The 72,089-nt window shown below is 40.2% G+C and overlaps 1 protein-coding gene across 1 annotated transcript; it reads left to right on the top strand.

The window, feature by feature from the left end:
• Window positions 1–15,195: 15,195 nt before the first annotated feature.
• On the top strand, window positions 15,196–53,191 carry tox3 (TOX high mobility group box family member 3). The gene is given in 9 exon segments (XM_030757686.1): window positions 15,196–15,987; window positions 36,672–36,693; window positions 36,696–36,733; window positions 43,116–43,308; window positions 43,311–43,366; window positions 49,455–49,718; window positions 49,822–50,052; window positions 50,169–50,249; window positions 50,488–53,191. Coding segments are annotated over 9 exon segments (1,788 nt in total). The 5' UTR covers window positions 15,196–15,885; the 3' UTR covers window positions 51,289–53,191.
• Window positions 53,192–72,089: the final 18,898 nt, after the last annotated feature.

The following is a 72,089-nucleotide window of genomic DNA, read 5'->3' on the forward strand; positions in this document are numbered from 1 at the left end:
TGATCTCCGCCCTAGGGAGGCGGAGACACCGGAACCTCCGCTGTGGCCCGCAGGACAAACACACATGTATACAGACACACACACACGCAGACCCTCCCCCTAGGTTATGACATTGCTGGGCTCTGCATGGACAGCTTCCTCTTTTTGCACTCCTTCCTGACTGAAGAATTATACAGTATTATTACTTATATAATTATCAAAATATTTACATTAGCTGATAATGACAAGCATTTTATACATTTTTTAGAACCGTTCCTTTAGTAAAAGTAGCCAAAAAACACTATGAAAACACTTCGCGACACATAAACTGTATTACTGGCAAACTGTACATAAATAACAAAAGTAAAAGTACTTTTTTCTACAATAGTGTTATATGGAGCATTATTAGTGCTGCAGATATTTGAGGTTGAGCTCAGTTTAAATACTTATATTGTGTTTAATCTGACTTATAAGTCAGAATCCCTCCTGGTGGGCGTTGGACTCCACCAGGGCTGCCCTATTTTATGGACAGAATTTCTAGGCAGAGCCAAGTGGTGGAAGGCTTCCACTTTGGTGGCCTCAGAATCTCATCTCTGCTTTTTGCAGATGATGTGGTCCTGTTGGCTTCATCAGGTGGTGGCCTCCAGCTCGCATTGGAGTGGTTCACAGCTGAGTGTGAAGTGGCGGGGATGAGAATTAGCACTCCACTCCGGGTCATGGACGAATTGCTGCCCCAAATGGAGGAGTTTAAGTATCTTGGGGTCTTGTTCATGAGTGAGGTGCTCAGAGTAGAATCACTACTCCTCTACATCAAAAGGAGCCAGATGAGATGGTTCGGGCATCTGACCAGGATGCCTTCTGGGCGCCCCCTGCGTGAGGTGTTCGGGGCATTTCCTACCCTGCTGGGATAATAAGCTGCATGGAGGGTTTCACCCCAAATCCAGCACCCTGAGACTGTACGCTAAGCAAAAGGAAGGAGGCCGAGGATTAGTGAGTGTCAGAACCACTATCCTTGATGAAACAACAAAGAAGAAAGATGGCCACAACTGATCATGTGCTTAGTGAATACCTCAGGCAGCAGAAACTTGGGAACTGGAACCATCATGGAAGGACAGGTCCCTGCACGGCATGTACTACCGACAGATAGAAGAAGTGGCTAGATGTCCCAAGGCCAAAATGGAATACGCCCCAAGGGTAGTCGAGAATGACCGAGCTAAAATCCTGTGGGACTTCCAGATACAGACAGACAAACTGGTATGGATAACCAACCGGGCCAATCGGACAATCCTCTGCATGTCCTCTTTTACTGCATCCATGAATCTTCTCTGTGGTCTTCCCCTTTTCCTCCTGCCTGGCAGCTTCATTAAACACTATTAACCCTGTAAAGCCTGAAACATGAAATAACTGCCAGAAAATTCTAATTTTCTACACTGATGATCTAGAGGTCTCAAAAACTCCCCAAAATTCATGTATCAAATCCGATACACTTGGCGTTACAGGGTTAAGAAAATAATAAATCCAAGTAGTCATCATGTATAAGTTGGTTGTGGGTAAACAGCTGCTCTGCCCTAAAATAAAGCAAACAGCTGAAAATCATTGGTAATTGTAAAAGCATGCTTTGCACAGTCATTGTATACATTAATGTAAAGTATTTTATTAATACAGTTTTAAATATTGATTAAAACAATGTATACATAAAGCATACTCTTGGGATAAGTTGACCCATAGAACAGACTTGAGCTAACTGAACTACTTGGTATACTGAAGTCAGATCTCATCTCTCTTTATGAAAAGCCGACCAGTTCTCCATGTTCATGTTGTAATGATTATCATTAAGAAAAGACTCTGTCCTGAGGGCAACAGAAGGATAAAGACTTAAGACCTAAAAGCTATTCTCTACAAAAAAGGCATGTTCTCTGACCTAATAAACAGGATTATCACCGCTGTAACATCATTGATTAAGTTTTATCGTCTTCTTCTCTTCTGGCCTCACAGCCTTTAAGGATTTTTAATAAAATGTGAATGGTAACTGAAGAGCATAATTATTATCATATTTTATATGGGACATGCCATTCAGAACAGTAATGAAAGTTGTGATTTGCTGTGAGGTTTGGAGTGTGTTATCCCCTCATGCTTTCAGTGTGGGGCTCCAGGCCAATGTCTGTCTCTGAGAGGGTGTCAGACTTAAATTTGCCAGTGATGAGTGTGTGAGTGTGTTTTTTTTTAAAGTCTTAGTGGAGTGGCTGCTCAGTAACACTTTACAGAAATGGCTGCGCAGTCTTTCAGCCATTTTACTCTTCTAATGACATGCATCATGTTTGTCTGAGAAGATAACACTTTGTGCTCAGAATTCAATCAAATGTTTGTTCTGCCTCAGTTCTGTCACACTAAAGAACAAAAACATGCTATTTAAACTTACTTGATTGATTAGCAGTAGCAATGGAATTTGTGGATTCAGATTTCTAAAGTATAGACCTACAAGTAAAAGAAGCAAACACTGTAATTTTTTAATCCAGCACTGTCATTCTTTGGATTATGCATAATTAAACGCATACCTATTTTCAGTTGAGGGGTTGTGCATCTTCTAAAACTTTGTAGAAATTTAGGAGGACAGCTCAGGTTGAGTGGTTTGAAGACAAAGAGAGGCACGGTTGATATGGTCTGGTCATGTACAGAGGAGGGACATAATGGGCAAAGGATGCTGAGCATGGAGCGGTTAGGCAGGAGGAAAAGAGGAAGACCACAGAAAAGATTCAGTGACGTAGCGAAGGAGAACATGCAGTGTACTGGTGTGACAGAAGACGATGTTAGGGATAGGATAAGATGGAGTTTGCAGTGGCACACTGATGCTAAAATGTATTTAACCAACAAATTTGTCTCAGGAGCAACAACTAGCCCAGTGTGCTTGGTTTCACGATAGGTTCATTCTTCACTGATTGTACCTACTTCAAACATAATTTTAACTGGTTTCATTGTTAAATTGTAACTCTTCTCTAAACTCTAACACTTTAATGTCAAAGAACAAACTAATTTGTAGTTGAACTAAACAGTTCAACTATAGTACACCTGACTGTCCACACCACCTAATCCTTCAACTAACAGTGACACTCAGCTGACACTTCAAGTGCTTTCAGAGATTCACTCACAATTCCACTGTGTTGATCGCGCACTGACAGATTTTCTCAATTTTTTTTCACATTTTCTGGATTTCAGTCTTAAGAGTTGGAACTTTGAATCTTCAGCTCCTTTCAGCACTCAGTTTAACTGACCATTCAACTTCACTCCACTTACTGTGAAATAATACCTCAACTTCAGTAAATGCTTACACTTACACTGAAATTTCAACTTCTTTCAGCACTCACTGTTATTCTTTTAAAATTTTGCAATTTGAATTGCTTTATTTTGCTGTTTTTTCTGTGAGTTTCTGCCCATCAATTAAACACCATTTTCAGCTGTAGTGTGTATATTATGGTGCTAGTAATAGCTCTGAGTATGACAGGTACCTGAGCCTGACAAAAGTGAGATATTGTGACGCTTACACAAAAACAGACTCCAGTGGAGCATCAATGACAAACATCAGACAGCAGTGATTTGTGAAGATGTCACTCACTGACAGAATCAAACACTTAATATGAAGGGGGTTTTGCAATAAATAAAGATTATTAGGTTAATTCATTATTTTGCATTTATTACTCTTTTGTATCTCCGTATAATTACTCTGCACTGCTTTAATTGAATCTGAGCAGGAGCCAGCAGAAGATAATTTGTTTTCACGTTACCAAATGGTTCCAGTGTTGCCAGGCTGAGAGGAAATCGCATATAGTAGAAAAGCATAATTCATCTGGCTGAGACACTGATACTCAACCATCAGAAAGGAAATTAATTCCACTGCCTGGCTGCACAGCCAAACAACATTAAAAACAGGAATAAATAACAACAGCAACCAGGCTGAATTGGGAATGTGCAGCTTGCTTATCTGATATGTGGTGTGTGGGAGACTGCGTGGGTTTTTCCCTATGTGTCTGTATGTGCATGAGTGAATGAGATTTGATTGGTGGGCGTATCAGTGTGTGTTGTATGTGAAGGCATTGCTTCGTTATGCATGCAAGAGCTACTATCAAACAAGAACATGACGAAAAAATGGTTTGCATATGCATCAATGTGTCCATAATTACAAAGTAGATTTCCTGGCGACTATCATGGATTGTTGACCATCTCTAAGCAAGCATTGGAGAGTGTTCAAATGAGGATTATCTCATCCAGTGCAGCACAGCAGAGTTTAGCACTGTATGTCATTGATTAAGCTTGCATATAGTACATGCCAACACACATCCCACTTGCACAGGGTTTTCCTCTGTTTCATAATAGCTCCTTAAATGCATCCTATCTAGGAAAGAGAAATGTGCATTTTATCTGAATATGTAAAGAAATGCAGTATAATATTTAATAGAAAGTGAGAAAAAAGGTACTTTATGTTATATACTAGTGAATATAGTGAAAGCATTACTGCTTTCACTATTTTCTTAATTAGCGTATGATGTGCAGGTATAATTATTAATAATGTGGCACAGCAAGCTGCAGAGCTTAACAGACGTCATGTTGTGTATTCTATTTTACACCCATGAGCAATTGAATGCAATTGAAAACACACTGAAAGAAGATGCACACAACAAGAAGTTGAGTCTGCTCATTTGAACCTACACAAAGAAATGTGACAATGATGAAGTAGAATGTGTTCACTTAGAATCCAGAGACAAATGACACTCTCCAAAGCAGAGATTTAATGGGAAATAAAGCTAACATGACATTTGCAGACAAACAGAATAACAACAAAATGTGCCCTATGTGTTCACATTGAAGATTCATTTTTGTCTTGATTCTGCAGACTTCTTCCTTCTATGAAGAGCTGACTGTGACAGGTGAATGACTTTTTATGTGCTTACTGCACAACCAGGGTTGTAGTGAGCAGTAAATCCCTAAAGTTTACTTTTCGCCCTCTCTTTAAATGCTATGATGGTGTTGTGTTAGAAATTCTTACATGTTTCTTCTCCTTCAAAGAAATGTCCATGCTCTAGTATGAAAATCACGGGGGTAATCAATAACATTGATAATGGCTATATTCCATTCAGGTGGGCATGTTACAAGGTATTGCTGTTGTGAATGTTGACATGACTTACTGTGAAATCTTAATGTAGCCCAACTATCCTATTAGTTATATATGCCTGCAGTGAAAATGGTATGCTAGATGAAGATTTTGAGCAGATGGCCGATATTCGCAAAAGTATCTCATGTCTTTTCCATTTTAGCAACATCTTCACGAACCACAAAAATATATATATTTTTTTAAACTGCACCCAAGTTTTTGTGCAGGGTTTTGCTTTCTATTTTTCACTTTTCTTTTTACACAAACTTTTCAGCTGTTTCACTAGTAACCAGTGTATTTTTTCTTGTTTTGACACATACATTACAGCTGTCTATAAACCCAATCACACAGTCCTACAGTAGGAGGGTTTCTATGGATTCCTCGGGTACACACATTGCCCCGAGTGCTGTGAGTTTCTACACAAAAATAATGTTTTTGATTTTGCTGGCTGGAAATAACAGTTTCTCGCGCAATCCTAAAAGTAACACTTGCACAATCTTGTCTTGTTTCTTACTTAAAAAGTGAGAAGTGTGTGTTGGTAGAATAGTTCACAGACTGCAAGCACACAGTAAGCATTTAGAGTAGAGTAAAACAACAAAGTGGTGAAGTGCACAAGGTGGTGTAAAGTGGCCAGGGATACATACAGTAAGTGCAATTTGATGCTTCTGCAGACAACACTGTGTGGTATAGATTGAAGAATTTTCATCCATAGCAGCAGATACAAACTACCTAGCTGAATCATTACTGCAATAATCAACTTCAATAAAAAGACCCCTTTCCTCTTCTCTGTGATGTTGTTAAGCATATATTACATTATTCTTCGTGTTTGAAGGAAAAAAGGAATGACATTGCCCACTTTAATCCCATTGAAAGAGGTTGAATTGTAGTGTGTGATAAATAGGTTCAGCTCCTTTTTGGTTTATTAATCCTAAATCAGACCAGTGATTTTGGTTTTTTTCTTTTTCTTTTTTATTAATTTGTGAATACAGTGGACATAATGAGTTCTAAGTTGTGTGTTGATTCATGTGCAGATTAATTCATTATGTCAGTCAGTACAGCTAACCAAAGTTTTATAGGAAAGTAGAACCAACAAAAAAAACAAGAAACAGTTTCTTAAAAACTTGGAAAATCACTATCACTATTCAAGACTTTTTTTTTCTACTGCATATTTATTAATAAATATCTGGGAAGAAAATTTGGAGACATAGTTTCAGGACCAGTTTCTAGCCTGATATGTTATGGTGGACACCTAGAAGTAATAGGTGAGCGACTTGGATGGGGCGAAGAGTTTAGAACAGCCAACTAAATTTAGCTCGGAAATTAAGGAAATTTGTGTTTAGTTGATTATTTCTTTGTTGTAACAATGCTTCTTGGCAATAAATCTTATACTGTTGGAAATCATGTTTATTTTCCCTTAAATGATGCCACATTTGTGATGAAAATGCATTTGGGGGGTTGAGCAGCAGAGTTGAGGATGTGGGGTGCACCCACAACAAACTTGCTAAATCTTCCCTGCCAATACCAAACAACTAAGAAATAATCGACCAAATACAAATGTCCTTGCCTTTTGTGCTAACTATAGTAAACTTTAGGTTGCAGGTTTAAGGCCCTGTTTAGATGCTGGCTTCTCTCTCTGGGAATACTATTTTTGTGCATGGCAAAAAATAAGCATAATAAACAGTCTGACGAAAGGTGCGCTGGGAATGCCTGGCAGAGGCTCCCGGTCCATGAGATCTTCAACTCCCCCTGGCAGATCTTTGACAGCATTCTGAGGAAGGTTAAGGACATTGAGTCAGACCGTATTCCACACCCTCATTTTTTAGGCTGCTGCACTGGGCTGTGGCTGCAAGGTATGTGATGCCTGTTGTGTTGGTAATCTCCGAACAAGATGGTGGACACCCGAGGAGAAGGGATCCATCAAGCTGAAGAAGGAGTCCTATCGGGCTTGGTTAGCATATGGGACTTTGGAGGCAACTGATGGATACTAGCAGGCCATGTGGTGGCTGAAGCAAAAACTCGGGTGTGGGAGGAGTTCAGCGAGGCCATGGATAAATATTTTTAGCCTGCCTCAAAGTGATTTTGCTGAACTGTCAGGTGACTCAGGAGGGGAAAGCGGTGCTCTACTCAGACGATGTATAGTGTGGGTGGGGCGATGCTGAACCAAGGATATAGTGGATGGAATACTTCGAGAACCTCCTTAATCCCACTGACTGGTTGTGTGGAGATCTGAAGCCAGTGCCTCTGGATTGGCAGACTGGGGTGGTGGTTCCCATCTTTTTGGTGCTTCACATTGAAAAGAGGTGGTTTGGGTATCTGACTAGAATACGTCCTGAATGCCTCCTGGGTGAGGTGTTCTAGGCATGTCCTACAAAGAGGAAGCTCCAGGGCCGACCCAGGGAAAACCCAGGACTAAATGCCTCAGTGATCCCCCGGACAAGGTGGAGGAGGTGGCTGGGGAGAGGGAGGTCTGGATTTCTCTGTTAAGGCTGCTGCCCCTGCAACCCAGTCATGGATAGTGGAAGCAGATGGATGGATGGATACTTTGTTCCACATCATATGTAGCAGCTGGAGGACAACCTTGTGAGCTTTTTTTTGTGTCTGCCTTTTTACAAATAGTGCAATAAACAACACCTTTAAAGTACTTAAAATAAAAGGAAGATTAAAATAAGTCGAATTAATATTCACTGAAACAAAACATAATGTCTTCACTAAATTATTCACTCTTTAGTTCACATGTAAAGCATCTGAAGCATCTCTTCAGAGAAAAATTCTAATTAGACAAGGAGCCTATTAGGCTGCTCATTCAAAGAATACAACAATATTCATAATAATTCAACACACTATGCACATCTAATTGAAAAGTTAATGCATGCAGACAATGTTGCTCTCTCTCCTAGTGTCCTGCAGCAAATCAGAAATGCAAATAAGGAAACATATTTAACAGAAGAACTTTTTCTCCCACCAAAGCATGCCAGTGAAGATCTACGCTACGTTAAACATGTTAGCCTAACCAAGGGATAGTGGGAGAGAGAACATCACAGCATATCGTACCACCACAAAGCTGCTACAACTGGTAAACCAGAACTACACAGAAATTTAGAAGTTCAGAGAACAAAAATAACACGAACGACATTATTGACTCATCAGTGTTTACAAGCAGCGAGACTGTGTGTGTGTATTCTTTGTTTGTTGCCTTGCTGTGAGTTCATAGTTGAACATCTCTTCAGGCTTTTCAAACCTCTGTGTCTGTAACTTGAACCACATTAAAACAGTGTGCAGTGGAAGACTTTGGAAGAGGCCTTTAGGCTTCCCACCCAATAAGAAGTTAGAAATGGTACACCTGTTTTCTTTATTATTATTTATTTATTTTCCACTAACTGAACATATATTCTGGAATATTGCTCTGGTATTTCTGCCAGTTCCTTCCTGGAATTGTCAGATATACCAGAGGCAAAAAACACCATAGATAGAGCAGTCACTTGAGACTGTAAGACCAGACTGACAACCTGTGCACTGCCTGGACTGATCACAATTCAATTCAATTCAATTTTATTTATATAGCGCCAAATCACAACAAACTGTCGCCTCAAGGCGCTTTGTATTGTGGGTAAAGACCCTACAATAATACAGAGAAAACCCAAGACAAGAAAGCCTATGACTCAGTGCCTCACACATGGGTTCTGGAATGCCTAGAACTATAAAAGAGCAACAGAACCATTCAGTGGGGATGTGGAGACCAACACTAGAGGCTAAATTCAAGCCAACTGCACAAGTTACCATCAAGTGAGATGCTCTGTCCCCACTGTTGTTCTGCATAGGCCTAAACCCCCTCAGCCAGATCATTAACAAGACTGGCTACGGATACCAACTATGAATGCCACAAACATCAGCCACCTCCTCTACATGGATGGCATCAAGCTGTGTACTAAGAATGAATGAGAAATTGATTCACTGATCCACACTACTAGGATCTACAGCACTGGCATTGGAATGTCATTTGGACTGGAGAAGTGTAGTTGGATGGTAACAAAGAGAGGGAAAGTAGTCAGAACTGAGGGGATTGTACTACCAGAGGGCAGCATTTCAGACACTGAGGATAGCTACAAGTACCTTGGAATCCCACAGGCAAATGGGAACCATGAAGACGCCACTAGGATAGCTACAACTGTCAAGTACCTGCAGAGAGTAAGGCAAGTCCTGAAGAGTCAGCTGAATAGGAAGAAAAAGAGCTGAGCAATCAACACCTACCAAGTCATCACCTGTTGGGATAATAAGCTGGCCAAAGGAGGTGATAGAAGCCAATGGCATCAAGACAAGAAAGCTCCTTACCATGCATGGAGGGTTTCACCCCATATCCAGCACCCTGAGACTGTATACTAAGCAGAAGGAAGGAGGCAGAGGACTAGGTGTGCAGAGATGCTCATTGACTTCCTGATGAACAGGAAGCAGCACGTGAGGCTGGGGAAGAATGTCTCGGACTCCCGGACCATCAGCACTGGCACTCCTCAGGGCTGTGTCCTCTCTCCTCTGCTCTTCTCCCTGTATACCAACTGCTGCACCTCTGACCACCAGTCTGTCAAGCTTATTAAGTTTGCAGACGACATGACTCTCATCGGACTCATCTCAGACGGGGACGAGTCGGCCTACAGGATGGAGGTCAAACGTCTGGTGTCCTGGTGCAGCCACAATAACCTGGTACTGAACGCCCAGAAGACAGTGGAGATTATAGTGGACTTTAGGAAGCACACAGCCCCTCTACCCTCCATCATCCTGACTGACACCCCCATCACCACAGTGGACTCTTTTCGCTTCCTGGGAACTACCATCACCCAGGACCTCAAGTGGGAGCCCACCATCACCTCTGTCGTCAAAAAGGCCCAGCAGAGGATGTACTTCCTGCGGCAGTTAAAGAAATTCAACTTGCCAGCAAGGACCATGGTGCAGTTCTATACTGCCATCATTGAGTCCATCCTTACCTCCTCCATCACTGTGTGGTACGCTGGAGCCACCACTAGGGACAAACAGAGACTACAGCGCGTTGTGCACTCTGCTGAGAAGGTGATTGGCTGTAACCTCCCATCTCTCCAGGACCTGTACACCTCCAGGACACTGGGGCGTGCAGGTCGGATCACAGCCGACCACTCTCACCCTGGGCACAGACTTTTTGACCCTCTCCCCTCAGGCAGGAGGCTACGGTCCATACGGACCAGAACCTCCCGCCATAAGAACAGTTTCTTCCCCTCTGCTGTTGGACTCATGAACAATTACCCTAAGACTGTTACCACCACCCTCCACAAACGCTGATGACCCTATGTCTATGCACCTGTCTGATTGCACTGATGTACATATTAGTGGAATATAGTTTACATTCTTTTATCTTTTAATTAGTCTCTGCACTGTATATTTTGTAATTTTGTAATATTGTGTTATAGTTATAGCTCTAATATCTCTGTATATTTGCAATTTGTATACTTGTATATTGTCTTATAGTTTTTATACTTATTTGTTTTTTTCTGTAAGCACGAAGTACCGCAGCAATTTCCTAATGCTGTGAACCTGTTCACCCATATGGCAATAAAAACCTTCTGATTCTGATTCTGATTCTGAGACAATCCAGCACATAACAGCAGGGTGCAAGATGCTAGCAGGCAGGGCATATGTGGAACGCCATAAACAAGTGGCTGGCATAGACTTGCCCTTAGTGGGGTCAGGTTAATTGTTGATTCTAAATTGCCCATAGGTGTGAATGTGAGTGAGAATGGTTGTCCTCCTCTGTGTTAGCCCTGTACCCTGCCTCTCACCCTATAGCACCTGGGACAGGCTGCAGTTAGAGTTACAAGAACTAAAAGGCCAGCCAGAGATTTACAGTTTTGTAACAATTTAGTTAAAGTCCCAGCTGCATTTAGGAGGAAACAGAACTATAATAAGTTTAAAAAAGAGAGCGAGACAGAGACAGAGAGAAATAAAATGGTGACAAAAATGTTTTATTTTACTGAAGTCTGTTAGTGGTACTATAAAAAAGTGGAAGCAATTGGGAACAACAACAATTAAGTTAGAAAGTGTTAGGCCATGTAAAACCACAGAGTGGGGTCAGCAGATGCTGAGGGGCATAGTGTCCCGAGGTTGCCAACTTTTTGCAGAGTCAATCGCCACCGACCTCCAAACTTCATGTGGCCTTCAGATTAGCTCAAGAATGTTGTGTAGAGACCTTCATGGAATGGATTTTCATGGCCTTACATCACCAAGCACAATGCAAATCATCAGATGCAGCAGTGTAAAGCACACTGACACTGGACTCCACCTGGCAATCCAATGATTGCCAGATGGAGCAGTCTTGGTTTGGCAGTTGCCAGAAGAATGGTACTTGTCTGATTGCAAGTGTAAAGTTTGGTGGAAGAAGGATTATGTTGTGGTGGTGTTTTTCAGGAATTTGGGGCTGGACAAAGCTGGGCTGACAGACAGCACAGAGGCACTAATCATGGCAGCACAGGAACAAGCTCTAAGCACAAGATCAATAGAAGCTGGGGTCTTCCACTCCAGGCAAAACACCAGGTGCAGACTGTACAGAAATGCCCCTCAGATAATCCAGCACATAATAGCAGGGCATATATGGAACATCATAATCAAGTGACTGGCATAGTATGCAGGAACATCTGTGCCGAGTATAACCTGGAAGTCCCGAGGTCAAAATGGGATACGCCCCCAAGGGAGGTCGAGAATGACAGAGCTAAGATCCTGTGGGACTTCCAGATACAGAGAGACAAGCTTGTGATGGCCAACCAGCCGGACATCATGGTGGTGGACAAACAGAGGAAGAAAGCCACAGTGATAGACATTGCAATACCAAGCGATGGCAACATCAAGGAGAAAGAACACGAAGCTCAATAATACCAAGGGCTGAGAGACGAGCTAGAGAGGATATGGAAGATGAAGGTAAAAGTCATCCCTGTGGTAACTGGAACACTCGAGGCAGTGACCCTCAATCTGGGAGAGTGGCTCCAGCAAATTCAAATAATGACATCTGAGATTTCTGTCCAGAGGAGTGCAGTCCTAGGAACAGGTAAGATACTACACAGTACCAAGATCAAGGCAGCATGGACGTAAGTTAGCCAGCTAACAGAGTTGCAGAAAGACGTGATGAAGAAAGGGGTGCCTAAGAAGTACAAGAGGCTGTCCATACCTGAGTCCTTAGAAATTGATGTTCTCCACTGAACCCTCCAAAGTGTACTCTCAGTGGCAGGGCAACAATATGAGAACAGCACCCCCATCAAGCCTGGAGACGGCGTAATACTGGGAGAAGGATGCATCACACAACATCAAGGTTCAGTGGCTAGTGCAGGGGTGGCCAACTCCAGGCCTCGAGAGCCGGTGTCCTGCAGGTTTTAGATGTGTCCCTGATCCAACACACCTGAATCAAATGGCTGAATTACCGCCTCAGTATGCAGTCAAGTTCTCCAGAGTCCTGCTAATGACTTCTCTATGTGATTCAGGTGTGTTGGATCAGGGACACATCTAAAACCCGCAGGACACCAGCTCTCAAGGCCTGGAGTTGGCCACCCCTGGGCTAGTGGATCTAAGAGCAGACAACAGCAACCTCCCTGGACAAGCTCTAGTGACATCACAGTGGCAGACATCCAATAAAAGAGTCTCACATATGAAGAGCTGGACCACACCAGGTCCTGATATGATTCACACCTACTGGCTAAAGAAGCTAGCTGCACTCCTGCCTGGCAGCACAAATGAACCAGCTGCTAAAAGCTACGACACGCCCAGAAAGGCTGACTGAAGGCCGGAGAGTCCTGATACCCAAGGATCCCCAGAAGGGACCAGTCCCATCCAACTACGGGCCAATAACCTGCCTCAGTACAACATGAAAACTCCTGTCAGGCATCATAGCAGCTAAGATGAGCAGGCACATGGCAAAATGCATGAGCAGGGCCCAGCAAGGAATTGGCAGAAATACCAGGGGAGCAAAACACCAGCTACTGGTAGATAGAGCAGTCACTGGAGACTGTGAGACTAGACTAGGTAGAGGACCCGAGCTTGGAGGACAAAGACCGGTCTGGCATTTTTATATATATATATATATATATATATATATATATATATATATATATATATGTATAGTAACTGTGTGGGTGGGCTAGTCCACACCAGAGGGGTATAATGTGAAGAAAGTTCAATACAGCCAGGATTACCTCTGTTAGCTGGGTTAACAAAAAAAAAACCAAACAAAACAGTCAGAGACACTAGCAGGCAGGGCCAGTCGGAGATGGGTTTTTTTGACACGGATAATGGTTATCATGATGGTAGTTATCAACCTTCTCTGTTAAGCTGAGCTTTGTGCTTCAGGCTCTGCGCACACACACATAAAAAGGGGCATGCCATGCATAAAATGATCCCTATGAGTGCAGCCTACTTCAAGTTATCACACGTTATGTTGTCTGATGATTAATGGAAATGGTGATAAAATCTATAAAGAACATAAAAATATAACAGTAGAATGCAACACTGTTGTAAATAAGACACAGGTTTAATGCTGCAAAAAAATCATTGATCTTTGGATTTAGTGCACAGAGCAGAAAAATAATCATTTTAATTCAAGTTAATTATTTTAATGCAGAGTAAGCTCTTGGTGCTGCTGTTTATTTCCAATGTGACAACTGCACATTAGAGCTCAGAAATGTTACACTGGATACATAGTAGCTGTAATTCCAGCAGTGTAAAACAGACTTACTGCAGATTACCATCAAATATAAAAACATTTATACATTTTCTGGATCACCAACTGAATACATGCAAATTCCAGTGACAATATGATGCACAGTTTGCACTGCTTGATTTGTAATGTTGGTAAGTAGTATAAATTAACAACTTGCACATTTAAAACACATTCCCCCAGCAGAGCATCTATACTGCACTTAAAATGTGCTGTAAATAAAAGGATTAGTGAAAACGTGGCACTTCCAGACAATTCTAAACCAAAACTCCCAACCAGCTTACATGTTCAGCATGATACCGCAGTGATTTAGCCAGGAAAAAAGAGGGTCACGTTTGTAACAGAAAACTCTGATTTTAAGGTCAACATAGCCCACTAACCCATTAATCTAGCTTCATAATGCACCCCTCTATTCATAGCAAGAGCTGGCGGAGCACAGTTTCCTGATAGTTTGGAATAAACCTTTGGTTATCTTTTCTTTTTGAGTTTGTTCACATCATATTATTAACCAGTTTTAAGGTCTAAAGTAAAGCTAGCCGAGTTCATACATGGTGTCAAACCCGTGTGTGATTGATGCAGATAAGCATCTGTCACCCTTTAATTGTTATGGTTTTTTTCCAGGTTAAACTGTTTCTGGCAATGAATACTTAAACCCTTGTCAGATGTTTTGGATCCACAGAACTTTCTACTATTGCTACAGTATTCCACCAGACAAAAGTATAGATTTTTTAATTAGATTTCTTTTTCATCTCTTTCAACAAGTTTCCCCCCAACCATTCAGCAGTGGATTAATATAATTTCTAATTGCATAAAATTAATATTACATTAAAAATGTGACTTGCAGATCACAAACACTAAATTCTGAAAACGTTTTGAAGGCTTTATAAGTAACAAAATGTCATAGACAGAAACCTGTCTAAAACATACATAAGCATCAAATAAGGTAGCAGTGTGAGAAAAAAAAATTAACATGGACAGCAAAAACTGTACAGTGAAAAATGAAAAAATACGCAGAAGGAAAACAGATGGGAGAAAACCTGCAGCAGCTATTCTACCTGTTGGCAGTGGTAATGCAGATGAAAACAGAGTAAGGTGTAAAGATATATATGTGGATATAACCTGCCACTCAGTATAACTGTGATCGTTTAAAAGGACATAAAAATATATGTTAAAATAAAATACACACAGACATGGAAAAAAAAAAACGAGCCTTAATAGTGATTAATTATCATATGACAACATGTCACATGGACTTAAATGCAGTGTTTGCATGGGCGTGGCTTAGTGTGTTTGGGGAGTGGCTGGCTTGTTCACACGTTTTGCCTTGTTCATCACTACGACAGGCAGAGCCGAGGGCTGAACGGAGATACTCGGTGTAGTACATCACATTCACTAATTGCACCATCTGTGGAGTGTTGTTCAGCTTGTTGTACAAACGCTGTATTTAGCAGATGGGTTCGCGCGGCCAGCTAACTGCTTCTTCCTCAAACTGCTTCACCAACTAGTTTTGCAAGTTGGAGAAATAAACTTTTGCGACGCGCGGCGGAGGACACGGGCGCGTTTTTTTTTTTTGAGCGCTATTCAGACGCGCGGACTTTACTTCGTGTTATTTAGCACCACTTTAACAGAGTTTTCATTTTCCTCCCCCCCCCTGCGTCTGAAGGAGGAAAAAGGAGGTGGACCCACGCTCACTCGCCGGTCTCGTGGCTTCTTTGTATACAGCAGCAGCTGTGTGTAAATGCATGGGCACACAGCGTCTGCTGCTCTTTGAGGGACAGCTTCCTAGGCTCAGTCCAACCTTCATGTGGACTTCCACAGAAATGAAGCTACTGAACAAGGTGTAAAGGAGGAATATCAAAACTTTACCTGTTTCCCTCCCTCTCCCCCTTTACCGTAGTATCTCGTTTACCCTAACAAAGCTTGGGTCAGTTTCGCCGCCTTTCTTGCTCCATCTCTCTGTGCGCTTGGATTGTAAACGGCAGAAACAAATTGAGCTCCGTGCAGAGCAGGCTACAGCTACAGCTGCGCGGCTCCCTCACACATCATGGATGTAAGATTTTATCCGACTGCCGGTGGAAATTCTATTCCAGGAGATCCACCAAACCTGGATTTTGCCCACTGTTTGGGATACTACAACTTCAATAAGGTGAGTAATCCCTCCCGTTTCGTGCTGTAGTTTTGTTTTCTGTTGTGCGACCACGTTGGTGCTGGAACCATGAGTGCACCGTTTTTACCTTTTTTACTATTGAAACTCTGCCCAACATGAAGTTTAATTAGAACCGCCTGCACTTACTTCCTCTTTCCTCGACTCATAGCTGTCTTTCCGCCTAATCAGTACTTTCCTCTTTTGCCGCAAACTTTGTTGCTGTTCACTAGGAAAGGAAATGGGAGCACAGGACAAGTGTAGCGGCACAGTGTTACTTTTTGTCCAGCTTGGACCAGCCTCGCCGCACTGCTAAACTCTCACCAGAGTGATGTGCTCCACAATCATGGACGCTGCTGGCTTTAGGGTTTCATGTTCCTTAACATCCTGTCAGCCTACATTACAGGTCAGATGTGATTTTAAAAAATAAGATACAGTGTAGACCGTCAAGTACCTGCTCTTCTTCACAGCCGTCCACCTCATACAGTTAAATAGAATGATAAAGAAATCGTTGCTTGTCTTTTGGTTAACTGCTGTGTATTTTTACCTTATTTTCTGTATGCAGCCACCTTCAGCTCATGCTGCTCACGGGATTTTCAGGCAGTGCTTAGAATGAACTCTAAGTATCACATTCCTTATTAACATTTAGAAAAACATGCACAAGCAGAAAGAGGAATAGACAGCTCACTATCTGTTCAGTATGAATGTGTTTATTATCAGCATTGCTTTGTTTTGTGCACTTATCTTACCCATGGCATCAGTTAAACTCTGGACTGTCATACTGTGCGCCACAGTTTTATCTGCCCACTGCCAGGTTGCATGGTGTATTTGCATTGTTTACATGTTGTTCTGTTCACTTCCTCATACTTGTATACAAGCAGCTCTGTGTCTGAGCTGTGAGTAAGAATATCCCTGAAGCTTAATAACTCTCCTAAGCAGAGCTTATGTAAAACAGAGTTGATGGTTTGTGATATTTTGTGAGTGATGTAATACTTGAAGTGTTAGGCCTGTGATCAATCAGCATCTTGACTCTCACCTATCGCAGCAAGAGAGAACAAGATTGTGGCAGTCAAAAATAACACAACTACTGCTAGTGTTTTTTTTTTTATGAAGTCTAAACAATGGTACTTCCTACACCCCCCACCCCTCCTCAGAAACACACATACACACACAGACACACTACCCCCTTCCCAAATTATTCAGCCCTGTAATGCAGCTCTGTTTGGAATCTGATGCTGCTTAAAACAGTTACCAGGTTTGTCTCAGTGTTTCATCAGCTCTTTGTCATTTGGCCAAGTTGTCATATATGCCCAATTTCATCATGTCTTCATCAGCCTCAAGAAACTTTAACCACATTGCTTTGAATTGGTGTAAGAGTTGAAGTGTGATTTTATTCTGCTCATAAAATCCCCGGGTCAAGTGAAATTTTCCATCTGTAACAGTAATTGGCCACAATGCAAAAAGAGGCATGGACTGAGAGAGAGAGAGAGAGAGGGTGGTGAGAAGGTGCTTATCCAGTATCTCCACCAGTTATGTTGGAGAGAGGAAAAGAGAGGGAGGGAGAGTACAAAGCATGCATTTCATGCTAATTACAATGCCTTTCCACTGTGAACAAATAGGCTCTTTTGCATGCATCTTTCAAATAAGCCTCCAATTTATTTGAATCAGCTCGCTGAAAGGTAGCACAATGCAGAGCGGTTAGTCATCTAAAAGATGTGGCATGCTTACAAGTCAAAGAGAGCTGAAGCATTACTTCTTTAATCTATTTATAAGCTGTCACAGCACCTTTTGCAAACAGCCAAACTTTCGCTAGATTCACAGTTTTGATTTGAAAACAGGCAATACCCACTCAAAAAGCTGGCGCAGGAAATGTTCAATTTTAATGACAAGAGAGACAGAAGGGCCCAGAGGCACTTTGAAACATCAGAGATTCTTTTAAATTTACAGAAAAATCCAAACGAGTGGCACAAACTTAATTAGGTGCTGCAGTCATGACTAATGAAACTGCTGGTTTTTTGGCACCGAGATGAATGTGCTGAAGAGAAACATGCCACAACTTCACACAGCTGAATAATTCTCATATAAAGTCTATTTTGTAAGAAAAAAATTCCCTTGTTGCAGTCTGGAAGAATTAAACAGGGTTTCTGTATTGAAACTGAAATTGTAAAGGCTTATTTCTGTGGATTTTAAACACTGACTACAGCGTGTGCAGGGTGAGTGACAGCGCTGTCACAGTGGGGTCCATTTCTCTTAAACTACCTTGACTTGAGGGTGAACACGGATCAGGTATGCTCAAGGGCAAAAACACCAAGGCTCCTACTTTTACTGATTGGTTGTTACTTCAGGTAGCGTTGTTTTCAATTTATCTGATAATGACTATTGGTTTTTCTGGCTCTTTGGCTTCTGCTGAGAACACCTGGTTGAAGTCAGTAAATTTTATAAAAGCTGCCTTTTTGAAGTTTGAAAAACTTTAAATCAATATATGAGCGCATATATGGATATATATGCATTTATGTCTTATTTGTCTAACTTATTATTTAAAGAAATTCCAGTGATGCAAGACAGTTTAAGGCTGCATGTTTCTCCGTCAGGCACAACATGAACCAAAGACAAAGAGCCGTTTGGATTTAACTGGTTTTGGTATTTGTAAAAGTCAAATGTGATCGACTTTAATGGTTTCATGAAAGAGCCCCTGTGTTATTCCCATATTTATGGCCATCTGGTCTTTTTTTTTTTTTCCTAAAGGTTTAATAATGTTTCAGATACAGTATCCATTTAGTGTGGGCTTTCATTACCTCCAGGCGCCAAGAAATCACCAACAGATGTTAATACAAACTCCTCACCTGCACTGGTGCTAACACAGGAGGTTTATTTGGAAAACGAATACCAGCTCCACTGAGACATTGTAATTCATTGCAGTTGAGAATTGCCCATACATTGGAGTGTTTTATTAGCAGTATTGCAGATAAACATGTTGCCAAAAGGCTCTATAGCATTTGTACATAACAAAAGCTGCAAACTGAAATCATCTTGCAGGACTTGTACTGTCTTAGTGTTGACATGCAGTGCTGTGAGGAAACATGCGGTTGTGCTTAGTGAAGCACTTTAAAGGGAAAGGACAAACTCTAATTAAATATCTTAGAATTTTTTGACTAAGAGCTTTTCTTTAATGATATTGTCAGCATTTTATCAATTTACATAGAATAATCCCATTGGCCGAACATACGTCAACAGTGTGTCTACAAAACCAAACTATGGACATTTGTCGTCTGCCTATTAACTTGGAAAGGTAACCAACTTTGCAGTGTAATCATTACTGACTGACTTCTTCATTAAGATGTGATTAATAGTGTGGTGGTTGCACCATTGGTCTACTGATATTTAGCTGCTCATGTTGTTTGCTGTTGTATTAAACCACAGACTTGTAACAGGCATCACCAAGTCAACCTGGAGTAAAAGCTTAAGGATTGCAGCCTCATGTGCAGCATAATAAGTAATTTCTGAGAAATTATCTTGATGACAAATCCTCTTTTGCCACACGTGCTCTGCTTTGTTGTTTTTCAACCAGATATTGATTAAAGGACGGAATAATTTGTTTACTGTCAGCTTTGTATTTTATCATCCACGAGCCATAATAGGACAGACTAACTGTGCTGTTATTCCCTGATTAGAACTTTTTTCAAGCCACAACATGATGCACTTATCAGAGGATTTTACTGAGCTGGTGAAATGGGCTGTAGGCCATGAACTACTTAGTTTATATGGGTTCTACCGACACATGCATATGTAAGGAAACCAAGAGCAACAAAGATTTTAAGGTCTGGGGGAAGTGAATTAATGTAGCTTCACATTTGCTAACCCCTGGGCAATAACCTCTTATTATGTCCAAACCATAGTGCGCCAGGCTTCTTTTGTCTCTGCTGTCACTTCAGCTTCAGCAGGAGGGAAGGGGTTAACACTCTTTACCAGGGGGGCCTTGTGCATCTCTCCAGTGTACACAGCTGGTGCCATTTCATCACACACATTCTAAACATATCCAAACACAACTTTAAATGTGTGTGTGTGTGTGTGTGCGGTAATGCAGTGCGTGTGTGTTTTGGGGAGGGGCAGGGAGGTTGTCTGCTTTGTCAAACTCAGCACTTGATGGATATGACTCCAAGGTGCATGTTAAATGTTTAAATGTTCAAGAAGTGAATAGCTGATGTGTTTTGCTGAGTCCTTTAATTGTAGCTTGTCAGGAGATGTAGTTCAGCAGATTTATTAAACACCTAATTTTCCCACTGAGACTAGAGTGTTATTTTTAGTTTGTCTACATGAAGACACACGCTGTACTTGGAGCTCCTGTCTCCAAAAAAATGACTGCTCCATTTGACAGACAGCACATATTTTGTCAATGCCCAGCTCTCCATTTTCTGCATGGTGTTTCTTCTGAACAACGTAATGATTGTTGCTTTGATCCTTCAAGGAATCAGCAGCTGTACGACGGTCTCAGGTTGTCCACTTTTGTTTATGAGGTGGATGTGACAAATCCTCAAGCTCTGAAATCTTCGAAAGACATAGACCATTACCCAGATCAGCACTCGTAAAGACCTTCTGTAATCTTGCCATCACTGCTCATAAATCCACTTCATTACATCTCCTCATGCATTACTCACTGTGGTTCATTTAGGCAGACCTCACACTATGAAGTTATTTCCCAACTGGTGGATTCACGACCCATAAGGCACCATTCTATAGACAAGAGCCATCTTGCTGTGCTGGTATAATCTCATGTCTAATGAAAAATAAGGGACCCACTTTAAAAGCAGTAAAATAATTCATGCTTATATGTTGAATGTTTCTGTGCCATAGGCTTTCCTTGTGCACATAGTTTTTCCTCAAGGATTAACTTCAGCATTGTTTGTCCTTGCCTAGCAAAGAAAAAAAATAATCTCCTTTTGAATATATGTAGCTACATAGCTGTTTCAAAAAACATCTTTCATTGGTATAAAGAGGACAGATACAAACATGTAAACAACGCGAGTACACCATCCTTCAAACCATCTTGTACCTTGGGAAAGATTATGGTGACATCCAGAGTTATGAAAGGTGATGGTTTAAGTGTTTATCTGAATATCTGCTCATTAACATTTGTTCTCATTTGGATTGCTTAACAAAAATTCTCCTGTAATTTTTAGATCATTTAGATCTTTACGTTCTAACTAGAAGTTGCACATGGAGCTTCTTATGATATGTATTTTCTCAAATATCTAATTAGTTAATGCATCATTAAAGTCCAAATGAAATGTGACTGTAATAATTTCACTGCTGACTTCATTAAAATATGTCAAAGTTGTGTGACAACACACTAGCATCAATAAATAGAATGAGTTTTGTGAGGAGATTAGGGGGGGGGGGACACAAAAACCGAGCCCCTTAAAAACATCCATAACTCAGAGATCCACCAAAAGACAGAACTCATCTAGAAGACAGCTGTTATCTTAGAGCTCCCTATAAAGGTGGAAAAGATGAAATTGTCCAGGTCAGCATGGGGACTAAAGGGGGCTGAGTTTAGTTTTAGGGTTTGATGGGCTTTAGATAAGACTGAGACTTTATTAAAGACACTTAGCTTACAGGAGTTTTCTTAAGTTGTATAAAGTTGTGAATATATATCACTGTCATGAAAAAATGAATGGCTGTGATGTTATGTCAAGGGTGTCTGTGTTTGTGTTATTGCAGAGATATTGCCTCAAGCTCAAAGTGGCACTCACCCACATCCCCATGTGATTGCACTTTGTACCTCAGGATTGCACTCTTAGTTTATGTAGCGCCACAAGATCATACTTTATATGCTCTATGATTCTGACCTCCTGTTAATTATTTTTGAAGTACAGGAAATCAAAGGCTGAAATGGTAAATGCTGTGATTGTTGGCAGGTGACCATCGAAGAGAAGGATTAACAAAAAGCTAACAGGCTGGGTTTTGTTGTTGGGCTAGCACTCACCAAAGTTGTATTTCCTTGCATATATCTGGGATTGTGTAGCTTCTCCAGCAATTATCACACTGTTTTGTTTTGTTTTTTTGTTTTTTTTTTAAAAAATGACACCAATTACTCTGATTGCCATGTACTGTAGAACTAAAGTTAGACAAAGAAAACTAGTGTAATGCACCTGTAAGTTAGTTATGTAAGGCCAAGGATATCATAAACCTCGACAAGTTATTTTATATTTCTGTGAATGCTGTGCCCGTTTTGTTCAAGACAGAGCCCCTTAAGAGAGCCTTTTCCACTATGATCAACTGTTTTAATCTGGTTTTGGCTCGCTACGTTTTTGACAGCCTCAACCTTGCTGACTTATTAAAAGAAGGGAGGAAAACTCCCTGTGCTCCAGAAAACTGCTTTTAACCGTGAATTAAGCAGTTTCAAAAGGACCAGTCAATCACTTCTGGTTGGCTGATTCAATAAGTGTTGTGTCCCTTTAGTGGTTAGCCTCGCTGTTAAGCCGCATTCATTTTTAAAGCTTTCCAGAGAGGCAGCCATTCCATGTTTCATAGATCTAATGTCCAATTCTCTTAATGGGCTCACAGACTGTATCAAAACATTCTGCTGTTTTCCTTTTAACTTGACTTGCTTGATTTAAGCCTTTGGCTCTTTGTAAGGCGCACAGGCCACTGATAGATGTCTTATACAGTTATGGGTAATAATTTCTAAGCAGTGCCAGTTGAATTAATTGCTTCTGTCTTTACATTTAGACTGATTTCCTTTAGCCTTTCCTACTTTTTGCATCTAAGTGACCTTTGAGTTAGATAAATGCAGAAAACTGAACTCAAAACTGAGATATTACTGAAATACATGAATGCATAATAAGCTTAGCTTTGGTTGCATGTAGTATTTTTTTATATGCTTCAGTTTGCTTTGACTGTTAAAACTAAACCAGCCTAGTCATAGAAACATTATTCATGATGCCAACCCTTGTTCGTATATCAGGTTCAGTGTGAATTTCTTTCTCATTATAGGACTATGGGCTGCAGGTGTGTAGTATTACTTGTTACACAGTGTGATTAATCCTCCCTTTTTCAGCTGCCCCCCCTCCTACATCACACATTCCCATAATGCAGCTTGTTACCAGGTTGCACTAAAAGGACTGACAATAGTAGCAGGTGTGCAAATATCCTTTAGACCCGTTGGACAAAGAGCTTAAATAATGTAGGTAAATAAAACTTTTATTTGAATGGCCAAATGGATGGCGTGTTTTCAAGCAAAACTGCATCAGAGTTCAAGGAAGACCAACTTGAAAGAGAACCAGTTTATCACACAGCAAAAGATGAAAGTACCTTTTTTTTTATTTGTATTTGAAGCTTATTGGTAAAATGTATAACCTTGGTTACTGTTTTGTCCCCTGTTTACACAGTGTCTCAAACGAAGTATGTGCCAGTTGGATGATGATCACTTCTATTCATATAGTAGCTATCATAGCAGCAGTATTGCAGTCTACAAACCTGCGTCACCCTGTGAACGAGAGCTTCAGTAGTTCCCCAGAATTAAATATCTGCCATCTCAACCTGCAACAGTTTGACTCGATCTTTATTTTTATAGATAGGAATTCTCTGACATGAGAACTGTGGGTTTTTCTGTTCCTGCTGTAATTGTTAAGTTGGAGTGAATCAAGATCTCGTTACATAGCAATGATTATCTTGTTCATTCCCTGAGGGGAATGAAACAGCTGTTCTTAAATGCTTGCCCTTTAATATCTCTTTCATACCTTGGTTTGTCAGAAATGTCTTTGTGTCCATTTTGTTTAACAAGACCACAGCAATTCAACAGTTACTTATATTTCTGTTCTGTTTTTCCATCGCACTCTTTATTTCTGTCACATCTTCAGTTTTAACCTTTTTTTTTTTTTCTCATTTCTCACCATGAAAAACTTGTTTGTGCAGACTGTGCAAACCTGACCTGAAGAATGAGACACAGCAGACTGAATATTTTCAATATTGATCTAAGATTCTAATCTCTTCCTAACCCTCAACCAGCAGCTTTTTTTTTTTTTTTAATGCTGCCATAAATCCATAAGGATGTTAATCTTTATTTGTCAGGAGTAGATCCTTTGGGGAAAACAAATTAAAGATATTCTGCATTGTAACGAAAACAAACTGTTGATTCTTGAGTCTGACATTATTCTTTTGGTTCTAATTGCCCGTCAGCTGTCCTCATTTGAATAAGATCAGCTCTCAACGTGCTACTGAAATAACACAGCTTTGAGAATTCTTCCAAGAGATTTCCTATTTGATAGAATGCAGTATTCATGCAGTATTCATGAATCCATCTAGTTTTTATTCAGTCTCATGAAGAAAAAAAGAAAAAAAAAAAAAAAAAAGGAACAATGGACACAGCCTCAGTAAACACTCCAACCACATAATAAAGATCCGTTCTCCAAAAACCTCAACTGCAGGATTGTGAATGGGGTCCATGAAATTCTTGAGCTGACTTCTGATATTTTTGGGAGGTAAAGTTGAGGCTTATTCACAGCATGTCCTTGTTTACTGTTATGTGCATGTGTGTTTCTGCTGGCTCGTGAGCTCTTGCATGTGGTCATAGTGTGGGATGGCAGAAGTAGAAACAAGATCAAGGTCTATGAGGCCTTTACATTGGCAGGGCTTCCTTCCCTGGACAGCCACTGACAGTTTTTTCAAATGACATTCCTTCCAAGGAAACTGATCTAGTTTCTAATCTGTGATGGTTCTGACTCACAGTGTAACTTTTCAAATACCTGCACAGCCTTGGATAGTTGAAAGTGTTGTTTGTTTATATATTAAATATTTTTGTTTTGTTTTTAATACGATCCAATATTATTTTTCTCTCCTGTTGATAAACAAGAAGAGAAACTGAATGATTACAATATTTCAAAGGCATTACAGGCATCTGATTAAAGTGTTAGGTTGGAGTTAGCCAAGGTTAACCGTCCATAATGAAACACTTTGAAAATAATGATACACTGCATGGTTTTTATGAAGGCTTGTGGCTGCTCAGCTCAGCAGTGGTGACCTTCAGCAGTTCCACGAGCTAATCGTGGCGATCCCGCAGCACCCCTGTAGTTTCGAGACTCCATTAGCTTCTGATATGCATCCAGGAGAGCAGAGCTCGCACAAGGTCTTCCTCTTAAACCATTCTCGTGACACTGAGGTGACTGGCCAACTTCACTTTCAAGTCACAGAGAGAGAAATTTGCCTTCAGTTCCCGCTTTGATTTACAAATGTGGCTGATAATATTTTATGGGCTTATTGTGTCGCTTTGTGCATTAATGCATAAAACCATGATGTCAAATTCTCTAATATCCCTAAGTCTGAGAGGTTTATTAAATATGTACACTTCTACTAAATTTTCTTGAGCTGCTGTTAATTGCCTATTTAACAGCCAGTAGATTCTGTTTGAATAGTGTTGCTGTTTAAATAGCATTCTGTCGTGTTCTGCAAATAAGTATTTTTGCTGATTTGTGCCATTTTCTGCTGTGTGGGTGTGGTGGGCAGACAGGGGCGCATGTAAATTGCTGCATTATTCTACTGGCATCCTTGACACTCGGGCATATTCCTAACAGCTTTAGTTGATTTACCAGTGAATTTCAATCAAACATGTATGAGCTTGTACCCAGCTTATAGTATGATACTCAGGTTACTCAGTCCTAACATAGCTGTTGACAGGTAATGGGACAGCTATGTGTTCATTCTTTGTATTGGAATTCACAAGAATACATTCCCAACAGGAACTAATTAACAAATAAGAATAATTGCCCGGTTCTTTTATTCACCACCACAGTCCCTCATAACAGGCAAGCTTCAAGCAGGAACAACAAAGTAGTACATAAATCAAAGTAGTTTCCTTTGCCAAGCCAGAACCCCCTGGGAGGTACCTTGGTGCTTAATTAAAATCCAGAAGGATCATGTTTTAAGTGTAGGTGAGCGAGCACTGAATAACAATGACAAACCATGCCCCCAGAGCATTAGTGGTGTGTTTTTGAAAAAGAATAACATCTTTCTATCCCCCCTGTACAAAATAAATGAGATTTAATGTGAAAGAAGAAAGCTGTTTTCAGTACATTTTGGCACAAAGATTTTTATAAATGTAGCCTTTTTTTGTCTCCAGAACCGGACAAAATCAGGATTGACATTATTAATGTCGTAATTATGCATACAGGATTAAAATGAAACGGCTCATTATTAGACATTATTTGATGTTCAGTCTTTCACTGCACTGTTTGTCATCTCTAATTTTGGTTTGCAAGTCCTCACATGTACACACCAGCTGCAGTATATAACCCTACATTTAGGAAATCGCCACTACAAAATCAGGATTGGCCCACAGAGATGTATTTCCAATGTACTGTTGGATGGTCACAGTGGCAGACCTTCAGGCTGTTGTTGTCCCCAATCTTTGAGGTTCCAGATCTGGTGTTTCTGCGCACTCTGCCCTTCAACCAGTGACACAGTGGGAAAATGATCAGATCCACACAATGTTGCGTGATATTTTAAACAGACAGCAATCAGAATATAAACTGTCCTACATACATGCTGTTTCTGCAGGCGTCATAACTCTGATGTGCACTGGCTCTTAAGAAAGGCTAAAAAAGGAAAAGAACATTTTTAAAAAGGGAATGTGTAGTTATCAGCAGAAGAAAAACTCTCCCAAGTCAAATCCGCTCAATTACAGAAACTCTGGAGAGCTATCCCCAAGCAGCCCTTCCATTGGCTAATCAGTCACAGCAAATTGTGGTGGTGAATATTTCAGACTCGACAGATTTGAATAAAGCCATCATGATTATTTCACTGTTGTACAGTACTCTTGAATAATTTTCACAGCCTTCAGCTGGGGCCAGCATAAACTGCATACCTCCTGATTTAAGAAAAAAAAAAAAAAAAAAATTAAAAAAGGGAAAAAGTCACGGGAGAAAAGCAGACACAAGGGCTGTCAGTCAATGTGGCAAGCTAATTGGGTCGATCTCTTTAGCAAAAGATGAATGAAGAGATTAACTCTCCCTATGTGTCCAGTGAATCTCTCCCTCTGGCTCCAGGTAAATTAGCCGATGACAAGTTGACAGTGGGAATTCTGTTCCCCACTCCTGCTTAAACCTTCAATCAGTATTTTACAGCATGGCGCCCCCTGTTGAATTCACTGATTTTTTTCATTACAGGCTTTGTTTATATATTCAGTAATTGGATTAGTGGAATTTATTTTCAGGGTTTGTTGCCTGAACGCACCCGAATGGTTGGAGAAACCCTTTAACATTAATGTGGGCATATAAAAGCTTTAGTTGTGAAATTATTCACAATCGGTTGCCCTACACCTCTGCAAGATATCAAACATACTGACGATCTCTGTGGACTATAGTGTTTAGATTTATACTGGCAGGGAATTGGAGAAGCAGGTCAAACAAACCTAATGAAGATAAATGAAGAGTGATGGGAGAACATGTGCACAGGAAGGTGTGAGTTCAGAGCAGACTGTCCTGCTCTCATTTATTTTAGTGGGGAAACTCAGCACGGTCCTAAAATAGAGGTCAAGGCTCAAATACAGAGAATGCCAGTGACGAACCCCCCCCCCCCCCCCCCCCCCCCTTTTTTTTTCCCCTGCTTGCATTGAAATTGGATAAAAGTGCTTTGCTGTCACAGCAGCAAATAAACAGACCTGTATAGGGAGGATTTACAGATACAATGCATATGATTATTTCAAACGGGGGGGGGGATTCTGATTTATTTGCCTTTGTTTCATGACTCCTTCTTATGCTTATTTTGTTTGTAATGTGCATGCAAGTATAACATTTGTGTGAATTTTCTCACGTGATACTATCATTAGTGAAATTCAGTGTGGGTGCAGTCGCTTTTGATTGGCCATGCACTGACAAGTATTAAACAGAAATGTTTTGCATGAGGCTTTTTTTTTTTTAACCTTTTTTAATCTGTAAATACTTGCCTAACTTCTCCTTCTCTCTAAAAGGAAAGAAAAAAAAATGCCTCTTCCACACACAGCAGACCTCCAGGTTTTTCACACCCCTTTGATCTCCAACCTGTCTTTTTACACAGAGGAAAGGAATAATTTTTGCATTATGACTAAAAGATGTGTAATGTGTCTTTGTTCCGAATCTTTTTAAATGTCAGTGCAATGATACGGAATCAAAGTTGAGGCTTAGTGTTTGTAATTATTCAAAGCTGGTATCTTAATCTCACGCTGCTTTTGAAGTAGGAAATGTTAAAGTGACATTTTGAGTTTAAATACTGTTAAAAACACTAGTGAAGCACTTAGCCTGATGGTGGCTGTCACAAGAAAAACAATGTCTGCGACTCAACAGCTGTCAGGTTTGCTAATGATGTCCTGGTGTGCTGTCAATCTAGCAGATGAACGGACAATAGTATGCCAAGGAGAAAATGCTTGAAACAGCTAATTGCTTCTAAGAGCTCACTCAACCATTCTGTAACTACTATGTGTTCACAGATGTCTTTTCCAGCTGCTATTTCATTATGGAACTCAAAGACATTACAGAAGCAATGTACTGGCTTTCTTTATGAGCCCGTGTTGTTGCACATCAAGTCTTAATGATTATAGATACATTATTGCAACCACAGGTGGAAGAAAATAACAGAGCACGGCATCTATATTTGTGCATTTTCATTATTTTTACCTAATTTGCTCCCGTCATTCCGTTAATCTCTGCCAACTTGTTGATTGTCAGTTTGGAGACACATTTCTGGAGAGGAGCCCGAGAGTATTTGCAGCCGGACCTCTGTCAGTAGCGCCAAGCAACACAGCCACAAATTGGAATGTGGTACAGTTCTGGGAAAGCAGCCAAGATTTAAATTAGACAATAACCTCTGCTCTCTCTATATTGCCTCTCTTTTCCAGCTGCAGGCCTAGCCATTTGTTTAATACAGTCAGCCCTGTAGTATATAATAGACTGATATATGAGTCACCGCTCAGCAGTTTGTGCTTTTCAGATTTATAGAGATTGAACAACTGGCTGGTTTGTGCATACTGGTCTTCTGCTAAGAATAACAGAAACGACACAGGTTGTGCACATAAAGATTTTGGTGGATTAAGAATTTTGAGTAGGAATAACTATAAGAAATAAGGAAACTTGGATTAAAGTTTCCTAGTTTATAGTTTACTTGTGAGGTGTTTTGTAATCATTTCTCAAAAGAGAGAAAAAGATTGTATATTTAATAGCTTTAAATACTGTTAAACTGAGCTAATTAGTTGATAACATTGCTCAAAAACATGCTATAGAATACATTAGGCTTTTAATGGACTGAATAGCTTGATGTTAATGCTCTCACCACTTTGGGCTTTTACATCATTTTATATCCAGCATTAGCAGATAAGAAATAGAGGATTGTTTTGAGTCCATCACTAAAAGCTCTTGACTGTGCACATTCCCAGGGCCATTTATAATGATTGTATTAGTCACTAACAGCACACAGGGAATAAAAAAAAATAAATAAATAAAAAATATGTCTGTGCTCCACTCCCAGCAGCTTTCAGTGATCTTTTATGTGAAGTCCCAGGGTCACAGCCATCTGACAAATCAGGAAAAGTAGTACAACCATGACCATTAGTGCCATTAAAACGAAACCTGTTTCCAGTGGCAGAAAGCTGTTCTTCTCCTGCCTGACATTTGACAATCTTTTTTTTTTCTTATTAGCTTCTTCAACCTGATAGTACCCTCGTGTTCTGTAGTAGAAGAATGGCAAGCAGAGCAGGATAAGCTTGGGTTAAAATCCACACCTCTGATACCATCTTGAGTTGGAGTTGCATCAAAGCTGCTGAAAGTAAACAGCCTTGAGACATGGCTTAGCAGTAAAAGCAAGACAACACCGGCAAGACAAGCCTCTCTCATGTTACTTCCTCAAGAGCTGTGTGTCCATGCAACGGCAGCAGTTGTGAGAAAGCTACACCATGTTGCTGAGGCCCTCTCCATTGCCTAAGCTCCTTTGTGGCTGTGGGCCAGTGGCTTTGCACCCCGCCAGATCAAAGATGGAACCCCATTTAGCTTGCGCTTTCTTTTAGGATTTGCTCTTGAGAGTACATAGCAGACTCAACAGCTAGGGGGAAAAAAAAAAAAAAAAAACGGGATGTTGGATGTTGACCTGCATACTATTGAGGCTGCTGAGCTCAGGCTATTGGTTCATTATGACAATCCTGGGACCAACTTTGTTTTGGCAACATTTGCAAGTCTGAGAGCCTCAGAAACAGGAGCTGTGGAGAACCTCTGTGTGTTTAAGCTCTACTCTGTAACATGGTGGTATTAATTGTGTCTGTGCTGCAAAATTAGTCCAACTGTAGTCACTATAAATGACAGTTTAAAGTCCACATTTGCACATGAAAGTCTTAGAACTTTATCATTTGAGGCAAAATGCTACATGTTTATAATATAAAATAGCGTTAAAAAGGAGTCATTTTAGCTATGCATGTCATGCTGCTCCAGCATCATTTTAGTCAGTCTACATTTCGGTCCAGAATTAAATGGATCAACAGCTATGGGATGGATCACTGTTGAATTTTATATACATTCATATATTCATGATGCCCAGTGGATTAAATGCGAGCGGAGTACAATTTGTTGGCAACTGTCTTGCACCATTATTTGTTCCAGTTTTTCATTGTTGCATACTTTGCTTCATGACCCATTGCCTGCAAAACTAATGCAATTTCTATTAGCTGCAACATCTGCTATGTCTATAGTGCTCATTAGCAAGCTGTTAGCAGTTCTATCACTTCTATCATGCTAAATTGAGATGGCAACTTGATATTTTTCTGTAAGGATGGTGCATTACTGCTAAACATCAAGATATGTTGATGCTGATGTGTTAATATGCTGACACCTCAAGCACCTCTGTGCCTAGATGCAAGCCTCACAGATAGTACTATCTGGTATAGCGGTGTACTATTAGCATAGGAGTTACCAAGCAGTAGAGTAGGTTTTCCGCTAATTACAGGGTTGGGAGTTGCTCCGTGGTCTTCCACATGTCCAATGCAGGACACTGAGCGCCAAGTTGCTCCTAATGGCAGGTATGCATGGCGGCTCCACTGCCATTGATTTATTTGTGTGTGAATGAATAGGTGAATGAGAAGCACATGGTAAGTCTTTGTGGAACATGTATTTAGTAGCAGATCATTCATCTATTAATTGGAAGAAACATAAATTTCAATATGAAATCCCCCAAATCACATTGTACTCTGTCTGGCATTATAAAAATGCTGTTATGGTCAAATGTATTCTTAAAAAAAATCTGACTAAATAAACAGATGCATGCATGCCAGATGTTTACTTTTTAGTGATTGACAGCTTTTCTGCCTGATTTTAGAAATGCTGTTTCACTCTGGTCTTTTGTGTCTCCATGTTATCGCTCTCATACACCATGTCTGTGCGGATGAATATAATTTTTGCCCAAAGGAATATGCTGAATACACAAACTATAGTTTGCCTTTTACTGTCTTCTCAACGCAGCCATAATGACTGGGAAGCTTGAAAAAACACAATATATATTTGCTGAGCTGTGAAATCGCTTGTAAGTTTTCCTTTATTTTGATAGTTAAGCTTGTCATTTTGGTTGGACATGCAAACTTATTTTATGCGCGCTGTTGACGGAATTATAGTGTTCCTCTACCATGTGGAGTAATTTTAAAGCACAGGGCTCTGCTTTTGGGTTGCCTAGTTACAACCCCATCTGTGATGTTCTGAAGTCTTTTGTTTTTTCTTAAGTTTAATGATGACATGGTCCAAGAGTTAAAGATCCCACATTTAACTGCTCTGATTAAAACGCTACATAAATCTCTTTCACTGTTGAACCCCTACTGTGACCAGGAAGCAGCCATTTTTGTGAGAGGTTTGATATTTCTGCAAGGGTTGAAAAGTGTTCTTGAGGTCTGTGTTTACTAAAGTAAAGCAAGCCGTGATACCTGCAGTTGAGACTCTAGTGGTTTGTGTGATGTGAGGGGAAGATAATCACCACACAGCCTGAACAACACTGTCATCAGCTTAGTTCAGATCTCACTTTTTCTCACCACCGGCTTCTCCGCGCTGTTGTGGGGGTACTACCACTGAAAGGCAAAGTAAGACTGAGATGCTTTCGAGAACTTCCCCTCAGTGCTACCTTATGTAGTTGAGGATAGCAGTCTTAATAGTGGAAGACAGTGCTGGGCTGGGGAAGTATACAGGGGAGTAATGATTTTAGCTTTAAACTGAATTACCAATCGATTCGGTCGGCCCGCAGATCAGAACACAGCTTGCTAGCTGACTGTGTGGACATGCTGTGTTGTGGAGTTGCTTTAACAAATTGACTGCTGCACACATAGGAGGAAATGTATCTATATATGTCAGCTTGCCTCTGCATGCACAGTGGCCTGCTGTGCATGAATAGGCCTTGTGATCACCAGAGACGCAGCTGCAGAGTGTTTATGCTGAATTGGGTTGTAAATGAGCATGTATTTGGTGAGGAGTACCTCTGGAAGATAACTTTCCCAAAGGCTGCAACAGAGCCCAACCAGGATTGCAGGAAAGGAAACAGTGCTGCTCTTTTGATCTCCAGCCTCCTTCACGTCATTGAGAGGCTCAAAACCTGGTTGCAGGCAGGGCCTTAAAGGAAAATTGCATAAAATAATACATAGCAAATTAACAGTGGGCTCCTTGGGATTGCAGATTGAGTTTTAACTGTGGTGTTTTCGCTGTCTTTTATGGAGACCACTGCAGAACATATTAGCACAAGTGTCATGTTCCAGAGAACACATGCTAGGCTGTGATTACTGAGCTCAAGCTGAACTGTAAAATCGCTTGTCAGCAGTTGATTTGTTTTCTGGAAAGCCCAGGCTCTTGATTGAATTAGTTTAGTGGTTTTCAGTATGGAGCAAGAATGTGTCCAATTTGGTTACCTGCTGACAGACAGCTATGATATTATGACTTTATGATTGTACAGTTAAACCAAATGGCAGTCTGTTGAAGCTGATTTGAAATGAAAGAAAGCACTCTTTCATATAGTAAAAACTGTCATACTTAGTCATTTAATTGCCATCGATAAAGCAGTATTTGATGTTGGACTAAACATATGGACAGCCCATGTTTTTTCATTTGTATGCATGAAGCAAAGGCATCTGTGCTATCAGAGGCTCTTCAGGCCTGTATTCTGTGGATCTTGGTTGTCCAGTTCATGTTTACTGATAGGATCTGTGTGGTTACTCCATCATATTGGGGGTGAGAGGGGTCATGTTCGTGCAATATTGTGTTCACCCTGAGGTTGAAATAATTTTGTTTGCTGTAATAGCTGTAAAACACCTTATTTCCCACTGGACATTCTTTCATACAAATGTTCTTGCAGTGGGATTTAAAAGAATGACACTGGCCTTAGTCAGAAAAAAAAAACCACATTTAAATTGTGATTTGGTACTGCTGTCTCTGATAATGAATAACTGAAACCTTCACTATGATTGAAAGAATCTCTCTGAAGACTGATAAGAAAAGCAATACTTTGCAATACTACTTAATTTATAGAGAAACCTAGAAATTCACATTTATCCTATTCACTGCGAGGTTGCTTGGTTTTTCTGTCTGCCTGTGATTATTCAGATACTGGAGTCTATTCACTTCAGGATCAGGGTCTATGTAAGCTCTTAATTCTCTCCTGTTAAACAGTTATTGAAGAAATGTGCTGGTGGTGCAGAAGGAGAAATAAAAACAGTGGGAACCCAGCTTTTTATACTGCCATGTAGCTGTGTCTGACTCTTAGTGCAGCTCATATTACAGAGCACTTTTAACCGTGAATTCACTCTGTTAATATAAGCCTTCTACCCCAAAGCTATTTTAAATCACCATTTTCTATGGCTTCCCCATGACTCCCCACTGCTGAAAGAAGCAAAAGCACACCCAAGTACATGACTGACTTTTTTGGAATTGGGCAGACTGAAGAGGCTGGTTTCTTGCATTTAACAAACCTGCTTGGGCTGTGACTGTAGTGCTTTACCAGACATTTAAAGCCATTTTTGTTGTATTTTAGGAGCATTTGTCTTACAACAATCAAGTAACCCCAGTCCTCAGATTTCCCTAACTTTTCATTTATGTCTGAATGTGGGCACGCACACAGTTGTTTGGCTCTTCACATGGCAGCCGCAGCGCTCGTCTAGCTCATCACATCATTTTAATTACAGGGCCTTCATGTCTGCACTGACCCATTTTAGTGTGGTCCCTTACCGTCAGCTTGCGTGGTCCCTCCAATCACACTTATTTAATCTGGCATTTGACTCAACTCGGCACTTGCGCAAACATGTGGTACACAATGCCCCCTACCCCAGAATGAGAAATGAATTGGGAATAAAAATAACAATCTCCACTCCCTGCTCTGGTTGTCCGCCGAGCCTCCGGCCCGGACATGGTACAGCTTTTAATGGTGAAGATTGCATACCGGTGCTGGGGACATTTCTGGGGATGTTAGTCACAGTTCTCTGAGGGAGATTCTGACTGCTCTTAAGTGGGCCTGGAACACACTAAAACATGACTCAGAGACGGAGCCCAGGAGTTTCCTGGTGCTAATTGGCACGTGGACTTGTCTTGATCATATTTTCTGTGATGAAGTAGAAGTGATTTTGGATCAATGTCTGTTTTTTATTCAGATACACCTCTCTGTGTGATGTATGTTTAATGGCACCCCCCCCCAAAAAAGCGCTTTTGAAGTTGTCTGCATTACCCGATAGTACGTAGCGTTCCACGTAAATGAGTTGAAAATGCATGCCTATTAATGAAGCAGGAAGTTTGCATGGAATCTGGGGGGTGGGGGGTGGAATCCTTCCACTTTCAGAAGCCTTCACTGCTTTTCAAGGCAACCAGCAGCAAAGTATACAAGCATCTACATTAAAAACCGAAAGTTTGGCTTCTATGTCATTGTGATTTTTCTCAAATTCTCAGGGAACTATTTACATTGGAGAGCAATTGTCAGCTCCCTTTTGAAAAATCTTATTCACATTCAGACACAGGGCGAGAAGAAATGGAAACAGCCTTGCACGAAGCCCTATCTCCCTCACAATCAGAACCAATGTTCTAGTGCTTGAATAGAGAAGGATATCTTTGAGACTTCAATTTATTATCTAAAAGAAGAAGGGGAACGGAAGTAACACTTCCAAGATAAGCCCAGCATAAGGTTAATTAAAGCTGAGTAGCTGACGTTAACCCAGCCATGTCATGTCTCAAAGTTACACACAGCTGCGAAGTGAAGGAGTGCGTGTTCTGCGTGTGTGTGTGTGTCTTTATGCATTTGTGCAAACATGTAAACCCAGTAATTGAGTCAGATATAGTTTAGTAGGACAGTTCCAAGTAAGATGGCACCGGAAGCCTCGGTGGCTCAAACCACCTGCTTCAGCAACTGCTAGCAGAGCTTGTGGAGTCCCGTTCTCATTGGTGCGCAACACTGTTAACACTGCTGCTGACTCTCCACTCTCTCTCCAGGGCATAGACTAATTAATGGATACCATTCGCAGTTGATTAGCAGCAGTTCTTTCGGTAATTACATTCACATACTAACCACTCAGAAGAAAAGGAGTATAGAAAAAAAAACCCACAAAGAGCTAGAAAATATATTAATGCACTTCTCAGCTTGCTCTGATCTTAATTTGTTTCCACTACTGTTTGGCTTCTGCTCTGATAAGAAGCATTTTTTCGCGCTCTCTCTCACACTCCTTCTCTCCCTCCCTGTTTTAAGAGACTGACTTTGTAATAAACATATAAAAGCGATTTCAGTTCTTTGTTAAAAACAGGTAAAGTGTTCTCGGTGGAACCTCACGGAGACGCAAATGCGCTGTTTCTCTTTTTCCTCTGAGCTGTGTAGGCTGGGGTTTGCTCTCCTTGCTCACACAGAGGTGCATTGTGCTCATGGGCCCAGCTGCTAGCCCATAATTCTTCATTCTATGTCCCATTGTTCCTACCTGTCAGCATGGTTGTCTATGAAGAAAGGAAGTGGCTGCCATTTTGCCAACAGGCTATGTGTGGGTTGGTAGGGGCGGGGGGGGATGTTGTGAAAACATGTTATTTCTTTGCAAAGTACAGGGTTTTGATAGCTTATCAGCTGCCTTAATCACTAATGTGTCTTTACAGTGTGGCTTTAACCAATCCATCACTGTTATTTTAATCTCATCTTAACATGTAAATGCTAGAGTACAGCACTTTTTTTTTTTGTTTTTTTGTAGCAGAACAGGAGGAAGTAAGTTTCTTCATTACTTCATAAGCATGGACTTAGTCAAATGTTCCCATTGACCTAAAATGTACACCACCCATATTAAAAACACCCTCTACCTCCTTATTTTCCCCCCAGTATCACTCCTCTCCCATAGGTTATTTGAGTTAATAACCTGCCACTGCATCTTGATACTTGGCTTTGTGATGCAAACATATCCTTAATTGCTGTCCCATAAGAGCTGAATAGCCAGACCAGATTCTCATTACCCTGGATTGAATTGGCCAGGGCCTCTCAAATGCCTCTCATCATGTCACACATAATGGCAGAGTGGCAGAATGTGCTTATGCATGTAGAGACAGGGGTTGAACCCAGTGTGCAAACATTCAGAGCCAAGTGTGACATCTGAGTGACAGGTGTCGGTTATGACAGGGAAGCGGCTTGATTTACAGTGGATGTTATCTGGACACCAGTGAGCTGATTGTGTTGTTTTCGTTCTTTGTCTTCATTTGCAGTTCCAGAATAACAACTACATGAACAGGCTGAGGCAAACGGCGCCCTGCTTGCTGCTGGAGATGTAAGTATACTTGGTCTCCCTTTCTTACTTGTTAACGCTTAACAAACTAATGTACAGTTTTGAAGGTGCCCATGTGAGAAGGCACTTTTTTCTGCCTTTAAGCTCTATATCTGATAGGAAATATTCATGGGGATAAATTACTATTTTCCATCTCAGTAACTGCTATGTATGTATATGGTGTGTGTGGTATATATATATATGATATATATATATATATATAATATATATCATATATAGATATATATATATATCTATATACTATATATATAGCTATATATATATATATATATATATATATATTATATATATATATATGTATATGTATATATAAAAATTAAACAAATAACCATCTGAAGTATTCCCCCTGTCCTAAAGCTCTTCAAGCTTGGTGTAACTTGTGAGAACTGACACTAATGTGATTTGACTGCACTATGTAAGATGGAGCGATATCTCAGAATGCCTGAGGATAAAGACACCTGTTTTCCTTCTCTTTTCAAAGACGTAATAAAGGAGCATAAACACACTCCATAGTTGTGTCACTCTTTGAGCTGCGCTATCTGCTGGCACTTACAAAATGTGATATGTCACCAGCAGTCTTTTGCTGAGGAGAATAACTGTACTGTACTGTTGAATAAAAAAGAAAGGAGTAGTTGTTCTTCTGGAGGTATATAGCGGACTCTGTGAGCCAGAGCAGTACTAACAGTGTGCTAAATTTACCCATTTTTATTCCCCCTCCACCCACTCCGCTGCCCTGTCATTAGAGACAAATGCACCAAAATACCCATCATCCTCTGTGGTTCAAACTGTCTAATCTCATCCAGTTTAGCGGGGGACATTGATCTGGCTTCAAAACCCAAAGCAAAGCATCATTACATAGTAGCTCCAAAATACTGAAATAGATGTCATTGTTAACCTTATTGTTTCATTCGTGTCAGTTGGGCAGCAGGGATGCAGCTGTGACATTCAAGCTCAGGCAGCTACATAGAAGTGTCTGGAGCTCATGACCTCATGTTCATAAAGTGGCTGCTTCACAAAGCCACAGAGTATTATGGAAGAAGTCTAATTTTCCCCCACATTTACGCTGAGTGGCGCATCCTCTGTATCCACGGGCTGCTGAGGCCCACTGCAGCAGGGACCATGCCGACACAGGCTGCTTGGAGAGCGTTCAGCCCCCAGCTGTGAGGGCCCACTGTGGCAGTAAGTGAAGGGGGGGGGGGCTAGGGGTGCACTCCTTAATAAAAACAGCCCTGCTCATTTGCATTTTATCAAAAGGAACAACTGTTTCCAGTGTTAGGGCACAGATGGTATTGTGCTTTGAAGGAAAGGGAGGTTAAGAAGAAGTCTTAGCATAGGTTTTTCTCGTGGAGCTTTAGAGTACCCGAAGTATTGTTTGTTGCAAACCTGAGCTAAAGTGAGATTAAAGTGACTTCCACTTTGACTTGTGAGGTTTCACTCCCTCTCCACTATTATAATGTTTAAATGTACCAAATGTGTCTGGTTTGTGTTTGTGGGTACTACATAAGAAGGAAGTCCCCTTTATGAAGTTAAATTTATGCCCCCACTTTTGGCTAGTTATTGTTTTCAGATTAACCATAGGGATACTTTGCCTACTCTTTCATGTGTAAGAATAAACATGGGTTATTCCTTTCTTCAGAAGTTACCATATATACAGAGGTTTTGCTTTACCACAAATGACTTAAAGAAAAAAAATGCAAAGCTGTTTACATCAGCTACTCTTTGTTTACACAGTGATGCTGTATATTTAAAACTGCATGAAGTGCGTGTTGTTCAAAACAGGAGATTGCTTCTGCCTTCAGAGCAGCAAGCTTGCAATGCCGTTCGAATGGCTGTTGTATCATTTACCTTATGCACTTAGAGGATGAGATAAGATGACCTTGGTGTGCCTGGTAAAGCATACATCCTAGCAGGGAAAGGTTGACTGCTTTCCTAGTGAAAAGGATACTGTACCTGAGATTGTGTTCCACTCAGATGTATCACTTTACTTTCCCAATCAAATTAGAGTCATGTAATGAACTATAAATATGTAGAAATGGACTACAAATGATCCATATTTGAAATTGTGCCGATTAGGCATGGCATGGTGATGTTGTCATTTGAGTAGCTGCACTCTGCCTGTCTAGATATTTGAAACTGAATCCTCCAGTCCAGCCTCTATTGATTCTGAAGCCTATTATATACAGTAATTGCATGCTGCTGCCTTTAACAACTCTTGGTTATTGCATCTGTGAATTGCATTACTACATTTATTGAACGACTGGAAATATTGCCTGAAAAGCTTTTTCTTCCTCTTGTTCTGATATTGAAAGAGCTCCGAGGCACTATAGGGATAAACCACTGGAAGGGAAAATTCAGTAATTCCCATCCCAGTCACATCCCTTTATGTTTATATAGTTCATACATTCTCTATAAACCTACTATACTGTTTATGACAACATTATGGTTTGCACTAAAGTCTTGTTGTGCTTTCATTTTTATCTATGCATGCTAGCAGCAGGACTCTTGAGATAAGTTGCCCTTGAGCACCACAATGAGGTTAACATTTTTGGCTTTTTAGTGACATCTTACAATGAAAACATGGATTGCCTTGAGATTCGGTGCATGTATTTATGACGCTCGGAGGCTTAATGGTGAAACACTGAGTTTTATATATTTTAGAAGAGATACTCAAGCAAGTTCTGCCTAACCTGTGAAATATGTGTTAAACTAAATATAACTAAACTGATTAGTGAGTCATATACACAGCTTTTTTTTTTTTTTTTTTATCTTTGTTTATCCTTTGCTTAGTTTCTCTTCTGGCACCAAAAGCGTTGCATTTTTGACTTAAGTGAAATGCTGCTAGATAACAAAACTAACTTGTATCAGTAAAACTCAAAATACACAACGTTGCCACTGAGCGCATGTTAGGATGCTCTTAGAGTTAGATCAAAGCCATGTTGAGCATTTTACTATATTTGCATGTGACAGGACAACTTATTAGATTTTTTTTCTTTTAGATTTTTAAAAAATTATGCAGCCTCCCACACTGAAATTTTACCAAGCAGAACATAACAACTGTTGAGAATTTTTCTAAGTACAGTTTGAGCTGGCCCACCTCCAGTAGGTTCTAAGAACAGGGGATTTCCCACACACCTGCTCAGGATGCTCATGCTGTGTACATCAGACCTCTCTGTTACAAGCCCTTCTCTGTCCTCAGACCACTGAACCATGTGGCTGCCAATGGAAACACACCACACACACACACAACACACACCACACACTATCCTCTCTCTTTTCTGTCTGTTGTGTTCTGCTTTTGCCCACCCCTTAGCATGTACATGCCTGCCACATCCCCAAGCCGGCATCTGGCTTGGCACTTGGCTCTGCTGACGCCTTTCAGAACAATTTTAAATGGATAATCAGGCTGGTGATGCGAAGAAAGTGGATTGTGCATCTCTTAATCTCCGATCAGAGCCCCCTAAGCTGCTCCTGGTGAAGAATTAGACTGGCTTTATGTGGAAATGACACCAGACAGTGTGCAACACTGTAACACTCTGTGGGATCCAGTAAAATCTGGCACCTCTTCTTCCCCAGGGAGAGGGCCTTTTTTTTTTTTTTTTTTTTTTTTTTTTTTAACACAGATGACCAACACCTTCCATAACCTCCTCCCAATATGAGGTATAAACTCCATGTCTCCATTATCAGTGCCCCTGGTGTTGATGTTAATTTGTACCATCATTAACAGAGTGAGGCAATGCACACAGGCACAGACTGTGATACTGATCTGCTCCATCTTCCACACCCATGTAATTTTTTGCTTTCACTGTCCCCCACTTTCATGCTATTAGCAGATACTAAACACCAGCATTCCTTTCCTCCAATACATGTCTCTGTTTCACTAAAGGTCACAGTCATGCTTGTACTGCTCCTCTTACAAAGTGGAGTGACCTCAGCCAACCTTCCACTTTGACATTTGTCTCAAATCTCTAGGTTGGCTTTGTAATTCAGGCCACAATGCACCAGAATATAGGATCCAGTGGCCTATATAGTTCTGCCCCTGATTTACCGTACACAGTGTAATACCACAGGAAACCTACTTACATCAGCAAATAGTATCCATAGTTGAGCAGAGCAAAAAAGAAAAATGCAAGTGATGTTTTTTTCCTCAAAAGCATCCCTGCAGAGGCTTAGGTGGATGAATGTGGCCATAGAATCAAAGCCTAAGCAGTGCATCTGGGTGTAGTGGACAAGGCAGACCGGGTGAAACTTTCCTGTTAGAGACATTATGATAGAGTGCCAATGTCTTCAATTGTTACATGATATGATCCAGATGCGACTGGGACGATGGATCTGAAGGGCTGGCGTGAGTATTGACCCCTGCTCCACGGGGGAAGTTGAAAAAGATGAATGACGACCACAGTGATGGACGGTCTCTGATCCTTTCCGTGTGCTACTGGAATATTTGTCCATGACTCATGACAGTTTTGTTTATTAACCTTATAAAACACACACTGGGTTTTCATTCACATGTTGCTGAAACAGGCATTATTGTGAACTAACTTTCGCAGGTTTTGAGTGGGCTGAAGCATAATATGACAGCAGAGGACTGTTAGTAAATGGCTCCTAAGGTGCTCGTGATTTATTTCACACTTTGCGAGCCAGAGGCCCGGGCTGTGATGATATGACCTTAGCTCCTTCTGAAAGGAGAACTGATTCTCAAGCTATGAAACAAGCACTGAAAAGTGAAGCAGTGGTAGGGAGCAGGAAGAGAGAGAGAGCGAGAGAAAAGGGGAGAATAAAAACTCTATTAGCTTCTCCCGCCACTGGAATTCATCAATGCTTGTCAGACAGCTACCCTGAGTAGGCAATGAATTAGTTTCAAGTGTCTGTGTGCTAAAGCAAGCAAGGGGAACATTAATACTCCCTAATCAAGGTCTGTGTTGGCATATTCCCTCCCTTGTCTCCCTTCTGTATTCCATCCCCTACCTACCAGAGGCAGAGCAGAGGAAGACAGAGTTGTTAATATCAGGTGTTTTAGATGACACGTCTTCACCTCTGCTGATGTTACGATCCTGATCCCCGCCCCCCCCTTTTTTTTTTTAACACGACAAAACTGCGAGGTGTAGAATGATTGCTTTACATGTGAGTAAGTGGTGAGAGTAAGGGGGGAAAACGGGACCCTTTTCAAAGAAGCTTATCTCAAAAGCAATGCATGAACATCTCTAGGACTCTCAATCCCTCTGAGAATGCAGGCAGGTGTGTGGAAAAGGTGAATCGGCATGTGGGAAACCCATCTGCCACCTGTTGGAATTGGCATAGGCGCCTGTTTCCTCCTGGTTTTTTTTGTTTTTTTGCCAATTATTTTCATTGCCATGATTGTCTGATAAATTTCAGGAACTAGATGAGGATTTGGGAGGAGGCTTAACAAGGCCACCCACCACTATAAAAGTGACACATGGCCAAGAAAGTGGTGTTTGCGATCAACCTTAAGCAGGATTCTTGATGCAGAGAGCGACTTTGTTACAGTCCACATATCCAGAGTCCAACATTTCTAATAATGCTTGGAGTTTAATATGATTTTTGTCCTGTTTCAGTCAGTGTTAGCATTTTTAAGCCATGTTACGTTTAGTAAGCGAGCCGTGCTTGAAGAGGTTGTTGGTAACTTGGAAGTGCAGCAAGCCCGGCACCTCAGATAGCGTGCTGTTTGGCCCTGCATTTATGCGAACCTGCAGTGCGGTGGTCATTGTGAGGGTATGAATATTTGGCTTTGCAGAGTGGCTTAATGCAATGCGCAGATGAAAACAAGACCCAAGTAGGTGAACAGTCCCATCTCCAAGAAGGCACATAAGCAAATTAAGTGTGACCAAAAGCTTTAATTTCGAAAGGCAGAAGGATTAGGCTGTTTGATGAGCAGATTTAAGGGTGCCGGCAAGGGGAACAAAAAGAAACACTTCTGGCCAAGCGTAATAATCTTTGAAAATGTTCTTTAAACCCATCTCCCTGTGACGTGTATTTTCACTGCACTTCAACCCAACATCCCCAAGATTAAGGGCTTTTATCATGTATCCTCTCTCTCCCATGATTGCTGCTTGATATTTTTGCTTTTGACGTCTTTCTCCGCACTTGCCTTCTTCTTCTTTTTTTTTTTTTTCTCTCTCCTTAAAGTGGACTGTAATAGGTTTAGGAAATGTTACATCTTAGTGCACTTACAGAAAAGTGTGTTACCACTCTACTAAAACACTCCATCTCTTAAACAAAGTCATCTGATTTAATCCCTGAAGGTTTTCTTTCAGCCGGTTAGATTAGGCCCACCTCAACAAATGCTTCCTGCCTGTTTTGTGTTGCTGGATTTCATAGTTTTCTTCTTTGTTCCTCTTTCTCACAGACTTTTCATACGCCCAGCTTGGGAGACGAGGAGTTTGAGATTCCTCCCATAACACCTCCACCTGAGACAGAGTCCGGTCTGGGTCTGTCAGAAGTGGACTCGCCATTCCCAGTAATGCAAGAGCCTTCAGCTCCGCACAGGGGTCCCTTAATCCCACAGTTCCCCCCACAGAGTCTGGATCTGCCCTCGATTACATCTCACGCAACATGATGGACCAAGAAGGGGTGTCTGTCAACAACGGCCAGTCTGTGGTGAGCACTGCTATGTCTCGCACAACTAAATCCAAAAGTCCATTCTCTTACCTTCATTAAGAAATCTTGCACTAGTTCTTCTCCAGTAAGTGTCCTACTTGTAGTTGCAGCTCAAGATTAATTTTTTGTTGTTGTATCCAAACTGAAAGATATTGGAGACCCGCAATATCAGTCTTTTAAAAAAAAAAAAAAAAAAAAAAAAAAAAAGTCCCTTTTACTGAACCATACCGTAATGTCACCTTCAAGTTTCTGTATGCCTCCCGTTGTCAGCCGCATCTGGCACAGCATCTGGCCTTGTTTACAACACAGGAGGTATATGATCACATTGAGTAAATGTCATGATATTATGTTACTTACTGTGAGCATTTTTTTTTTTTGCTTAAAAAAACAAAACAAAAAAGCAAACACACATGCACACCAGGAGCATGAATGATCTCCCTCTATTTAAGGTGAATAGATCGCAGGTGTTGGAGTACAAAGCTCATTCATCCCCAGAAGGACAGTGAAAATGGGTTCCAAAAGTGCCACAGTTTCACATGCTCATATTTAATTCATGTTACCTCCAGAAACCTTTTTTTTTTTTTTTTTCCTGGTGTAAATGCTGATCCATGCTTCAGCCCAATACCACACAAGGTCTTCAGAAAGGACACAGGTGTTGACAAGTATAATTTTAACTCCTTAATATACTTGATCAAACATGGAACTGTGGAGTGAGATGATCACTTTCTTTATGTTGATACTGTTATGTGCTACAGATTGTGAGGTTGTTGTCTGAGGGTGGACGGGCATTTTCAAATGCCACAATCATGGAAGCACTGAGGAGGAAAAATGGAAATGTCACTGGCTGACTAGTTGTCTTACAGAACTATTACAAACATGGAAGATTCATTTAGGAGAGAAGAAATGAAAGGACAAAGGCATCAGCAGAAAGATGATGGTATTGATGGTGCATTTGCTTTGTGAGTCACAAATCACATCGCATTGAGAAGAGGTGCTATTATCGTTATAACTGTGTGAATAAATGTAATGTGTTTTAGACCCTCTGCCCCCCATTTCTCCCTAACACATTTGTTGAATCACACTGATATTAGAGATATTTATTACATTCCATATGGGAAGGGGCTGTAAAATTTTACAGCTCTTTTTCCTGCTTCCATGCTTCTGCATGTGAAATAATTGCAGCTTTTAAAATATCTCGGCTGCATACAGTAAGTGAGCCCCAGAAGGCTTTTTGCCTAAAGAATTTTCATTTCATGGTCAGTTAAGCTTCTGCATCTGGAAGAAACTGAACCTTGACACAATTACATTCCTGACTGTTCTCATGACTTGCTGGAGGATTAGATTTGATTCTCAAACATTATTCCTCTTTAACACCATTTGCATGGCTCATGTCTCTGATTGTGCAGAGACTCTATTAAAAACTGAGGGAGAATGTGGGTTTCTACTCCTTGCCTCACGGCATTGTCGTCCGCAAACTGCTCACTCTTTATCAGTCATCGCACATTGTACTGCAGGAAAGCTTGTGGTGGCCCTTCATTTTCCTGTAAATGGGATTGATCCCCAAAAGTCTTGTGACAATGCCTTTAGAAATTCTATTCATCTGTGGTTTTATCTTTGCTTTGAGAACGCAACTTTTAAATGAGATAAGTAACAGCACTGTTTGCAGTGCATTCCATATACAGAGACAATGATTTACGAAGGCCCTAAGAGGGGTATTTTGTCATTTTGTCAGCACACTGATAAAGGAATGACAACCTTATATACATGATTACATTCTGTGTTATTTGTTATGGCTGCGGGGGCAAACAAATAAACCGTGCACTATTGCAATTACATTTTTCATCAAGCCGCCATGCTCATATTTCCCAAACTCTTGTCTTGGTTTCCTTCCTCTGTGCTAGCTTACTCAAGGAGAATACTTAGCGTGTGTGAAAGCCTGTCTCTTATCAGAACTTAATGAGAAACCCAACCAGCAAATATACCTGGGCTATTTTCAAAAAGCTTCTTCCATGTCATTGCATTGCCAAGTGTTCTGCTAATTCCTCTCCCCTTAATGTTCAGCGTATGTCTTGCAAATTGGCCACAGATGCCGGGCTTCTACAAAGAGAAATACATTTTCTCAGCTGCAATGTGCCTGGCAAGCCCTGAATCTGAAGTCATTATTTATTTAATCTGCTCTCCTAACAAGCTTCTGACTCTCATTTTTGTCTCCCAGCATGTGTCCTCCTGATTTGTGATTGAGTCTCAATAGTGCCAGATAGTACTGGAGTTAGAGCTGCCAGTATTGCTTTATTCACAATTTCTTCTCGATTTTCTCCCTGCTGCACAGCAAGGGTCTCTGGGTTCTATTTCAAAAAACACCTGGTGCCTTCACCACATTTTAGCTTTTTTTTTTCCTTGACACATGTAAGCATGTAGTGAAATGGGCTCTGTGTCCCGTGATTGGATTCGATACCTACAGTAGTCAACCGGTTGTATTAGATGTTAAAATCAATATTTAGGAGATATGAGCCCTGCTGTCTTATTACATTTGCCACTATGTGGTGATGCATTATATATTTTTCATTACCAACTAGTTGTTTCACATGCCATTAGCTTTGCAGCAGCAAAGAAATGCTAATAAGTAATGGTAGTGTTTGGACGGCATGCATCATGCAGCAAGATAACAGCAAGTCAGAAAAAGCCATTTGTAGTTTGTTGTGCACATGATTTGATATGCCATGATGCTGTGTAGATTGTGAGCGAGCATAATACCAACAATTCTGACTGGTCAAAAACCACTATATCCTGAATCAAATGGAAAATGTGAGCACTGTTGCAGAAAGCATGTTTTTCTACACTGTCCTCTTATCTCCTTTCCAAGCCAAGAAGCACTGACATGAGTTGTACATCAATTTAAGAGATTTTTTTTCTTCTTCTTTTTTCTTTCCTCTCTCGACAGACAGCTATTGTGACATATTGGGTCAGTCAGAAATGAAAGATATTCATGCAGGCATGCAATACTTGTAATGAAGTCTCAGCTTGACCTTCTGCATGATTGATTCTGTAATTTACTTTTCTCAGGCAGCTCTCAAACTGAAATGATGTCATGTTGGACAAGTTTTAAATACCCATAATGCACCAGGAGAAATGGTGGAAAGGGGTATGGGTCAGTGGCTGCACCAGACAAAGGGGGAGGGGACCCGTTAGCCTCACAGTCTGAGGGGGGAGGAGAACAGGAGAGAAGGAGAGAGATTTGTTTTTAAGTGGGGGTTAGAGGTTGGCGAGATAGATGAAGTGAGTTTGCACACCACAGAAAGAGAGAGAGAGAGAGAGAGAGAGAGAGAGCGAAGTGTGTTTGACTGAGACAGGGCAGAGGAAAGAAAAACAATTTATCTTCGTGCTATTATAGCCTTTACCGGCATTCAAAATTCCATTTTTCTCATTTGGCTTAAGCACAGACTTCAGCAGGTTGCTGAAAATGGAAGGAAAAAAATAATAAAATGATGTTCCCGTTTAGAAGCCGAGTAAAGGAATATGTGCAGAGCACTGATAAACTATCTTTAATAGGACTGACCTTTCATGCTGGCGAAAGTTACTGGGGGATTCATCCTTATAATTACCATATAGATGATTTTACTCCTCTCCTGCCATGGAACATTTCCAAGAGCTCTGGCATTGATTGAATGGAAATTGAACTTGTTAACATTCTTTTCAGCCTGTTACAGCTTGGTGCCACTGTTCATAAATTTTCCCAAATTCTGATTTCCAAAATCTTTTAGAAAAAAAAAGACTACAGTCTGTTTTCATTGACATCAGTGTTGAGATTTTTATCACTTGGTGAATGGACAATGTTGCATGTTGAGCTCTGCTGCTAGTTTCATTGACCTGTTTTTATTATGGAAAAAGTTTCACTATTAAAAAAAAATATGTATATATATGCTTTGTGCTGTGTTAAGAGTGGTAAAAGCCAGTGATAATGTCCACAACAAGCACATTTTTCCTATTTTTGTTGCATATTGTAGAAATCATTATTTTGTTTGTCATTTCAGAGTTTTCCATTTAAAAGCAGCACAATGGGGAATCATACAAACTGAATTTACATTCAGAAAACCCTTTATTGATTAGAGAGTACATTTCAGCTTGTTAGTGTTTGATGTGCAAACACACAGATAGGAGCACACCTAGAAACGCACAAATCTGATTGAGGAGGGCACATCTGGCCACTGTGTACTCAAGATAAAGAATTATTTGCAGATTTACGATGACTATCAAACTATCTAGTTGGATGTCTGCTGTGACTCCAGACAATGCTGCAATCAAAATGCAAATGAGGAGGCAGAGGGACATAAATAAACCTCCTAGTATCGGATTCATATTCGCAATCAAGACAACTGTTACTTAAGATGATTTCTTTGACTAACTTATTAGCTGTTATGTTTTCATTCAAATCAGATGTGATAATGCCGGCATTTCAGTGACGCAACTGTCATTGCTTTTTCGTAGAATGAGGTGCTAAATTACTGCTACTCCAGTTATTGTGGCAATATGTGGTAAAATAAGATATTTAGCAGGCTGTTGAATGTGATATGATGATGTGCATAAAGGTGATCACTGGAGCATGTTTTTTTTTGAATGCACTGTATTTAATTTGAAACCATTTCAAAGAATTCACCGTATCCCAAACAAATGGCAAAATGAGCGTTGCTCTAAGTCAAAACTGCACCATAAGGATTGGGCAAAAGTGTTATTATACAGATGGTCACGACTAATGAGCTCAGTGTGTGCATCTTTGATGTTTGCAGTGAGCAAAGAGCAAACGGTGAGCCATCGTGTTCTCAGTAATGAAGATGACAATAACACTTGGAACATGGTGGCTTGTTTGTTGCAGCTTTTATTTGCGAGGATTTCCATATTTGAAGAATCATCACAATATGTGTTAAATTTCTTTCTCCAACTTTGCCTCGTCTGAAACCCGCTCTTTCATGTAAATATAAAGCCATTCTCACTTCATAGATTGTATTTATGATAAGCAGCAGACATGGCATATGAGAAAGAAATGGATTGTAGATCCAATATGTTTCTGTCTGAAATGGTGTTACAATATTGTTTTCGAAGACGGGCATTCATAAGGTTCTTTCAATAAAGCCAGGTGCGTGGGTTTATGATGTGTTGATGTTGGGAGAGATTGAGTTTGTGCTGCTGAATACCAGATGGATGTACCCAGGGAGAACAAATCACCTTTTCTGTTGTGTTCACATCCCCTCTCTGTTCCATGTCAGCTCTGCTGGCTGTCTGATCAGTCTTCCCTCTGGAGAGCTGGCAGGCTTCGTAATTTCCTCCTCACCACAATCAATGCAAACATTTCGCTTGTACCTTCTTTAAGACTCTTTCAGGAACTGAATGTTTTACCAGGAAAAGGTGAAAGAGAAAATGTTATTACATTATACCCTGGATGGTAGAATGGATGGGTCCTGTCCAAACCTCTTAAGCTTCGTGCCTTCAGTTGGCTGATTTATGGAGTTGATCTGTGCAAGTATTTTTTTTTTTCCTCCACTCTTTAACAGTCAAACATGATCCTTGAAAGGTGCCTGCTTCAGAGTTGTATAACCTTCAGTAAAGTAGTGCACACAAGCTGACACACACACACACGCGTACACATACATACTGTGGCATTTGAAGTCCACTGTTCCTCTTCAGGGACTGGGCAGTTTGAAGCTGTGTCACAGATTTCCCTACAATGGAGTTTTGAAATGAATCGACTAAGCTGTGTTGTCATCTATTACTGGCTTATAAAGATGGTGCCTCGGGTGTCAAGATAATTTATCTCTGTTTGTAATAAAGACATTTAAAACCCAGGACATCATGACATGTGATCTGCCACATAACAACCCACAGAATCCAATGACCCAATTTCTGCTGTGGTAAATGGATACAGGTTCATGAGCTTTGGGCAGCAGGGTGTCACCACAAGTACAGAGACAGATATTCAAAGTGGAGAAATGAGGTGCAGGTCTGAAACCTGAGAGAGGGCATCAATCCCCCCCCCCCCCCCCCCCAAAAAAAGTACAATTACACTGAATTTGCTATTGTATCAATTTCTTCACAGAATGTTGGACCGGGCCACCTGCGTCAGTATCCATCCAATCCAGCCATGGTGATGAAGTCCATCATCAGCATGAACAGCCCCAGTGGTATGATGTCACGGAATCAGCTGACCACCATCAACCAATCCCAGCTCAACACACAGCTGACCTTAAACATGGCAGGACCCAATATCACCCACACTTCCCCCTCACCTCCTGCCAGCAAGTCTGCCACACCCTCACCCTCCAGCTCCATCAATGAAGATGACCAGGATGATGCCAACAGGGTGCGCAAACTTAGTCTTATGGATTAAAATGTAGTAGGAAAAAGTGGACTTTATTGTTAAAGTATTTTGTTAATGATTTATATTAATTCTGTTATCATTTCAGGTCATTGGGGAGAAACGACCAGCCCCCATAGATCCCACAAAGAAATCTAAGACTCCAAAGAAGAAGAAGAAGAAGGATCCCAATGAGCCCCAGAAGCCAGTGTCAGCTTATGCCCTCTTCTTCAGAGACACTCAGGCTGCTATCAAGGGTCAGAATCCCAATGCCACCTTTGGAGAGGTGTCAAAGATTGTGGCATCTATGTGGGATGGTCTTGGAGAGGAACAGAAACAGGTACTACAAAATTTAGTGTCAGGCTAAAGTAGTATGCAGTCTGCCTTAGGTTGTTATAATTATTTGTCATTTTAAGCTATGCGTTTCCATTCACACACATTTTTGTGTCATCACAGGTTTACAAAAGCAAAACAGAAGCTGCCAAGAAGGAATATTTAAAAGCCCTCGCAGCATATCGTGCAAGCCTGGTTTCCAAGGTGAGAAACTATTTCTTCTTTTCACCTTAAAATGTGTGAATTTAACAGAAAAGTGAGTTGAATTACTGAGTTCATTGTGTCATATTATGCACTGTGAAGTTGCAGATGACTTATAATGACAGAAGCAGTTCTAGATACTGTGTGGTAGCCATTCAAATGGAGGTAATGGGATTCTTACGGGGTATCTGTAAATCTGTAGCTTTTTATAATACATTTTTATGGTTTTCTCTTTATCCAGGCTGCAGCAGAATCAGCTGAAGCCCAGACAATTCGCTCAGTGCAACAGACCCTGGCTTCCACCAGCCTGTCCCCTGGCCTGGTGCTGCCTTCACCCCTCAACCAGCACCCCTCCATGCCGTCTGCTTCCCAGGCCCTTCAACAAGCCCTGCCACGGGCCATTGCCCCAAAACCTCTGCAGATGAGACTAGGGGGCAGTCAAATTGTGACCTCGGTTACAGTTTCCCACCAGAACATGTCATCTGGGATGCCTCCACAACTGCTCGGCCAGATGGGTGCTGGAGGGTCCATGGTGGCAGGTGCTCAGTCCACAGCGGTCTCTCAGATGAGCCCTCCCATGCAACCGGTGCAACAACATGCAATGCAGCAGCTCCAGCAGCAGCAGCAGCAGCAGATGCAGCAGCACCTCCAGCACCATCAGATGCAGCAGCAGCAGATGCATCACCAGCAGATCCAACAGCAAATGCAGCATCAGCATTTCCAACATCATCTCCAGCAACAGCTGCAGCAGCACCACATGCAGCAGCAGCAGCAACAGCAGCAGCAAATGCAGCTGCAGCACATGCAGATGCAGCATCAGCTGCATCAGCAGCAGATTCAACATCTCCAGCAGCAGCAACAACAGCAGCAGCAGCAGCACCAGGCTCAGTGTTCTCCACCTCAACACTCGCCTGGTACTCCCCATTCAGTGGGAGGCTCTGCATCACTCGGCAGCCCCCAGCCAGCCCCACAGCAGCAGCAGCCACACCCTTCCCAAATTCAGGCCCATGCCCAGGTCCTGTCCCAGGTCAGCATTTACTGAGCCAAATGGAAATCCTATCTAAAAGAACAGGAATAGAATAAAAAGCATCATTCCATGTTGCTTTTCTAAGTTGCACTTAAGAAGTGTGTGTAAGATTTAGAATGTTATACAAAGAACTTGTCCATTGTTATAGACAGATATGCACATGCGTGTACAGGGGGTTAACATGTTAGCTGGGTTTTTGTCTCTAAAATAGGCTAAGCTATGACAGAAGCCTTTTAGGGTGAGCACCCGGTGATTGTTTATTTGTTTGTGAGGTCTTTCAGTTTTCAATTTTAACTGACTGGGCACACAATATGTTGAAAGAAGCGAATCTTTCACTGTTTTATTTAACAATAAAGCTTTATTTATGAGGCCAGAGTTGTCAGTTCAGCGCAGTGTAAGGACATCCTGAATGCATTTCAACAAAAGGATTTTTATCAGCTCTTGCCTGGACTGAATGACTCACAGGATCCTTGCTGGAAACCAGTAAAACCCACACATCCGTCTTTGTTCCCACACTGGCCGGTATATAGCAAACTTTCTTCAGTCCAGCCTTTCTCTTTCACCCATCAACCTTGCAGATGTAACTCTTCAAATCACCACACGTTGGAGGCCCCGTGATATTGGAAGACAAATATAAACCATGTCACAAATGCAGACAGTGTCTTTTCAAGAATGAGGGGAACTGAAAATAAAAGGTCTTGGGAGCCAGATTTGTGGATGAACGACTGAACAGACTGAGACAGAAACTGCCATAAATCATTTATTTCATCACATCGTCACTCTGTAGCTGTAATCTGCTGTACATGTTTCGTAGAGTGGGAAGAGACAAGACCTCCTTTATCCAGTAATTTACCCTCCAGATGATTCGCCCAAAAGTGTGTAACTGGCACCCTCCCAAAAAAACAAAAAAAAAAAAACAAAAAAAACTTCTTTAATCTATTTCTTTTTACTTCAGATGTTTAACAATTAAATTATGTTTTTATTTTGTGTAACAAAGGGGATATTTTATGGTAAATACAAATTTCTGGATCAAGGCAGATGGTTTGGGGATTGATGTATTTTTACTCTGCTCCTTGATACTGTCATTGTTTTAAACAAATGGAGAAAAAAAAAAAAACTAGCAGAGCCAGTTTGTTGCACTGCCAAAGCCGACTAAAAAGGCATCGGAGGTATTTTTTGCCAGCTGTAAAGAAGTCCCTGGAGAAAAAAAAAAAGAAACATGAAAATGTTGTACATTTTTCATATCACCTGTTGTAAAGTTTTAATATGTGAGGCTTTAATTAAAACATTGTTAAATGACCTGTGGATTGCTATATCACATAGTGCATTTCTGCTCTTTTATACTTTTTTATGAGTTACAATAGCAGCGATTTAATTTTGTTTGTATTTTGCTTAAAAACCAACTGCATTTGAAAACTATCCATAGAGTCGATGCATATCCGTATGGAGTTCTTAAAAGATTTTTTTTTTTTTTTTTTTTTTTGCTCAAGATAGAAAAAGTAAAATTAACGTTGGAGTTTTTTGCTCAGCCATGAAGACGAATCCAGAGACATTCCACCACTAATATGATAGTAGCCATAATTTTGTATGAAGTATTATATATTTCTTTGTGTCTCTGTTGAAAATTAAACTATCAATCACAAATATTTATTTGAAGGAACTGTTTTCTTTCAAAATTTGTATTAATCATAATTTCTATGAGTAATGTCTTCACGTCCTTGTTGGCTATTGAAAAGAAATGCGGTGATACATATTCGTACCACTCACCAGATATAAAAAGAGAAATTTGTATGTTTTCTATGAAGTAAATCTATGAGAACAATACTTTGCAGGGTTATATGAGCATCCATGTTGGCTTTATTATCGTGTGTGCTGTTTCTCAGTGATTTGAATGGAAGTCCATTGTTACTGTGTGTAAAAACAGTGTTGATACTGGACAAGGTCAGCATGTAACTGGTACTTGTCTCAATAACAGTCCCCTTCTCACACACCAGTGCACTGGATTCTGCCTCTTTCTTACTCCCTTTAAAATCACTTCATTTCCAAGACATCCCCAGGGGTTTGCTGAGCTCCCTTGAATAATATGGTGAGCGGGGGAGGGAAGGCAGGCAAACAATAATTATCATATCTTCACAATAGGCTGTGAATCCACTGGCCCAGAGAAGGGGCCTTTATTTCTTCCAAAGGCAGCTGAGACATTTTAAACACGGGTTAATGTTGGTTACAAATTAGGAAAGTGAATTCGCTCCTGCGCCTCTATGATAGCGGCTTGATAGAATTTTCGCATTTTGGTTTGTTTTCAATTAGTTGGTTTTAGGAAGGCATTTGTAATTTGGAGCAGAGGCCTGCCTCCGCTACCTCCGCTGCAGCAGTGATTGGTTCTTCAGCTCGGTGTGGAAATGATGCCCATTTCTCTGCCGTGATTAATTGCAGCATCTGTCCTGTCAGAAGCCCGAGTAAAGAGGTCTGCAGGAAAACTGCAAATAAGCACTGGCAACAGTCTTAAAGTGCTTATGATGAAATGAAAATTAAAAACAGCAAGTGCCGTGCATGACCTGAATCTCAATACAGGGGAAGAAGAGGAGAATGTGAGAGCGGGTGTCCATGGATACCAAACACATGCTTTAAAAACACACAGTAATGAGGCTCTGGGAAATCGCTGTTATTATTCTGAACAGATTCACAGCAGAGCCCATTAATAATGCATGGAGCTCCTTGTTATTCCATAACCCCTCAGTACTGCGGTCACTGTGTGTACAAATATCTCACAGCCAGGGTTGGAGTTATGGGACTGTGCAATAAAAAGGTTACAGATATTTTCAAAACACTGTTACACACACACATAATTTACAAGAATAATACACTGCTATACATCCTCCTATCATGGAGGCTGGTTTAATCTGAATAGATGAATAAATATATAAGATATGTAAGATCATTTTTTTTCCTCAGGGCAATATGATATGATCACAGAATGAAGCAATCAATAACTTATGCACTTCTTTCTCCCTGTCCTCATCATTAACTAAGGCTGATGAAATGCATGAAGGGCACTATGACATTAATATGTCATTTGAGTAATGCGATCATGAGGTGACCTAATTGTCCCCTTCTTCCCCACTGAGGTCAGTTGGTCGGCACTCTGCCAAGGATGACTAAGGAGTCAGATGTGGAAGCTAAGGGATTCTGTATTTTAATGATTTATTTGGCTCTTTTGTTATTTTCCTGTTCAGTGCACAGATACAATATGAGTATAACAAAAGCCCTGCTGACACTGACCATCTGACCGTAAGACCCACGCTGCAGTCACTCTCTCAGTCTGGCTGCAGATGCAGAACCTGCCACTTTAATATGGCAACCTAAACCTTGTCTCCTTAAGAAAAAAGGGGGGAAAAAACAAACAACTTTTTTCTAATAAGACCTGGTCTAGGAGTGTGCAGAGACATCTGACCCTACAAGTCCAATGTCAAGCTTTGTTTACTAGGAGGAATCAGACCTCCAGTGAAATGGCTGACTACATTTAAAGAATTCCTGACCTTGTGTTGATGAGCTTCACAGAGGGAACTATTGACCTTTGAGATGAATAGTGAACTTTATTGACATCCCTGACCAATGGTAACGCTTGTTTAGAGAACTTTTGACCTGCCAGACAGAAGGAGTGCCACAGACGACGTCTCTGAGCAAAGTTAATAGCATATTCAATAGGGTTAGTATAAATATTATGATGCCCTTTTGCAACCTTTCTGATAACCTCAGTGATGCCAGCTCTCATTGATTTGGACAGTTAATTCTGCACCTTAACTTTATTTAAAAAGAGATAATTTTTCTGAATTTCAGGGGAAACAGATACAACAAATACAAACTTAGTAGGCTGCAAAAAAAAAAAAAAAAAAGCATAAATATTCACTCTTGCTCCCTTTCCATCTTTGTGATCTTTCACAAACACACATTTGCGCACGAAACATGCATGTGTACACACATTTTCCACCCATGGATTTCAGCACAATGATGTTGCCTTGGAGACGGAGTGATTCAGCCATTAGGCTTATCCCCTGCTTTTGTTGAATTCTGTTAAGGTAAGTCTGATCTGCCAGTCTTGTGACCTCTGTCAGCTTGTGCACCGCTACACCGTCAGAGATCTGATACCTCCGTGCTAACGTGCAGCAAAAGAAAATTGCACACCGCCGGTTTATACTCTGGTCACTGGCTGCTGTTAATGAACAGTCCTCTTTCCTCAAAGCAGTAAATGATTAACGGTATGTGATCACAATAAATAGAATATTGAAACAGATCGCAATCTGCTGTTATCTAATGTTTAAACAATGTTTAAACACCATATATTTGAGTGTGCCTTGAGCAGAAATGGAGAGCAGATAAGCAAGCCACTACTACCCAACAGTCAACGTAATAAAGGTCATGGAATAAACATCTAAAGCCCAAAGAAAAATTGTTTATTTGAAGCACCATAACAGTAACACCAGTGAAAATATGAGTGAGGTGCTGGTTTGTTTCGGATTATTATGGTTAGCTCAGTTTGTTATTGTGGATTGTCAGTTTTTTGCAGACCAAATGCATCTGGAACATTTATCCTCAGTTGAATTATACAGTTGCTCTAAAAAAAAAAAAAAATGCTCAGCAAGCTGTCAGTGATTTGAAAAAGCTTTTTTTTTTTCATTGTGACAGATCATCATGCCCCAGAGGTTGACAGATGTCCCTGCATTGCATGGAAATGATAGCGGTTTCTTTTTATTTGGACTTTGTTTAGTTTAAGAATATAAAATCCAGCTCGCTCTCCCTCTGCTGCCACTTTCCAATTTATTTCATCAGTATTTTATAGGCGTTGTGTTCAGCAGAGGATCCCAGCTCTGAAATTGCCTTTTATTGCAACTTACTTAGCCTGTTAATATAGACTATTACAGAGCCAACATGTTTCTATGGTAACAAAACTGATAAAGTGTACCAGGAGACTCGAGTGATAGATTACACGTGCATGCTGTGTCACATCCAATTAACTCAAACTGACTGTACACCACATTATGCCACGACTTGCAGGAAAATCAATAAATATGGACGGTACCCAACAAGGTTCCCCCTCTGTTTCTTTCTTTCATCCCTTACGATGGCAGCGAAGCCAAGACAGATCATGCCACTAGGATGTCCCTGCTGCTACAAGAGGCAGGTGCTGTGTAGACACCATTCAAAACTTGGCCTATTCAGTCCAACTCCTCTAACGCTCCATTCATGCATAGCAAAACACCATCTGCTCCTGTTTTGCCCGAAGCAATCACAGCTGACCAAAAAAAAAAAAAAAAAAAGGGAAAAAAAGAAAAAGAAATCCATGATAACAGCTGTTGCCAAACAAAAGCCAAACAAAAGGGGGTAGGAAAAGGTTAGAGACAAGTTCGACACCAAAAATTACTCATTGGAGAGGGTGAAGAAAAACATTTACTCTTGGTAATAGTCAGGGAAATAGAATGCCATCCAGCAGAGAGATAAGGAAAGGGTTAAACTTGAGGCTGTTCTATCCGTGGACCTGGCAGACTTGCAACAGTACAGGATCAGGTGATAATAGATTCAAGCTGAGGATGATTCTTTTACACAGTCAATTCTCAGGATGCAGGAGAAGAGGCAAATGAGCCATAGAGTCTCCTTACAGTGCATGAAGCTGTCTGAAGTAAATGCAGGCATAGATACACAAAGAACAGTCAGAAACATCATATTGTTATTTTTCTTTGTACTTGCATATGGTACTTTATGATTTAGTATTTTAAAATTACTGTTTTTTTTAAATCAAGTAATCTACTTTAAATGACTACCAATCATCTTTAAATTGGGAAATAGCATAAAATTGCCCATAACATTTTCTCAGAGCCTATTATGAATTATTTAAATTGCTTTTCTTTTTTGGTTCCCTTTCAGAGTTCAAGTCCACACATTCAAGTACCGGAGAGTTGCACCAAGTAGTATTAAAAAAAAATTTCTAACACAGTTCTTTACTAATAGTAGATTTTGTAATGCACATTCAGTTTAGCATCTCAACTCATAACACGAAGATTTGAATGTAAATAAGGGGTAAATACCATATTGGGGGAAAATATACAACCTACCAAATGCTAAAGTGAAAAAAAATGAATGTTTTATAAAGGCGTATAGTTTTCCTCCACTCCTGGTAAATTACATTGCAGAGTGATTGGCATTGGCTCCTCGACCCTTTGAGGCCTGGCTTGATCTAATGTATGGCCGCTGACCTGGGGGAGGGGCCGCGAGCGAAGGTGAAAGACCAAACAGCTTGGATGCCTCCAGACCTCAGCTGCCCATGCAGACAGGGAGCTTTAAAACCACCGTTTGAGCTACACAGAAATGTCATGGCTGCCATATAGAAATGTGACAGGAGCTCAAATGCAGCTGATACACCATACAGTCGTTAGAGAGGTTCCAAGGAGCAAATTTAAAGTGGAAGAAGAAGAAGAGGAGGAGGAGGGAGGCATCAGTAAATGATGATGATCTTACCCATAGTCCCTATGGGGATAATTAAGTTTTATCTTATCGTACCTTACGCTGACTATGAACAGACCTGGATCTAATTGCATTTGCACATAATTTATAACATTAAAGCGGTTCCTTAACCTCACAATACCAGATGCTTGAGTGTGTTTTTGAATCCATAAAACAACTAAATCTGATGGTTCAGGCATGCACGGCAAAGTAGTTGAAAAGAAATTCTTCATCTTTCTGTGATGTGATTTACAACCTGCCAGCTGCTATGAAACTCCAGGAAAAAGCAGCACAATAAATTCTGCAGATGATTTGCAAACGTGTTTTTAACCAATTTGACTATGAAACATGCAAATGTCTGGGTTGAACCCTGATGCTGTGAGAGATGTGATAGGTGGAGCCTTTATTTATAAACAGAGGCTGCTGTGGCAGTTGATCAGTCAATTTGCCTAGCAAATAACTCGCCAACACATTTCCACTTGACTGCATGTGATGGCCCCTTTGTTTGCAACACCATTACAAGTAACCAAGAATGAAAGCAGAAAGCAAAATAAATCTAAAAAAAACGAGTGATGCCTGCAGAAAGAGCGTACAGCTGCTCTTTAAGGTCACGTCCTGAGCTATGAACTCTGCCGAGCAGCTTAACATGGCTGTGTGGATGCCTGGACAGTGTACAGTAGACTTGTAATGAAGAGGGGAGAGACAGGACAGAAGACAGGCTCCAGCCTCACGCCATTAGAGGTGATTTGTCTGCCAAACTGATTCCAGTCCCCATAGTTTTATCAGTTTAATGCCCAGGCAGTGTTCATTATTTCTTTGCCGGGAGGGTCAGCCTCTCTTCAGCAGAACAAGTGTGGGTTGTGTTTCTGTCAAACAGGGAGAGGGAGGGGGTTAGTGCTTGACCCGCTAAGCCATTCAACTCTAAGAGTGATCCATTGTTTGGGTCCTCTCTTTGTTCAGTGCCTGCAGAGATAGAAGGGGCCAGCTAAAGGGGAGGGAAGAAGCAGAGCTGGGGTCTCGCTGGGTGCCAGAGGTCTTCACTTACCCTCAACACATTATCACCTACAGTCATTTTAGTCCTAAAAGGCCATGCTGCCTATTGTTTATTATGAGCACAAGTTTTGTTGCACAAACATACACTCCACTGCACTTCAGATTTACACCACAGGTGATCATTTTCTATAGACAGCTGAAATATTTTATGAGTCGAGCCAGCAGTGTGAATAAGAGCAGGTATGTGTTGTTTTTTTCCTCTTTAAGGCAACTTGAGGAATGGAAAAACAAAGCAGACTCGTCTCACTGTGTTAAGGTTGATGCCAGCATAGCTTGTAAGTACATTGTACTGGCATTAATATGGAGGAGTGGTGGAAGTAGAGGAAAGAGACTCAAATCTAAATCTACTGAAGTTATATGTTGTGCTAAAAGTTACCATCCCTGTTTAATGACTAACCCCCCCAAAATCTGATGATGAGCCATATATTTTATTTAAAACAACAATATTAGCCATCTGATTACACTGGAGGAAAGATCAGGGCATTATCAAAATAATCATTATGACTCATCCTCTGGGAACCAGCGGTGTTTGTACAAAAATCCATGGAAAGTCATTGTTATGATTATGTTGATTAATATTTTAGTTGTTTGGATTTTTTTTAGTCACAGCCAAAAATGCTGGACTGCCTGTAAAGAGCAGCAGTTGCAGCCTTTGAGCAAAGCAGCTGTGTGGATCTGCAGAGAAGCTAAATGAAGAGTGACATTTTCATTGCTATATATAAAAATAAATAAATAAATGGTTCAGTGTTGTGCAGCTTTTGAAAGCCAAGCCAGAATCAGCTCCTATGTAAACATGAAAAGGAAAGTAAATCCATTTACTGGACATTTTACTGACATTAGATTTCACACCTTTTGTGAATGCATAACACTGTGGTTTTTCTGCACTCAAGCTGTCAACAAATGGGTGAATTAAGGAAGAGAAGCAAATAGAAAAAAATGGTAATAAAAAGTCAGTGCGACAAGTGTTGTGTGATTCAATAGTGCAGTCAGCCAAAGAAAGCAGATCTACTATGGGAAATACTTTTAGCTTCATTTTACAAGGTGAGCCTCTAGTTCAGACAAAGGTTTTATTCACATACCGTCAGTAGGAGATTCTGATTATTCATTTTGGAAAAGAAAGTATTACTAATTGTTGTAAGATGTTTAGATTTAAAAAATAAATTCATATCTACAGCTGAACAGTTGAAAAGAACCTGAAAAAAAAAAGTTCATGCTTTGAAAAGTTTCCTATTTCCAGCCTTATCTCTGCAGTATCAGGTGTAGGTGTGCAGCCAGTTGTGCACACTGAAGTAGCTCCTCCTCCTCTCATAAAGCCGTTTCTGTGTTTGCTTTGGAGTGTGTTTCAGGTAAGTTTACAGCACTGACAACAACAGAGTAGACAGAAACAAAGCCACATTCATAATATAGCCTACACTGGAGAGAAAACCACTTTAACCAATATTCAAACATACTCAAAATGCCCTTCTGGAAATAAAAAAAAATCTATAATAAATGCAATCATAATCATAACTAAATATTTTTACTTTCAGTTCATTATTATGCACAGATTCACATTCAATGACCAGAAGCAGTGCTTAAAGGTGTATTCAGCTAATGTTAATGTCAGAAAGCTTAATTAATGTGAGTAAAATGTTGATTATTTCTGTTGTGCTGCATGTGTAATGTATGAAGACAGTAATAGGTTTGTTTAACAAGTGTTATTCCAGTGAGTGTCATCATCAGAGGAAGAGTGGCAGTGACATTCATCAGTTTTATGGGAACCCTCACATTAAAGAAGAAAAGCAAGTTGAGAGCATTGAGAAAATGAGCCCCAGTCAGATAATAGAATTATACAGTAGTAAAAAAAGATGTTTGATCAGTTCATTATCAGAGTAAACGCAGGGAGTTTAGGTGACATGGAGGTGAGTGAGAAAATGAGCAAATATCACAGGTTATAATTTCAAAGTTACATTAAAAAAAAAAAAAAACACTGTGCAATTTAACAAATGTATGGTAAATATAAGGAAAGCCACCTAAATTAGCTATAGGCCTACTACATGACCCTGGATGTCCCAGAGTTTGGATGATAGATTCTTCTGGCTGTATCAGTTTATGGGAAACCCTTGTTCTACAACCTTAATGAATAATTCAGGTTATATTGAATAAAACCAATTTACAGACACCTTTTTGTAAAGTATGGTCATTCCAAGAGTCAGAAAAGAGGATTATTGAGGCTATGCAGTGAGTGTGCTTTTTCACTGTCACATAACCACATTGTATCTGGTTTCCATAGACCAAGATGATGATGACAAAAATACTTGGCACAAGATCTTCATAAGAGGACTTCTCAAACCAGTGGGTTCCTTCACGGTGGCGTCATCCATCTACTGTCTTTGTATCCAACTTAGCAGCCAGCTGGCTAACCTGAACTCCCTTCATTGCTAATGCTGTTACTAGCAAAATTGTATCAGAAGCCACCTCAGTTTTCTTTTTTGTCCTTATGTAGAGTTGTGTGTCCTTGGTGAACACTAGCTAGTAGTACTCATGGTTGATGACATAAGGGGGTGAAAAAGAACCATGAGAAAGGGCAGAGTGAGCATCAACTTCAAATTCTTTGGATTTTTGTTAAAAATCAGGCCCACATCCAGCGAAAAAACAAGTACCCAATGAAGTATCTATGTGAAAAATTAGTTTAAATGCTAACAGGACAATAACTGCACAAATTTTTCAAATTTTCTGTGGAAGGTTAAATTAAATTAAAAGCAACACAATCTGTCCATTTTCAATTCTCCAGTTCTCTGTTTACTAGAAGCTCGTGAGCACAGGACAGCTTGCCAGAGCTCACCAGTGGAGATGTGCATATTGATGTTCATCAGAGTTGAACTAGACTCGAAACATTTACATGGATTTACCCACATACTGCCAGGAAATCCTCTGCTTCAGTTGAAAAATAATTTTGTCTCTACATTTTGTCATTTTTGTTATTCGGATCACATTGTTGCAAGCACACAGTGGCCACTGAAATCAGCTTAAACCGTGGGCGCAGTCAGTTTGTCAAACCGCTCTTTGAGGTGATTTGGGGACTAGCTGGTCTCGTTCGTCTATTTATCATAGAAGTCCTAATGTGCTAATTCTGTGTTCATAATCTCAGGCAGCATCATCGATCAACATCGGTTTGACAGGCCCCACCCCCCTCCTTCCCTCTCAAAGGCTGTTCACGGGTGTAAGGGGGTCATTTCTTCACAATGTCCTAAATTCAGAATTGCACTCCGGAACAATACAAATGAGCTTGCTCTGCCATTGTTGATTAATGGAAAATCGCATCCCCTCATTCTTTTTTTTTCCGGTTATTAAAGAAATGTCTATGTTTTGGATAAATGGGGTTGGGATAAGAGATACACCCCTCTCGACTTCTTTTATGTCTGTTTTTAGGTATACAGAGTGATTTCTCTTTTGTGCTCACTCTCTGCAAAGCTACAGTGCTCAAGGTCTCAATATTTGTAAATTTTTATATATTTATTACAGCTAAAGCTTTTCAGTTGTCTTACAGCAAAATACCAGTTAAATCTTCAAAGAAATTACTTTTATACTGAGCAGCTGGATTCGGCAGATGGAGGAAGCATCTAAATTAGGATACTTAGTGATTATTTACCTCATATTTTCACATTCACATAAAGACTACAGAACATTCACTATGCTTAATACAGCATGGATATTGAACATACACTATCATATGAGGAATTCTGAAGAAATTAAAGGTGACACAGCTAATTCTGCAGGCAGACATCAGACATGAGTGCTTGCTTTGACCTTTTCTATGACTATAGAACAGAGTAACTCACAAGGGGAACTATATTAGAAAATAAATGAAAGGTTCTGGTGGAAAGGTCAGGACACATGTTTTTGTGATATGGAATAAGGTCTGTTTATAGCAAGGTATGGCTGGCTGCACCTCGATACAACGAATCCCCAACAAATCAAATCTTAGTGAAATACCGTCTTGCATATACTGTGTAACCATGTTTTAGGAATTTGTAAAAGTTTAGGCTGAAAATCCAAAATACTTTAATGTGGCATTATTATACTTTTCTTTATTTTTGTGATCTGTGTGCCATTATAATGGTGGCTGTTCAGGTTAAAAATGGCTTAAGCAGCCAATCACATGTAAGTCTGTTTAAATGAAAAGAGAAAAGCCCTAAAATGACTGAGGGGCTGCAAAAAGGCCCAGTCTAAGATAATAAGTAAGGATTTTTATCATGTTAATAAGTGTCTGCAGTTTATCCAAATGCTGCTAGAGTATAATTAATTGATTTAGATTTTTTAAAAATTTGATAATCATTAACAACTCAATTTTGCCACCTATTATAACCAAGAAATTGTAGTCAAGAAATGTTGTCTTTGTAATAAAGTAAACACAATAACAAATGAAAAATCTGTCTATTATTTCATTACAGTTTAACAATGAGGGTTAATATCTTGCACGGCTTCCTTTCTTTCCTGCAGAACAGCTGGCAAAGAGTCACAGAACTTGTTTATGAAGTCATCAGTTATGGAATAGAAGGCTGCCTCGAGGGCATCCCAAAGGTGCTCCAAATTCTTTGGTTTGCTCTTCCAAGCTTCCTCCTTCATTCATCATCAGATGTGGTGCATAACATTCATATCAGGAGACCGGCGTGAAGGACTTTTCTGACTTTTTCTTTTAAAGGAATTTCTCGATATTTAGAACAAGTCAATGTTTCCATCCACCTTATGGATCCCCCTGGCAACTTCCATACTGAATGTAACTCTAAACCATAATCTTTCCACCCCCACCTTCTGGGTACACCAAGGGTCCAGACGAGCTCCAGTACTTCGTCAACAATACTGGCAGTGCTAAAGATGGAGCTCAGTTGATGATGCATCTGAAAAATCAACTTTTCTCCGCTTTTCTGCTGTGCAACATTTTTGCAAGCTGTGGTCTTTGGCAAATGCAACTCATTTTTTAAGCTGTCTTTGTTTAGCTCTGGTTTTTGGGCAGCAGCACAGCCATGGAGACCCTTGTGGGCAAGAATCTGATGAAGAATTCTTATTGAAACAAGTGTTGCTGGTGTACACTTCAGTACACTTCAGTTCAGTTTATTCACAAACCAATTAAAATACAAACTCCAGCATGTTAACATAATGTATAAAATAGTTATTTGTGAAATAGGAATCTCCAAAAGTGATCCACAGTTTATAAATAGGGACCCAACATCAGATAATATACACCAGATACATTTAATGATTTAGGTCGCACAACCTAAATCATTAAAAATATAAGACAGCATGTACCTTAGACTTGTATAACTTTTGTTTATAAAGTCTGTAATCTCTGAAAATAAGTAGAATAAGTGTTGCACCATATAACATTACAATAATTTAAGTGAGGCTCAAACAGAGACTGTTTTCCTCATAGGTCAGCAGTGCTTCACACGAAAGAAAATGTCTCAATTTAAAAAAAATAAACCAACATAATTAGATAAATTTTTCATTAGCTCGTCGATATGCTTCTTACAATTCAGAAATTCATCTGTGTGCACCCACCACATTTTGTAAATCTTACACTCTCATTGACCCTACCATTTATCTGGATACTCTTCAGTATTTTTCTGATTTCTGTTTGAAGAAAATACAATAAAATTAGTTTTGCACATATTTAACAACAATTTATTACACTTAAACCAGACAACGATCATTATCAGTTCCTCATTTGTAATATGTTGGAGATTATCTAGATATTTATGAGACAAAAATAGATTTATATCATTAGCAAACTTAATTTTATACAAAATACTAGAGGAACAAAGTCATTGACATATAGAAGAAAAGTGGTCTGAATATTCATCGCTGTGGGACCCCTTATTTGATAGCTTTACTTTGAAATTTGGTAGCATTTATATATACATATTGCTCCCTTTCATACATATAACTTCTGAACTAACTGAGTGTTATGCCCCTGATTGCTTAATGTTCCAGTTTGCCTGGAAGGATTTTAATATTGATAGTATGAAATGCTTTTAATAATTTGAGGAAGATTCTGATGGCATAGTCACCACTAAATAATGCCATTTATTTTTTCACAGAGATCAAGAGCTGCTTTACAAGTGGTTCTTCTTGATCTAAAGCCATACTGAGATGAAACATAAATTTTCAATTTGTCAAGTAATCTGTAAGTCTACAATAAACAAATTTTTCCAGAACATTGGAAAGAATAGTATAGTATAGTATAGTATAGTATAGTATAGTATAGTATAGTATAGTATAGATATTGGAAAGTAATTTTGCTTATCATTTTTGTATCCAGACTTAAATACTGGAATAATTTTGGCAATTTTTGCCATTTTAGGTAAGATCCCACAAAACAGAGACAGACTGATCGAATGCAGAAGCAGATTCACAGTTTCATTCATAATGGGTTTAATAATTTTATAACAAATGGAATGCTGTATGGAAGTTTTTCAAACTTAAAACGATTTTGAGGACTTCTTTTTTTGGCGTTCAGAAAAAATAATTTAAGTTATACCTTGAAGAAATTGCTTACTGTCATGGACTCTGATCCAGAGTTTTGGGGTTTTGTTATGTTTTGTGTTTTGTGCCGAGTTTGTCTCCCTATTCTGTTGTCGCTCCCTTCCTGTTTTATTTTGGTGGCAGTTCTGCTCTGTGTCCTGGGTCTGGGTTAACTTCCCTTTAGTGATTATGTTAGTTATTCACAGCTGTGTGCCCACCTGTTTCAAATCCTCTCGTTATCCTGAGTTGCATTTCTTGTCTCAGTTTCTCTTTGTGCCTTGTCATGTTGTCTCTCATGTTGTTCCAGTGCAGTGTATTATTTCTCTTTAATTGCCTGGCTTCTGCCCAGTTTGTTTCTTTGGTTTGTTATTATTATTTTGGAGTAGATTTCAGCAGTAAAGCTGTTGGTAGTCTGTATTCTGTTTCCTAGTCCTACATTGGGGTCCTAACCCTGCCTGCCACAGCGTTTCATGACATTATGACACTTTTATGTGACAGCTTTGGGAGGACTAATAGTTTTTCTCCTATGGAGATAAAATAGTCATTAAAACTGTTTGTAAGATCTTCATCATTTAAATCATTTGTGGCATTTTGCTCGACTCTGGTGTCAGTGGTTTTATGACCTTGTCCAGCATTGCTTTTGATCACCTGAGGTTTAATAAACTCAGTATGATATTTCCCCTCACTTACTCGTATAATGTGAGTCAGCTTATTTCCATATACCTTTGCTTCCATCACTTTGAGTCTTAATATAATGTTTATACAGTATGCTCCTTTTTTAAAATAAATTTTAAAATACACCTACTAAATCATTTTTTTCTGATTTCTCACATCAAATTTTACAATCATTTCAGGTACGGTGGAGTTTGGAGTGAGCTTTTTCATTAATTAAAGCATTATGTGGAGCATCTGGAACTTGTCAATTAAACTCTGAATCCTGTGTTGTAGCTTTAAGATTTCCAGATAGTTTTAACAATTTTTTTATTCAGTATTTTCACTTTCATTTTTGGATACAAATCAGTCTTTTTAACAAGATCAATGAACATCCCAAGTCTTTTGGTAGTGCTTTCAAATGCTCTCCACTTGCTATACAGACACACTGAAGAGGTTTCTGATTCAGGTTCACTTTGGTTTCTGGGCTGATCTTAGGCAGATTGTCAGAACAGTTGAAACTGAGGTCTTATGAGTCAGATTTCTCTTTTTACTGCTAAAATCACACATATCACCTTCTTTGATTTCTCAGGTGTCTTTAACACTATTCAGTTGGTGCTACTGAGAGGAGCTATAGAAAATGTCAATGAACCCTTCCACTATCTCATAGATTACTGACTACCTGAAAAGCTGCTGTATGTGAGACTGGGCAGTGCTCTGTTGGATTTGTTGATGTTCGGGGCAGGACCTCCACAGGGGGACTGTGCTGTCTCCATTCTTGTTCACGTCGTACATCCTCAGAGTCCAGTACAGCTCCAGATCATGGCACCTACAGAAATACTCTGAGGATTCTGTAGTGGTTCGATGTATTAGTGCAGGAAGAGTAAAGAGCAGTAGTGGATAATTACGTGGAGTGGTCTGGGAGGCATCATCTGCTTCTGAATATGAATAAGACCAGAGAGATGGTGATCGACTTCAAAAGGAAGAGGACTCTGTCTGTCCTGGGACAGGATGTTGATGGGGTGGAAGGCTGAAATCCTTCAAAGTGTGCAACAAAATGATGGAGCTTTTCTATCACTTAGTTGTGGCAAGTTACTAAGGTTAGGTTAACTGGTGATTCTAAATTGCCCATAGGTATGAATGTAAGTGTGAATAGTTGTTTGTCTCTCTGTGTTAGCCCTGCGACAAGCTGGCGACCTGTACAGGGTGTACCCTGCCTCGCCCTATGACAGCGGGGATAGGCTCCAGCTCCCCCACGACCCTGAAAAGGATAAGCGGAAGAGAATGGATGGATGAATGGATGGATGGATAGTTGTGGCAAGCATAGTGCACTTTACTGTGGTCTGCTTGGGGAGCAGCATTGGAGCTAGCGACACCAACAGACCGAATAAACTGATTAGGAAGGCTGGCTCTGTGACTGGCAGCCAACTGGGCACTTTTGAAGCCGTGGCGGAGAGAAGGTGACTGAACAAACTGTTATCCATAATGAATAATCCTGACCATCCTCTGCATCACTTACTGGTGAGACAGAGGAGCACCTTTCTCTGACTGATTGATTCAACACTGCCACAAGAGCAGATACAGTTTTCATACGACATTGTAGGGTCTTTACCCACAATACAAAGCGCCTTGAGGCGACAGTTTGTTGTGATTTGGCACTATATAAATAAAATTGAATTGAATTGAATTGACATGCATCAATCTCTGAAATACAAGACATCTGCTAGACAGATATTATTATTGTTATTATTATTTCATCATTTCAACTACTGTAACAAATAATTTCCCAAATGTGGGAACTGTTTCACTGCAGCAAGACTTTTGTCCAGGCAAAAAATGCCATGTTGATTTTTCCAAACTCTGCAAATATACAATTATTTTTTAAATAAAAAATAAACATTTTATTTTACCTCCAGCCAATAATCTACAACTCCTTGGGATTCATTTGAGTCATTGCTGACCTCATTTAATCAATTAGGAATCAAAATATTTAGTATATTTAACATTGTTTACATACACCCATCAGGTATTACCACATACCTCCATGGATCGACTTGTATGTCCAGCACATCCCACAGATGCTTGATTGGATTGAGATCTGTGGAATTTGGAGGCCAAGTCAACACCTCAAACTCATTGTTGTGCTCCTCAAACCATTCCTGAACTATTTTTGCTTTGTGGCAGGGCACATTATCCCGTTGAAAGAGACCACAGCCATCAGGGAATATCATTTCCATGAAAGGGGGGGTACATGGACTGCAACAGTGCTTAGGTAGGTGGTACATGCCAAAGTAAGATCCACATGGATTGCAGGACCCAAGATTTCCCAGCAAAACATTGCCAAAAGCATCACATTGCCTCCACTGGCTTGCCTTCTTCCTATAGTGCATCCTGGTGCCAGACAAGCAGGTAGACAATGCGCACACACGCAGAAATCCACATGATGTAAAAGAAACATAATTCATCAGACCAGGCCACCTTCTTCCATTGCTCTGTGGTCCACTTCTGATGCTCATGTGCCCATTGTTGGCACTTTCGGTGGTGGTCTGCAGCTATGCAGCCCCATACACAACAAACTGTGACACCTTTCTATCAGAACCAGCATTAACTTTCTCTGCAATTTGAGCTACACTAGCTCATCTGTTAGATCAGACACACGGCCCAGCCTTCACTCCCCATGAGCTGTGGCTGCCCATCACCCTGTCGCTGGTTTACCACTGTTCCTTCCTTGGACCACTTTTGAGAGATACTGACCACTACACACCCCACAAGAGCTGCAGTTTTGGAGATGCTCTGACCCAGCTGCCTAGCCATCACAATTCGGCCCTTCTCAAACTTGCTCAAATCTTTACACGTGACCACTTTCCCTACTTCTAACATTTCAACTTTGAGGAAAAATGTTCACTTGCTCCCTAATATATCCCACCCACTAACAGGTGCCATGATGAAGAAATAATCAGTGTCATTCACCACCTGTCACTGGTTATAATGTTATGGCTGATCTGATCGCTGTATGTCACAAGACATTTGTCATACATACATGTACATACATATAGCAGCAAATATGTCATTGTTTATTCAAGCTTATATTTTTACAAAAAGATTATAATGTATATTACATCAAGCACAATTCAACTCACAACAGAAATTTTGCTGGAAATGATATAGAGGCACAGTAATAGACTGACCCGAGGTATGTACAAGGCCCTAGAGCCAGATTCAGAGCACGGCAGCACAGTGGAGAGAAGCCTGACTCTTTTAAATGCAGCAAGAAATCAGTTCGGATTGGTTCATTTGAGTCATCTTTAAATAAATGAAAATTTTGGGCTGAATCACCTCTGACGAGAACACGTGCCTTTTTAATGTAGGAATAGGTATTAGCTACTGTAGCTATTAGCTACACAACTTTCAGTTTATCCATGTAAAACTAGTCATGCATCCTGATATTTTTATTTCTACAATTAAATAGTAATGAAAGTGTTGAAAAAGCATGTTCAGTTTGTGTGCTTTGGATTGTAAAGTCATATAAACCTTGTTAAAAAATAAGGAGGCTGTGTATCAAACCCTATAGGGGAAACACCTTGTTTGATCTTTATTTAATTATATCAAAATTATTTCACACTTAGAGGGATTTGGGAAGCTTGATGTGTCTGGAGTATAACCCTACACTCACATTAACTGTACCCAGACAAAATAACCTTGAAATCCAGAAAAAAAAAAAAAAAAAGAGACCATATGCCTGCCGAATGTGGGTCCATGTTGTAACTGTTGCAGTGGTTTACATCACTGCGGCAGACTTTTAGGCACAAATGGAAATTGGAGCCTGTCTTATGTACGGAGATCCAAAGAAAGAGGATCAAAATACCAGCCAAGGTTAGAAGGTATGAATCTATGAAGTACAGATCCAAAATATAGTTATAAATATACAGTTCCAAAATAATCTAGCTCCAAAACTGTACTTAGATCATTTCTATTTTCACAGAGAGTTTATATCCAATTATGCTTTTTAGGTGTATAATTAAGGGAAATATCTGACTTTTTAGCTGCTGAATGCTTTCCTTGCTACTCACTAACTTTATCTTTCTGATATTCATTGCTTGGCAAGAAACACACAATGAGTTTTACAAGATTTCAAGGCAGATGGCTGGTTGCTGCATATGGATCCAATGAGAGGAGTGGTAATGAACCAAAACAGTGATGCTGTGAGCCCTGAAACCAAAACAATGTGCTAAAAGCAAAACGACTCCACAAAGCTGAAGATGCTATCAGAAAGTGATCATTTTCCCTACCTCGGGCACTATGAGGAAGCCTCTCAACAAGATATACACGTCTCATTAAAAATGTTTAAAATTCTCTGCTGATTTCAATACCAGTGTTTGTGTTCTTGTTTATTTTATTTTTATTGATATGTATAAACAGAAATATTCATCATTTAAAAAAGTATCCCAGCGTTTTTTGTTTTTTTTTTGTCCTAGCCAACATTTGTGTAGTGTATCCTGTGTATTCTGTTTGTGTCAGGTTAAATATCATTTTATTTCCACACAGTCAGACATTTACATTCTTGCACCTCTGTAAAGCTGAGGGGCTACGGAGCCTTTGTTTGCTAGCAGGCTAATGGCAACAAACAAGGCTAATATCAGTGAAAATCAGTGCATCCCAGTTCAATCTACTGCAATCTAGATTTAATTCATATCTTACAAAGTTTGTGATAATAGCAGTATTTCTCTGCAACACTGTTGCAGTGAATGTTTTAAATGTCAGTAGAAGTTGCATTTTTTTCATCTATCGTAGTGTGATGCTTTACGGTGCTGATTTATAAAGTACCTTGAAAATACTGATTTTGTGTGTGTGTGTGTGTGTGCATGTGTGCATGTGTGCGTGTGTGCGTGCGTGTGTGCGTGCGTGCGCGCGCGCGCGCGTGTGTGTGTGTGTGTGTGTGCATGTGTGCGTGCGCGCGCGTGTGTGTGTGTATAGCCTTTCTGAAAACCAGTAGGAATATTTTTGCTGTTCAAGAAAATGGTCAAAAAGAACAAGCAAAGAAAAAACAAAACAAAAGGCTCCACTGAAAATGACTCTATTATCAGTTCAGCTCTAAAACTAATTAATTAACTTGCTAAAATCTACTCAATAACCAAACAGAAACTATTCACTAACCTACTGCATCTTGGGTTAAATTAGAAACATGACTGGTGTCTGCATAGCAACAAATTTCTGAAGCACTAAAGGTCATGCTGGCTATAAATCCACTGGCTCAGTAAAATCAAATGACTTCCTTCAATTGTTGTCCAGTCTTTTATTTTTTTCTCCCTCTGCCTCTCTCTCTCTTCCTCTCCCTAAGTCATAGTGATTCACAGCTCTGATTCTGACCAAGTTGATGATTTTAATTTTCTGTTTTCAGAGTAATAAACATTGACATGAGAATGAGCCTCAGGCAGCAACTTCTAATGAGAAAATGAAATTAGTTTTTCAGCTGACTGATCAGAAACATTTCATACATTATAATCAAGCATTTATTTGACGAGATTTATTTTGTGTGCATGCACAAGGACACACGTACTGTAGTGTGTGTGTGTGTGTGTGTGTGTATGGGGCATCTGTGTGCACATGTAAATACATTATTCATGCTTCTGTTTGTACTATGCTACTGCTTGTTATTGCTACACCACGATGCAGCTTATGACATTTTCCAACCTTTCGTACCAGAACTAGCTGGCTGGCTGTCTCGCTATATGTAATTTTATGGCTCATCCTTCACTTTTGCATCCATCATCTCACATAAACTACACTAGTCAAATAACCAATTACAGCTGGATCTGTTGTTGCACTGACTAGGGTGGAAGGCAGGGATATTCAGTTCACTATAATAATGGACAAAACTCTGACACTTCATATTATGTCAGGAAAAAAAAAAGGATAAATATGAAAGTGTCTTTCCTTGTGTCGGGCTTTATTTAAAGGATATTTTGTTCTCATCCACAACGTGATGATGCAACAAATTTGAGTCCTCTATTTATTTCTCAAGGGTACATTTGAAAGCTATCATATTATGCTGTTGATGGAAAAATGTTGACAAATGGAAACTGACAAAGTACTTTTAAGTCGGAAAGACCTTA

The sequence above is a fragment of the Archocentrus centrarchus genome, chromosome 3 (assembly GCF_007364275.1).
Source record: "Archocentrus centrarchus isolate MPI-CPG fArcCen1 chromosome 3, fArcCen1, whole genome shotgun sequence".
Lineage (NCBI taxonomy): Eukaryota > Metazoa > Chordata > Actinopteri > Cichliformes > Cichlidae > Archocentrus > Archocentrus centrarchus.